Below are 72,089 nucleotides of genomic sequence, written 5' to 3' on the forward strand. Positions count from 1 at the left end.
TTTGGTTTTGTTTTGTCATAATATAGAAGAGAGACCGCTTCAATATTAATGATAGTTTCTCCTCAGAACTATTTTGATATGATCTTGAGAGACCATAGTACTTTAACATTCATTTAGATAGTAGATAATATTTCAATTATTCATATACCTATTATATCCAGATGAATGTAAAGGGCACACTAACACTTTTAATAATGTCAACTAGAAGTATGTTTCTTGTAATTGAAGATTTATATAAAAATATTTGACAGGTAGCTGATACTTTTATGATATTTAAGTACACAATTTCTGTTTAAAGTTCTGCGTTCTAGTCTATATTTGAATGTCAGTTTAATTATGAATTTAAAGTAGATTGTTGAAATTTCTTAGAAGTCCAACGAACACCTGTGTCTTAGTCAACATATAAAGTAAAACTTCAATATGAAATAGTTTTATTTCAATTGAATATTTATTATTAAGATGTTATTTGAAAATCTCAAAGGCCATAGGATATTTCAATGCTGTATTAGATAACGCAATAGATAATTATCTCAATCAAGAGTCCTGGTTCTCAATATTGCTAAGACTTTCAACACATTTCAGCCATTAAGATGTGGATTGTTGGATCATATAAGAAATTTAAGGAGGGCAGTTATGTCTTCCCTGATTTAAAGAGAACCTTCTAATTTGAAAGATTAAGTAAACTATGCATGTTTTCATTTAACAAGTTACAGTTTATCATTACATAAGGGCATTGATGACGGTTCTTTCTTTGGGGACAGCTTGGTGCCTACTGGTGACTATATCCAGATTGCTTTATTATTGCTGCTGCTCTTCTCTCTGATTTCAATTCCTGGCTCTGTCACTGAGCTACCAGGACATATGTAAGTTACTTCAACCATTTTCCCTTCTCTGAATGGTGACCAGTATCTATTACAGTATTATATATTAATATATGAGCTAATATGTATTGGTAACAGTAATATTTTCATTGCGTAAAATGTATAATGTGATGTCTCCTCTATTTTCATAGTCAGAGATGTGTATTTTCTCTGTCAATTTGATTTTATTGATATTATTTCTTCTCTATTTAGCTTACTCTTGATTCATCTGACATTTTGTCGAAGATAGCAACTCCTGCCTTTGAATTTCTCTTGTTATTTTAAAGTACAGCGTGTGTGAGTAGATCAGGACATACAAAGGACACCATAAATTTTTCAATTTTACTCTTATTAAGAAATTGCCACATATGCCATGCCTGATTGTCCAGTAACTTAAACTACACTTATATAAAAGATAATTACTTCATATCCTCAAGTTCTGAAATCCATACCTTTATGAATCTGTTAACTCAGATGTGACGGTGATGATGATTATTGGGGGTGGAGTTTGCATGCAAGAGAAAACCATTCTTTCTTATTATTTGAAATTATAAATATAAGTTAATCCACTTCATTTTTATTTTATTTAATAGTGAAGTTATTATTGCTTACATATTTATACTTCAATCCAGTCTATTAAATTCAAACAAGTATTCCTTACAGACCAGGGTTTAATAATTATCTGTAGAATATTAAAATTTCCTAATGCTGCTTTTGAAGCTAGAATCATAAATATAAATTTCCTACTTAAATTACTACAAATCAACATTCATGAGTCATATAAACTTACTTTTAACAAGGAGTAATATTGAGTTGATAAAGTCCAACCATCAGAAAGGATCTCTCAAACAATTCTATGGCTAGCCCTGTAATTATTAGTTCTTAAAGAAATCCCACACCACCAGCAACAAATCTCTATACACTTACAGTGTTCTAATCTTATAAGAATATTGTGTGTGTGTGTGCTTGTGACAATTAGGAATTATCTAAAAAATTCAATGTCTTTTGGTTTCCAAATATTGGATACTTTGATGAAAAACATTATAATAATTTTTAGTGGTCTCAAATGTTGCATATTAAGTTAAAACGTCTAAATTATAGAGATGTTTCTCCTGCTTGACTGTAAGTTACCCAAACGTTGTTATTGTGTTCTACTATTACTTTGCATAGCAGAAATAGTTCTTGCTAATACTCTTCTGAGAAGAAGATAGGGGACTGAATGATATTGGGCAAAGTAAATGGAAAGTTAAATGCTACTTCATATGGACATTAGATAATTAATTTTTTGAATTCATAGTTTTTAAAAAATTTACCATCCAAGGGCCTAGATTAATCGCATTTATTGGTACACTCGGAGACTTGGGCAAAACTGGTGTGTGCATGTGGATTTGTGTTTACAAACCACAGGACTTCACATGTCCTCATTATTGTAGCTGGTCTAATGAAAATTTTTATTCTGGCAAACTTCAGTCCTTGATCTGTCACAAATTCTTATCATGGGGACCCAAAATGCAGCTGGATTTTCTCATCAGAGTTTTCATGAGACCACATATTGAAGTCACATTCAATATGTGGAATTTTGTTATTTTGACCCTCTGCTCATGAACATTTTTTCCATTTTACCTTAGCCACTTCCTCCAAGTCAGATTCAAAATGTTTTCTTTTCTTTTCTTTTCTTTTTTTCACTGCAAAGTATTACAGAGCCTTACTTGCTACACCCACCACTAGAAGTCTAAGATGTTGGAGGCTTCTCTCACTCTTGTTAGACCCTGGGTGCTTCACCAGCCTTTGCCTTTGTCTTTACTGGGATTACTCCTCTTCAAATAGGTTGCTGTATTAAGCACTCTTGAATTATCTTGTTTGAGGACATTATTGTTTTATGCCATGACCTATTCTTGTGATTCTTCTTTTTATTTTGGTTCTTGGAGCAAGAATGAAGAAATGGCATATTATATTTAAAGCTGTGGGTTTCCTTTTGAAAGATATCAAAAAATACTGGTGGCTTTTGCAAATAATGTTTAGAGGAATATGTATACTTGCAGGGCTTTAAAAATAGATGTTGTTTTTCTTCTATTAACAGTAATGGAGGGTAAAATTGTATGTTCCCGGTAGTGGGGTATTTTTTAATTGGAATTCGGCTCAATAATGTATCTCACTGAATCATGGAGCTATTAAATATGATGCTTTAAACTTACATACAGTCACATCTTGATAATGACCACTTTTTAAAAAATAACAGCTTTATTGAGATATTGCTCACATACCATACAATTCACCCGTTTGAAGTGTATAATTCAATGTTTTTTAGTATATTCACAAGTATGTCCAACCATCACTGCAGTAGATATTAGAACATTTTTATCATCTCATGAAGAAACTCTAAACCCTTTAGCTATCACCTTCTGAGATCCCTATGCCCTCAGCCCTATGAAACCATGAATTTACATTCTATTGCCATGGATTTTCCTATTCTGGACTTTTCATAAAAAATGGAACATGTACTATGTGGTCTTTTGTGACTAGCTACTTTCATGCACCATAAGGTTTTCAAAGTTCATCTATGCTGTAGCATACATCAGTAACCCATTCCTTTTTATGGCCAAATGATAGTGTTATATGTGTATGTCACATTTTGTTTATCCATTCATCAAATGACAGACATTGGGTTGTTTTCACATTTTGACTATTGAGAATAATTCTGGCATGTAAATGCCAGAAAAACATGTAAATACTCTACAAGGTTTTGCAAGGATTTAGTTTTCATTTTCCTTAAAAATATATCTAGGAGTGAAATTACTATATCATATAGTAAATCTATGTTTAACCACCTTAAGAACTGCCAGACTGCTTTCTAAAGTGGCTGTACTATATTACGTTCCCACCAGCAGTGTATGAGAGTTCCAAACTTTCCATATCCTAGGCAACCAATATTTATCTCATTTTTTATAATTACAATGATATAATTTTATAATTATAGCTACCGTAGAAAAACCATCCTATACACACACACAAAGTGGGTGCAAAGTGGTATTTTATTGTACCTTTGATTTGTATTACTCTGATAAGTAATGAATGATGTGGAACATTTTGCCATTGCACAATATATCTAATCACATCCTTTGCTCATTTTAAAAATTGATTTATTTACATTTTTTATTACTGAGTTATAAGGATTCTTTATATATTCTAGGTACAAATACTTATTGTGATTTGCAAATATTTTCTTCCATTCTGTGGGTTGTCTTCTCATTTTCTTGATAGTGTCCTATATAGTTCCATGTAAACTTTAGGACTGGCTGCGTTTCTACAGGAAACTAGTTGAGACTCTGTTAGGGATTGTGTTGAATCTGTAGATTAATTTGGGAGGTATTGTACCATTTTAACAATATATAGTCTTCTGATTCATGAGTGTGAGATTTTTTTCTGTTTCTTTAGATTTTCTTTCAACAATGTTTTATAGTTTTCAGACTGTAAGTTTCACACTTCTTTTGTTAATTATTTCATAAACGTTTTATTCTCTTAACATTTTACATGAAATTGTAATTTCATTTTTATATTGATCATTGCAAGTGATAATCATATAATGGATTATTTTATAATCATACTTTATCTTGCAATCTTGCTGAAATTGTTTATCAGTGCTAATAGTTTTTTAGTGAGTTCTTACAGGCGTTTTTAATGTTCAAGATCATGTCACCTGTGAATAGATATAGTTTTACTACTTCCTTTCCCATATGCATGTCTTTTATTTGTTTTCTTGCCTAATTACTCTAGATTGAACTTCTAATACAGTGTTGAGTAGAAGTGGCAAGAATGAATATCCTTGTTTTCTTGCAGATCTTAGAGGGAAAGCATCTAGTCTTTCACCACTAAGTATGGTGTGGGTTTTTCAAAGATGCCTTTTATGATGATGACTTCTTTAGCAAAGCGTTCTTCTATAATACTATATGATAACATTAGGGGCATGAAATTGCCCAGTTTCAAAGGTCAGTATTTTTGGTTTGTGTTTTTTTTTTTTTGGTTCAGTCTTCTCTGAGCCTGCTATTGGGTAAATAAGTCAGATCAAGATTTGCATAGCAGACTTTCCTGGTGGCGCAGTGGTTAAGAATCCACCTACCAATGCAGAGAACATGATCCCTGGTCCGGGAAGATCCCACATGCCATGGAGCAACTAAGCCTATACACCACAGCTGAAACCATACACCTCAGATTGGGACTTGAACCCATGTGCCAGGACTTGAACCCAGCCAAAACACAGATTGGCACTTGAACCCCCATGGCTGGGACTCGAACCCAGCCACTACTCACAGTCTTTCAACTGAGATCACATACCTGGTTTCAGGACTTAATGAATCTCAGGGTCTTGATGTCCCATCGCAGAAAGAATTCAGTGAGACAAAGTGATAGGTAAGAAGTTGATTTATTTAGAGAGAAACACTCCACAGAGTGTGGACCATCTCTGAAGGTGAGAAAGGTACCAGGGTATGGGGTTGTCAGTTTTTATAGGAGTGGTTAATTTCATAGGCTGAGAGGGAGGAGTATTTCAACTATTTTAGAAAGAGGCGGGGATTTCCAGGAATTGGGCCACCGCCCATTTTTTGATCCTTATGGTCGGTCTTGGAACTGTCATGGCGGCTGTGGGTTTGTCATTTAGCTTGCTGATGTGAGTGTATACTGAGGCTCAAGGTCTAGTGGAAGTCAACTTGCCTGCCATCTTGGACCCATTTGGATCTAATCAGTTGATATTATGTCCTCAGGCTATGTCATTCTTTCAAAGGTTATGTCCTGACTCCTTCCCTCCTGTTTCACTACTACTGAGCCTTCACTCTAGAGCCCTCGAGCCACAATTACTGAGCTCACGTGCCACAACTACTGAAGCCCACGGACACTAGGACCCGTGTATTGCAACTACTGAAGCTCACGCACCTAGGCCCCATGCGCCACAACAAGAGAAGCCAGCCCAATGAAAAGCCTGTGCACTGCAACAAAGAGTAGCCTCCACTTGCCACAACTAGGGAAAGCCCATGCGCAGCAATGAAGACCCAATGCAGCCAAAAAAAAAAAAAAAAAAAAAGATTTGCAGACCAAAAGTGGTCATTTTGTCTGGAGGGAGAGAAAGGTCAAAAAGTATACCAAATGCACTCAGATCTACGTGGCTTTTTCCACTACAGCACTTATCAGAACTGTGCGTGGGAAGGGAAGAGAGGGGTTCATGTATTTTCCAGCCATGAAGTCAGTATTTCCATTTGAATACTGTTTCTTTCTTTTCTTTTTTTAACATCTTTATTGGAGTATAATTCCTTTACAATGTTGTGTTAGTTTGTGCTGTATAACAAAGTGGATCAGCTTTATGTGTAATATATCCCCATATCCCCTTCCTCTTGTGCCTCCCTCCCACCATCCCTATCCCACACCTCTAGGTGGTCACGAAGTACCAAACTGATCTCCCAGTGCAGTGCAGCTGCTTCCCACTAGCTATCTATTTTACATTTGTAGTGTATATATGTCAATACTACTCTCTCCTTCATCCCAGTTTACCCTTCCCCCTCCCCATGTCCTCAAGTCCATTCTCTACATCTGCATCTTTATTCCTGTCCTGCACCTAGGTCCATCAAAACAATTTTTTTTACATTCCATATATATGTGTTAGCATATGGTATTTGTTTTTCTCTGACTTACTTCACTCTGTATGACAGACTCTAGGCCCATCCATCTCACGACAAATAACTCACTTTTGTTTCTTTTTATGGCTTAGTAATATTCCATTGTATATATGTGCTACATCTTCTTTACCCACTCATCTGTCGATGGACACTTAGGTTGCTTCTATGTCCTGGCTACTGTAAATAGTGCTGCAATGAACATTGTGGTACATGACTCTTTTCGAATTATGGTTTTCTCAGGGTATATGCCCAGAAGTGGGATTGCTGGGTCATATGGTAGTTCTAGTTTTAGTTTCTTGAGGAACCTCCATACTGTTCTCCATAGTGGCTGTATTAATTTACATTCCCACCAACAGTGCAAGAAGGTTCCCTTTTCTCCACACCCTCTCCAGTATTTATTGTTTGTAGATCTTTTGAAGATGGCCATTCTGACTGGTGTGAGGTGATACCTCATTGTAGTTTTCATTTGCATTTCTCTAGTGGTTAGTGATATTGAGCATCCTTTCATGTGTTTGTTGGCAATCTGTATATCTTCTTTGGAGAAATGTCTATTTAGGTCTTCTGCCCATTTTTGGATTGGGTTGTTTGTTTTTTTGATATTGAGCTGCATGAGCTGCTTGTAAAATTTGGAGATTAATCCTTTGTTATTTCATTAGCAAATATTTTCTCCCATCCTGAGGGTTGTCTTTTTGTCTTGTTTATGGTTTCCTTTGCTGTGCAAAAGCTTTTAAGTTTCATTAGGTCCCATTTGTATATTTTTGTTTTTATTTCCATTTCTCTAGGAGGTGGGTCAAAAAAGGATCTTGCTGTCATTTATGTCATAGAGTGTTCTACCTATATTTTCCTATAAGAGTTTTATAATGTCTGGCCTTACATTTAGGTCTTTAATCCATTTTGAGTTTATTTTTGTGTATGGTGTTGGGAAGTGTTCTAATTTCATTCTTTTACATGTAGCTGTCCAGTTTTAAACCCAGCACCACTTATTGAAGAGGCTGTCTTTTCTCCACTGTATATTCTTTCCTCCTTGATCAAAGATAAGGTGACCATATGTGCGTGGGTTTATCTCTGGGCTTTCTATCCTGTTCCATTGAGCTATATTTCTGTTTTTGTGCCAACACCATACTGTCTTGATTACTGTAGCTTTGTAGTATAGTCTGAAGTCAGGGAACCTGATTCCTCCAGCTCCGTTTTTCCTTCTCAAGATTGCTTTGGCTATTCAGGGTCTATTGTGTTTCCATACAAATTGTGAAATTTTTTGTTCTAGTGCTGTGAAAAATGCCTTTAGTAGTTTGATAGGGATTGCACTGAATGTGTAGATTTCTTTGGGTAGTATAGTCATTTTCACAATGTTGTTTTTTTTTTTTTAAACTTAGGCATTGACACTTTTTTTTTAATAAGCTTTTTTTTGTGTGTGTACATGACACTACAGTTACTCTTTTATTTATTTATTTATTTATGGCTGTGTTGGGTCTTCATTTCTGTGCGAGGGCTTTCTCTAGTTGTGGCAAGTGGGGGCCACTCTTCATCGCGGTGCATGGGCCTCTCACCATCGCGGCCTCTCTTGTCGCAGAGCACAGGCTCCCGACACGCAGGTTCAGCAATTGTGGCTCACGGACCCAGTCGCTCTGCGGTACGTGGGATCCTCCCAGACAAGGGCTCGAACCCGTGACCCTTGCATTGGCAGGCAGATTCTCAACCACTGTGCCACCAAGGAAGCCCCCACAATGTTGATTTTTCCAATCCAAGAACATGGTATGTCTCTCCATCTGTTTGTATCGTCTTTGATTTCTTTCATCAGTATCTTATAGTTTTCTACATACAGGTCTTTTGTCCCTTTAGGTAGGTTTATTCCTAGGTATTTTTCTCTTTCTGTTGTAGTGGGAAATGGGAGTGTTTCCTTAATTTTTCTTTCAGATTTTTCATCATTAGTGTATAGAAATGCAAGTGATTTCTGTGCATTAATTTTGTAGCCTGCTACTTTACCAAATTCATTGATTAGCTCTAGGAGTTTTCTGGTAGCATGTTTAGGATTCTCTATGTATAGTATCATGCCATCTGCAAACAGTGACAGTTTTACTTCTACTTTTCCAATTTGGATTCCTTTTATTTCTTTTTCTTCTCTGATTACTGTGGTTAAAACTTCCATAACTATGTTGAATGATAGTGGTGAGAGTGGGCAATCTTGTCTTGTTCCTGATCTTAGAGGAAATGGTTTCAGTTTTTCACCATTGAGAACGATGTTGACTGTGGGTTTGTCACATATGGCCTTTATTTTGTTGAGGTTGGTTCCCTCTATGCCCACTTTCTGGAGAGTTTTTAACCATAAATTGGTGTTGATTTTTGTCAAAACTTTTTCTTCATCTACTGAGATTATCATATGGTTTTTATCCTTCAGTTTGGTAATATGGTGTATCACATTGATTGCTTTGCATATATTGATGAATCCTTTCATTACTGGAATAAACCCCACTTGATCATGGTGTATGATCCTATTAATGTGTTGTTGGATTCTGTTTGCTAGTATTTTGTTGAGGCTTTTTGCATCTATGTTCATCAGTGATATTGGCCTGTAGTTTTCTTTTTTTGTGACATCTTTGTCTGATTTTGGTGTCGGGGTGATGATGGCCTAGTAGAATGAGTTTGGGAGTGTTCCTCCCTCTGCTATATTTTGGAAGAGTTTGAAAATGATAGGTGATAGAATTCGCCTGTGAAGCCATCTGGTCCTGGGCTTTTGTTGGTTGGAAGATTTTTGTTTGTTTGTTTGTTTTATGTTGAAAGATGATATTTTATTTATTTATTTATTTATTTTTCCACTTGTGGCAGGATTCATAGTTTGTTTTTTTTTTTAACATCTTTATTGGAGTATAATTGCTTTACAATGGTGTGTTAGTTTCTGCTTTATAACAAAGTGAATCAGTTATACATATATTCCCATATCTCTTCCCTCTTGCATCTCCCTCCCTCCCTGTTGGAAGATTTTAAATCACAGTTTCAATTTCAGTGCTCGTGATTGGTCTGTGCATATTTTCTTTTCTTCCTCATTCAGTCTTGGAAGGTTGTACTTTCCTAAGAATTTTTCCATTTCTTCCAGGTTGTCCTTTTTTTTTTTGGCTTATAGTTGCTTGTAGTAGTCTCTCATGATCTTTTTTATTTCTGTACTGTCAGTTGTTACTTCTCCTTTTCCCTTTCTAATTCTGTTGTTTAAGTCTTCTTATTTTTTCTTTTTTTTTAATGAGTCTGGATAATGGTTTATCAATTTTGTTTATCTTCTCAAGGAACCAGCTTTTAGTTTTATTGATCTTTGCTATCTTTTCCTTCATTTCTTTTTCATTTATTTCTGACCTGATCTTTATGATTTCTTTCCTTTTGCTAACTTTGGGTTTTTATTTTTTAATTCTTCTTTCTCTAATTGCTTTAGATTTAAGGTTAGGTTGTTTATTTGAGATTTTTCTTGTTTCTTGAAGTGGGATTGTATTGCTATAAACTTCCCTCTTAAAACTGCTTTGGCTGCATCCCATAGGTTTTGGGTCATCATGTTTTCATTGTCATTTGTTTCTAGGTAATTTTTGATTTCTTCAGTGATCTCTTGGTTATTTCCTACCATCCATGTGTTGTATTTTTTACAGTTTTTTTTTTCTGTGATTGATATCTAATCTCATAGCGTTGTGGTCAGAAAAGATAGTTGATATGATTTCCATTTTCTTAAATTTACCGAGGCTTGATTTGTGACCCGAGATATGATCTATCCTGGGGAATGTTCCATGAGTGCTGAGAAGAATGTGTATTCTGTTGTTTTGTATGGAATGTTCTATAAATATCAATTAAGTCCATCCGGTCTAATGTGTCATTTAAAGCTTGTGTTTCCTTGTTTATTTTCACTTTGGATGATCTGTCCATTGGTGAAAGTGGGGTGTTAAAGCCCCCGACTATTACTGTGTTACTGTCGCCCTCCCCTTTCATGGCTGTTAGCATTTGACTTATGTATTGAGGTGCTCCTATGTTGGGTGCATAACTATTTACAATTGTTATATCTTTTTCTTGGATTGATCCCTTCATTATGTAGTGTCCTTCTTTGTCTCTTGTAATAGTCTTTATTTTAAAGTCTATTTGGTCTGATATGAGTGTTGCTACTCCAACTTTCTTTTGATTTGCACTTGCATGGATAGGTTTTTTCCATCCCCTCACTTTCAGTCTGTATGTGTCCCTAGGTCTGATGTGGGTCTCCTGTAGACAGCATATATATGGGTCTTGTTTTTGTATCCATTCAGCCAGTCTGTGTCTTTTGGTTGGGACATTTAATCCATTTACATTCAGGGTTATTATCAATATGTATATTTCCATTACCATTTTCTTAATTGTTTTGAATTTGTTATTGTAGGTTTTTTCCTGCTTTTGTGTTTCCTACCTAGAGAAGTTCCTTCAGCAATTGTTGTAGAGCTGGTTTGGTGATGTTGAATTCTGTTAGTTTTTGCTTGACTGTTAAGGTTTTAATTTCTCCATCAAATCTGAATGAGATCCTTGCTGGGTAGAGTAACCTTGGTTGTAGGTTTTTCCTTTTCATCACTTTAAATATGTCCTGCCACTCCCTTCTGGCTTGCAGAGTTTCTGCTGAAAGATCAGCTCTTAACCTTATGGGGATTCCCTTGTATGTTATTTGTTGCTTTTCCCTTGCTGCTTGTAACATGTTTTCTTTGTATTTAATTTTTGATAGTTTGATTATTAAGTGTCTTGGCATGTTTCTCCTTGGATTTATCCTAAATGGGACTCTCTGTGCTTCCTGGACTTGATTGACTCTTTCTTTTCCCATATTAAGGAAGTTTTCAACTATAATCTCTTCAAAGATTTTCTCAGACCCTTTCTTTTTCTCTTGTTCTGTGACCCCTATAATTCAAATGTTGGTGCATTTAATGTTGTCCCAGAAGTCTCTGAGATTGTCCTCAATTCTTATCATTCTTTTTTCTTTATTCTGCTCTATGGCAGTTATTTCCACTATTTTATCTTCCAGGTCATTTATCCATTCTTCTGCCTCAGTTACTCTGCTATTGATTCCATCTAGAGTATTTTTAATTTCATTTATTGTGTTTTTCATCATTGTTTGCTCGTTATTTCTTCTAGGTCCTTGTTAAACGTTTCTTGTATTTTCTCCATTCTATTTCCGTGATTTTGGATCATCTTTACTATCATTACTCTGAATTCTTTTTCAGGTAGACTGCCCAGTTCCTCTTCATTTGTTTGGTCTGGTGGGTTTTTACCTTGCTCCTTCATCTGCTGCATATTTCTCTGTCTTCTCATTTGTTTAATTTACTGTGTTTGGGGTCTCCTTTTTTGCAGACTGCACGGTCATAATTCCCATTATTTTTGGTGTCTGCCCCCATGAGTGAGGTTGGTTCAGTGACTTGTGTAGGCTTCCTGATGGAGAGGACTTGTGCCTGTTTTCTGGTGGGTGTGGTTGTATCTTGTCCTTCTGGTGGGCAGGGCCTTGTCTGTTGGTGTGTTTTGGGGTGTCTGTGAAATTATTATTATTTTAGGCAGCCTCTCTGCTAATGGGTGAGGTTGTGTTCCTGTCTTGCTAGTTGTTTGACATGGGGCATCCAGCACTAGAGCTTGCTGGTCGCTGGGTGGACCTGGGTGTTAGCTTTGAGACAGAGATCTCTGGGAGACCTCTCACCAATTTATATTACGTGGGGCTGGGAGGCCTCTGGTGGTCCAACGTCCTGGATTTGGATCTCCCATCTTGGAGGCTCAGGCCTGACACGCGGCCAGAGCACCAAGACCCTGCCAGCCACATGGCTCAGACTTAAAAGAAGAAGAAGAAAAAAAAAGGACAGATAGAACCCCAAACCAAATGGTAAAAGCAAAACTAAACACACAAAATAACAAAAAGAAACTTTCACACACTCACTCATAAAAAGAAAACAAACAAACAACAACAACCAAATGAACAGACAGAACCCTAGGACAAATGGTATAAGTAAACCTAAACAGATAAAATCATACAAAGAAACATACACATACACACTCACAAAAAGAGAAAAAAGGAAAAAGAAATGTAGAAAATTTAAAAAATAAAAAATATTGAAAATATTTAAAAATTTAGAAAAAAATTAAATAATTAAAAACAAATAAAAAGGAAGAAAGCAACCAAGCCCATAAACAAATCCACCAATGACAACAAGCACTAAAAACTAAACTAAGATAAACATGAAACCAAAAAATCAGATGCATAAAGCAAACCCCATGTCTACAGTTGCTCCCAAAATCCACCGCCTCCCTTTTGGGATGATTTGTTGTCTATTCAGGTATTCCACAGATGCAGGGTACATCAAGTTGATTGTGGAGATTTAATCCACTGCTCCTGAGGCTGCTGGGAGAAATTTCCCTTTCTCTTCTTTGTTTGCACAACTCCAGGGGTTCAGCTTTGGTTTTGGCCCTGCCTCTGTGTGTAGGTTGCCTTCAGGTGTCTGTTCTCACCCAGACAGGAGGGGGTTAAAGCAGCTGCTGATTATGGCTCTCTTGCTCACTCAGGCCAGGGAGAGGGAATTGTATGGTAGTCATAATTGGAATGCGGCATGAACCTGTGGTGGCAGTGGCCAGTGTGACATTGCAACAGCCTGAGGCACATCATGTGCTCTCCCAGGGAAGTTGTCCCTGGATCATAGGACCCTGGCAGTGGCGGGCTGCACAGGCTCCTGGAAGGGGATATGTGGATAGTGACCTGCGCTTGCACACAGGATTCTTGGTGGCAACAGTGGCAGCATTAACAGTTCATGCCCGTCTCTGTGGTCTGAGCTGATAGCCACAGCTCACACATGTCTCTGGAACTCACTTAGGCAGTGCTCTGCCTTCTGTGGGCACATGGAGGAAGAATTCCCCTCTCCTTGTGCACCCCATAACAATGGTGTCTTGGCTCTCTGGCAGGTCCTGACTTTTTCCTGGACTCCCTCTCGGTTAGCTGTGGTGCACTAGCCCCCTTCAGGCTGTGTTTACTCAGCCAACCCCAGTCTTCTCCTGGGATCTGACCTCCGAAGCCCAAGCCTCAGCTCCCAGGCCCCACCCATCCTGATGGGTGAGCAGACAATCCTCTTGGGCTGGTGAGTGCTGGTCGGTACCAATCCTCTGTGCAGGAATGTCTCCGCTTTGCACCCTGCACCCCTCTTGCTGCACTCTCCTCCATGGCTCTGAAGCTTCCCCCCTGCCCAACCCCTGTCCCCAGCAGTGAAGGGGCTTTCTAGTGTGTGGAAACTTTTCCTCCTTCACAGCTCCCTCCCAGAGGTGCTGGTCCCATCCCTATTCTTTTGTCTCTGTTTTTTTGTTTTTCTTTTGCCTTACCCAGGTGCATGGAGATTTTCTTGCCTTTTGGGAAGTCTGAGGTCTTCTGCCAGTGTTCAGTAGGAGTTGTTCCACATGTAGATGTATTTTTGATGTATTTATGGGGAGGAAGGTGATCTCCACGTCTTACTCCTTCGCCATCTTGAAGGTCTCTCTGAATACTGTTTCTTTTGGGCATTGTTTCTTTTAGTCAAGAGCCTCAGGTGGAGAAAGAGGAATAGTAAAATTTATAATAATAACAACAAAAAATGAAAAAACAAATAAGAACAACAAATTTAAAAAGTTATTAACAACAACCAAACAGTAAATATTTAAAATTCTTTTTGTGTTTAGGAAGCTATAGGATTTGATTGAATGTGCTTCAGATTTCATCTGCATTCATCAAAAAAGCCAGATCATCTCAAACTCTGCATTTTTACATTATGTTAGCATAATTTGATTTGCACATATTTTGTTCCACAATAAAATGAATTATGTACCAAGCAGAGCAATGATTTCCATTTTATTTATGACCAATATTTCATTCTTTCAAAATTTTATGAGTGTTTTATCACTTACAAAACTTTACATATGAGTAGTTTCATCAAAATGAATTTGGGGATCAGTTTTAAAAAAAGTATGGCACACTTGTGAAAAAAATCAAACACATAAGACATTCAGTTTTGCTGTTTGAGAATTTTTTTACACTGTCACTTTCTACAGAGTCAAAGAGAATCATAAGGGGAGGTGAAAGTCTTAGAAATTTTATCTGAAATATTTGAAGGAGGACATGAAGTCTGAATAAATATTGTATTTCTCATTAAAGCACAGTCTATGCATTGGCTTATTCTAATTAGATTTTTGTTTCCGTTTGAGTATATACAATGCTAGTCTCAATAATGTGCATAATCTCTGGAGATAGAGGAAAAATAAAAGATAATGATTCACTATTGTCAGGTGAATCATTGCAGTGTGGCAACTAGATTACTTGTGTGAAAGGCACATTTCCTCATGAGAAATGATGTATTCCTCATAGCAATAATCTTTTTTCTTTCCCTTTCTTCTGTACCCATTTTATTCTCACCTTCCCAAATGCAATTTTAATTTTAATGTTGAATGCTCAACCTGGTAGAAAAAGTACTTTAAATGGCATTCTTATTCCTAAACTTTCATGTTAATTAAATAACTCAATTTCTGTCATGTATACCTCCCACAATAATGTAGAATGATTTTGAGCATTAAAATCTATTTTTTAAAATTTGTCTTCCCATTTAAGCTCAATTGTCACAGTTTAGGTGTCACTGATGAACTGTCATGTCACCAGGCTTAACTAATTTGTCTTTAATATGCTAATCGAAGACCATGTACATTCTACCATACTAAGATTTATTAAATTGACTTGAAATTCTCTGTATCATCCATTAGAATGAAAATTGTTTGGGAGGTAAAAATCATGTGTGATTAATTATCAACCTCATTAAATGGCACTGTTTTGACATTGGATAGGTATTCAACAACAGTTCATTAAATGTCACTGAATAGGACTACACCAAAAGGTTATTTCCTGTTTCTTCATGAATCTTAATTTTTATGATATCCCCTAAAGGAAATTTGGTGTAGTAAAAAACTTAATAAAAGCAAGAGTTAACTATAAAATAATCGTTAACATTTTTCTAATTTATCTACCTTTCTCAGTTTCTCCAAAACCAAACTGGTGATATAAATTGAGCACTGGTATAAGTAAGTAATCAAGGAGATAAATTGAGCACTGGGCACTGGTTATAATTAAGTACAGTCTGGATGAAGGAGAAGTGATTGTAGGCCTGTCTGACCTATTTTTTAAAGGGAGAAGTGCTTACACAATATCCCACTATTCTTACTGTGGCATCATAGGTGTGTTTTGCTTGGTTTTGAATTTTATATTAATGGAATCATAGACATTCTTTTGTCTCTTTTTTTCTAATTAATATGTTTGTAAAATGTACCTATGTTCTTGCATAAATACATTTGTTCTTGCATAAATGTTATATAATGTTGCATCATATGGATATGCTGCATTATATTTATTCATTCCAATAATGATCAGAATTTACATGTTCCCAGGTTTAGGGTATTATGAGTACAGCTTTATCTTCCTTTGGTGTAGTAGACAGGAAGTCACCCCATGTAGTTCTCTCTTCAAGGAAGGGCTTTATGTCATCCTTCAGGGAGTGCAGTCAATGGACTTCTTCCTGCTGTCAGTTCCTTCAGGGCCAGCCTCAGAGGTAAAGCCACATTTCCCGAGGTTATAAAAAGCTTGGCCAATTTGGTCTGATGTGAAACAAAGATGAAGGGCAATTTTAATCCAGAGTATCCTTCGTGGTTGGCAGAGGCTTTCCTGGTCCTGCATTGTAATGTGTCATTGCTTCGTTCTATTTCCCTTTATTCATGTTGATTAAAAACAAACAAACATTGTATATATGTACCACAACTTCTTCATCCATTCATCTGTCAATGGACATTAGGTTGTTCCCATGTTTTGGCTATTGTAAATAGAGCTACTATGAGCATAAGGGTGCATGTATCTTTTTGAATTATAGTTTTGTCCAGGTATATGACCAGGAGTGGGATTGCTGGATCATATGGTAATACTACTCAGTCATAGAAAAGAACAAAATAAGGCCATTTGAAGCAACATGGATGCAACTAGAGATTATCATACTAAGTGAAGTAAGTCAGACAGAGAAAGACAAATACCTTATGATATCACTTATATGTGGAATCTAAAATATGGCACAAATGAACCTATCTACAAAACAGAAACAGACTCACAGACATAGAGAACAGACTTGTGGTTGCCACGGGGGAGGGGAGGAGGGATGGACTGGGAGTTTGAGGTTGGTAGATGCAAACTATTACATATAGAATGGATAAACAACAAGGTCCTAATGTATAGCACAGGGAACTATATCCAATCTCTTGAGATAAACCATAATGGAAAAGAATAAGAAAAAAAATGTATATATGTTAAAAAAAAAAAAAAAACTAAAAAACAAACAAACTCACACTCCAAGCTCTAACACACTGACTTCCACAGACAAATCATTTGTTTAAGAGGAGGGTTTTGTTTCTCAAAAGGGAAACTAATCTATTGAATAAATAAAGCTCTGGCATTTATTTTATCCATAAGAGAATTAGAAGATGATTGATGGTTTCCTCATGGCTAACACCCTGTGGGTGAAAGGAAGAAACACTTCTTAAATTCTTATATTTTACCTTCAAACAATTGAAGTGCTGTTGGCAACTGACTGATACACAACTTCCCTTTCCCATTCTTGATTCTGTTGATTGGTATATGAAACTAGAGCCAAACTCTCTGCCTTTGTCTTGCTTAGAAACCCTCAGTATAATCCTTGACAATTCAGAAAATAATGCTGAGGCTTGGAAGAATTCATCAGTGATTCATGTCTTTTAATTTCCACTTCATAGTATAGTCCAGGCTCCAAGTACTTTGATAACTTGGATGACCATTTAAGTTACATACTGGTAATAATTTTATTTTAAATGAAACTGGTAAATTCTGTTTGATTTTCTATTTAGAAAATGGCCTGTGGTTAAGTCTTCTCTAATTCAGAAGACTTCCTATTTATTGCCCCAAATAGATAGGATTAGAACTATGGTAATCTGCCTGTCTGTAATTAATAAATGGACATTGCAGTGATAATTTTTCCTCTTTTATTAATTGAGAATACATGAAACCAATAGAGAACTCCATACTTGACCTTAATGAAGTCTTGTGATGCTTTGAATATATACACAATGCGTGTGTATATGTACGATTTGCTGGTCCAAAGCGTTTCTGAACCTCAAAATGCAAAGAATCTTATTAATACTGGATGCAATTTGAAAACACAAAAGCAAAACTTTGTTACCAAAATTTCAGGTTAAGCATCCCAAAATAGTAGGATCAGATGAGATCTCACAAGACAGTCGAGAGCTCATATCCTAGAGGCAGAAAACCATCACCCTCACACACACACACACACACACACACACACACACACACACCATGACAATCATATTCTGGATTCTGGTGTTATGTTGATGGGAGGTATTTGAGTCATACATAACCCTAAGTGCATAAGTTTTGTGCACTTAGGGTTAATATAATCTTTTAATCTTCTCTTTTTCAAATGTCTGTAGTTCTGAAATGAAAGTCCTGTTACCAATTAGGTAAACGTGGTGATTACTGTTTTGCACAATTGGTATGTGTGGAAAATGTGGATATCCAAATAAAAGTGACAGCACAAAGTCTGCAATGCCAAAAACAATCAGAGAAAAAATAGGACATGACTATTTCCCATGTCTTTAAGAGAAAAATGTTTTCATTTGCCAGTAAAATTTGATGTACAATTGTGAGGTGAAATTTATGATTCGAGAACAAGCAAACATTAAAAATGACAAAACAACCTTTTGATATATATTCATGCCTTTACAAATAATAAATATATTTATTTCCATGTAGTAGCAGTTAGTGTTTATAATGCCCTCAATCTGTATTCTATGACTGACTTTTCTATACCTTGCAAGGTAGCAGTGGGGAGGGAATCACGTGTTGTCTATGAAGCTTGAAAAGTTTAGAATATTCATCAAGTAATGAAAGAATACAGTGACATCCAAAGTAACAGTTCAAATCAAAAGACCACGTCATAACAACCACCACCACCAACATGTAGTAGATATTGGTTGTGCCACTTCATGAAATTGCCAACTGGAAACAGGGACAATTCCTGCAGTGATTAATGTGTTCAAACAGAACATGAGAGGAAAACCACAATGTTCTCAACTGTTGATGTTATCCATACTTAACAAATCCAATGTTGATATGACTTTGGAAAAGTACCCAAGGCTCCGAGTAATATGCATGGCACAGAACAGGTGATTTATTCATGAGTCTGGCACAGCTCCTGTAAATTGACTTTCTTCCCTGCAAAAGAAGTTAACCACTCTGGGTGAAAATTATATGATCGCTGAGATTTCCTTTAATCAAGATAGACTTGATAATGAGTAAGATGACATACAGTACTTGCAGAATTAGTAATTCATTGGATATTGCTGGAGCAAAAGCTCTAGGACGTCTTTTCATAACAAGGAGATCCACATGGACAGACCATGTGTTCTCGCAGGACACTCTTTTACTCCTAAATGCAAATGAAATATTTTAAGAGTCTGGTATTTTGCTTCTTTCTCCTGTCACCATGTCCAATGACATGAGCCACTGATCATATTTCTGTTGTTTACCATCTTCCTCTGAATTCCTTTGTCTAAAACCAAATGTGATTTATTTGTCTAGTTTGAAATTTTCAATGTGAATCTATTTGTTTTTATATCCCACTCATTCTAATTCAGTTAGTGGTGAAGCAGGAGCATTTTGAATTTAGAACGTATTTGTAACATTATTCTTTGGAAAATAAATCATCCTGACACAGAGGGTATGTAAATCCCATGAATGAATACCAGTTCATTTTGAATTGCTACTTTGTAACATATATAGTGACTATATATACTATGTGTATATAGTCAGTCATCATTTGCTGTGATTATAAATTTCAGATTGGTTTATGCTAATGTTTATTATTTGCAAATATTCATGAAAAAAGCTCTTAAAATTCTACCCAGTAACTTCTGCAGTTAACTGTTCTCATTAGCAATTCCCAATCCGTAAGAACGAAAAAAGTTATCTGTGATCTATTATGTAATTGGTAAGTTTCTTCTCATTGATAATGATGTACCTTAGAGGAAAATAGAGTGATGCATTTTGTTTTATTTCTTGTCAGAATTAATTAATATCAACAACTGTCCCAAAATAATCATGGGAGGAGTAAGTTGTTACCGCCAATTCCAGTTTATTTGTAATATTTATTTATGAATTTTAACTGATGACTCAAGGATTAACTCAAATCTTACGTTATTCACAATAGATCTTTAATGTGAGGAACACCGACTATATTTGTCTTGCATCCTTCTAAGACCTAATAGGGTGCTGAGTTCCATATACAAAAACCGATGAACACATTAATTGATACAGATGTAATTACAGAATTTTCCATCTGTAACCATAGTCATGAATGATAGGCACTCATTTTATTATAATGCTTTATGATTTTAATGTTAAAAACAACTGAAAGATATGTTGTTCTTATCAGGATCTACTGCACAAAGACAAAAGAAGATATTTTTTAAAAGAATTACATTCTACATGTTTACCTACAGTAATCATGGGGATATTTTTGCATTGAAAAATGTTTTTGTCTTTATATTTGGAAAATCAAACCAATCTAATATCATTAAGCATTTAAAATGAGAATAAATGTATTAGAATTGCATGCAAATTTACATAGCAAAACCATTTATTGTTGGCATAATGTAACTATGTGAATGGAACAATGAGTTTCTACACTTAAACATAGAAGTAAGTTTTCTATACCTCTAAATCAATTTCACTTCAGATATATACTCACCCTTAACCTCTGTGGGACTTGGGAAAGGAGAACAAATGGAAGTGTTTGTACCGCATGTCACAATTTAAAAGTTGTAAATCAAGCTAAGAAACTATTAAATAAGATATGTTTTCTCTTCCTATCTTGACAGATTAATCTTTATAACATTAAAGTTGAAAAATGTATGTCAAGTGATCTGTGCATCTGACTGCTAGTTATCCACTATCAAAGACGTTTGAATTTAAATATTGTTGCCCCTGTCAGGCCTTCTGCTGATTGGCCAATATCATGGTGGAGGACATAATTAATAAATCACTTTGTATTTATTATAAGAATCATTTTTCTTGCATTTCTTTTAGCATAAATGCTAATTAGGTGGTTAAATCAAATTTATTTTCATATAAGTTTTATTCTATTTATAGTATTAATATGTTATTAAAATATAACTGTGTTAAAAGTGTTCACAATTTATCTTCCTCAAAAATATCAGAACTAGATTTTATAGAATAAGGAATCATTCTAGAGAAAGTAACAATTTCAGGTCAAATTTTATGTATGTACGTACAATTTAATAGCTATCATCTCAATAGGTAGTAGTCTTGATTTAATATTTATCCTGATTTTTTCTAATTCTTTATTTTTCTTCACAAGAAATTGAAATTGCAATTGAAATTGGCTTTCTCTTTGCTTCTATTACCTCAAGACTTCTGCTTTGTACTCTCTATTCCTTGTCTTCACTTCAATCTTCTTGTTTGACTCCTGGTGTGTTTCATGTTGGATTGATGGAGGTATTGTTCAACACATTGGGGAGAGTGGTCATCATAAGTTATGTTTAGAAGTAGGCTTGACTTGGAGATTTGCCTATGGCTCATTACTGTTCCATAGTCTATCAGCTCTTCCCAGAAAAAAAAAAAAAGTCACCATAGATAAAGGATGGGAACAAATGTGCAAAGAAACATTTCAACCTAGTTGGAGCAGTGACAAGACAAGCTCTAAAAGCATCAGAGTCATCTCCACTCTGGGTACAAAATATACTAAAACATCCCAAGACTGAAATTTTCTGTTCTTAGAAATGTTTCCACTGACCTGTTTGCAAACATCTTTACAGCTATTGAAGTATCATTTCTCAAAACATGCTTTTCTGTCTTTGGGGGAAATTGATAACTTTGCACACTTTGCAACATATTTTGTATTGTATATGACTTTGTTTACAAGACTCAGTTACATATATTGCATGTATGATATTTACTGTGTATTTTTGGCTAGTTAGCTTTTCTCAAACTTTAACTTGGAATTGAATTATGCAAGTTGTCACTTCTTGAGCTTTTTTCCTAATGAGCTTATTTCTAGTGGTCAACTTGTAGTTTACAAAAAGTTTAGGTTGTGATATCTTCTGAAATGCTGGGAGCTTGTTCTTTAGTGACATTTTTCTTTATGCTGCTCTTTTGAATTAATGAGTAGAATAGTCATGACTCTGATTTTAGATCTTAGATGCAAAGTCTACAGGTCCCCTCAAGTAGTAACAATTAAAAATACATGTGTTCTTTTACATGTGGCTGAACACATGTATTTTTAGTTGTTACTGCTTGAGTGGACCTGTAGATTTCACATTTAAGATCTAAAATCAGAGTCAGAAATTAGAACACTCCCTAACACCATACACAAAAATAAACTCAAAATGTATTGAAGATCTAAATATAAGAGCAGACATTATAAAACTCTTTGAAGAAAACATAAGCAGAACACTCTTTGACATATATCACAGCAAGATCCTTTTTGACCCACCTCCTAGAGAAGTGGAAATAAAAACAAAAATAAACAAATGGGACCTAATGAAACTTAAAAGCTTTTGCACAGCAAAGGAAACCATAACAAGAAGAAAAGACAACCCTCAGAATGGGAGAAAATATTTGCAAACAAAGCAACTAACAAATGATTAATCTCCAAAATATACAAGCTGCTCATGCAGTTCAATATCAAAAAAACAAAAAATCCAATCCAAAAATGGGCAGAAGATCTAAATAGACATTTCTCCAAAGAAGATATACAGATTGCCAACAAACACATGAAAGGATGCTCAACATCACTAATCATTAGAGAAATGCAAATCAAAACTATGATGAGGTATCACCTCACACCAGTCAGAATGGCCATCATCAAAAAATCTACAAACAATAAATGCTGGAGAGGGTGTGGAGAAAAGGGAACCCTCTTGCACTGTAGGTGGGAATGTAAATTGATACAGCTACTATGGAGAACAGTATGGACGTTCCTTAGAAAACTAAAAATAGAACTACCATATGACCCAGCAATCCCACTACTGGATACAAACCCTGAGAAAACCATAATTCAAAAAGAATCATGTACCACAATGTTCATTGCAGCACTATTTACAATAGCCAGGACATGGAAGCAACCTAAGTGTCCATTGACAGATGAATGGATAAAGAAGATGTAGCACATATATACAATGGAATATTACTCAGCCATAAAAAGAAATGAAATTGAGTTATTTGTAGTGAGGTGGATGGACCTAGAGTCTGTCATACAGAGTAAAGTAAGTCAGAAAGAGAAAAACAAATACTGTATGCTAACATATATATATGGACTCTAAAAAAAGAGAAAAAGTGGTTCTGAAGAACGTAGGGGCAGGACAGGAATAAAGACACAGATGTAGAGAATGCACTTGAGGACACAGGGAGGGGGAAGAGTAAGCTGGAATGAAGTGAGAGAGTGGCATTTACATATATGCACTACTAAATGTAAAATAGATAGTTATTGGGAAGCAGCCGCATAGCACAGGGAGATCAGCTTGGTGCTTTGTGACCACCTAGAGGGGTGGGATAGGGAGGGTGGGAGAGAGATGCAAGAGCGAGGGGATATGGGGATATATGTATATGTATAGCTGATTCACTTTGCTCTACAGCAGCAACTAACACAACAATGTAAAGCAATTATACTCTAATCAAGATGTTAAAAAAAAAAATGCATGTGTTCTGTTGACCAAGATGTCATTTGTTGTAAGCTCCTCTATGCCTGTTTAAACTTAGAATTAATAAGACTTGGAAGAAGATTCTCTTTTCTTCTCATTGATGATTCTCCATTGTCTCTTCTCTGGAAACATGTCTTTTCACACGGGTGGATCATTACTGAATGTGTAAGTCACATATGCATGTTTTAATATCCAATTTTCTCATGAAATCATGACAGGAACGTTTGGGGCAGAGGTAAGCAAGTATATACAAAGGTTTAAGAAGTAAAGAGTTTTAGGAGTGTGTTGTGAAATCTATACAAGAAGACAAGTGATGAAAAGTGGTAACAACCCAGTGGGTAAAATGCATCAGGTGGAGCTAGCTATCAGCATAGCTGAAAGAATTCTGCTGTTATCTTCTACATGATTAAATTTATGAGAATATTTTGAACATGTTGTTCTAAGATTGTTGTCAGTTACTGCACTCTTTTTTTCCTGAAAGTAACTCCTTTGTTACTTTCTCATGTAATTCATGGGAATTCAAATGAAGAAATAATATATTTAAAATCCATCATATTTAAAAAAATTTTAAATCAAATATAGTTTTATATTCCACTCCTCTCTGAAATAGAGCTAGATAATTTTGGTATTGGTTGCTTGTTATGCTTTTATTTTTCTGATATATTGGAGGCAATGACCTTAATACTAGAAATCTAAATTGTTTTATAATTAATGATTCCTGTCTTGCCATAATTTGGAAATATCAAAAGACAGATCAGATGTTGAATACTACAATTATGAACAATATAATAATTTAATATAATATAATGATTTCAGCTAACTGAGGGCATAAGTCACGCCTTATCTGTTTTTGCAGCTTAAAAATATAATATGATGCCTGCCAACCCTTAAGAGACCTGTAAATAGAGAATAAGTTAAAAAACAAACCAATAACAAAAAAGAATTAATGCATTATCTTAGCTTTGTGATCATTTTTTTTACATTTTAAAATTTCATAGAACATCTCAAACACCAATTTACTAAGATATTGAAATATAGGATTTCTTAAGAGAAAATTAAAAATGATCCTGCACCTATTTTATTTCAGCATCTAAGACCTACTGTAAAGAAATTAGTTCTTCTAGCAAATTCTCTTTTACAGGGAATATTAATATTGGGGGGTTATAAAGTGTTTTCTCTTATAGAAGCACCAAATATAGCTAAGCTTTCAAAGTTTATTTTATTTTATTTAGTATTTAATTAAAATCCAAATTAAAGGCTATATTAAAATTAAAAGCTATACTAAATACACTGTGTTAAATATGAAGAGCAATAGTAACACAATACACTATGAAACATTTGCTCTTAATATTCAATAGGCATATAAATTATTTTTCTTGTTTTAAATAAATATGTAGACAGTTTTAGTCATTAGGGAAAATTTTCCTATGAGACAATATAGATGAGATATAAATGACATTACATTTAAAATAATAATTGATCATGGATACCTTTTAGGCCCATAGTTATCAGAAAAAGGTATGAATGAATACAAAGAGACAAGTTGGAAAGCCACCGTAGGAATCCAAAGCATACATGTTTTTCACTTGGTACTTACAGTGCAGATGAAAAATAAATGAGATGATATGAAGGTTATTCCAGAGAAAGATATAGCGAGATCTACTGATTGGCTATGAGAAGAATAAATAAGTGAGTAAATCAAAGTGACTTCCAAGTTTTTGGCTTAAACAATTAGATCATATACTGGAAAATATGGTGTGCAGGTTAAAACCTGAATGCTTACAGCATGGGGTAGCACAATTTTAGTTTTTAAAAAACTTGCTCTCTCGCCTTCTCGCTTCCAAGATGACCAAGAAAAGAAGGAATAATGGTCATGCCAAAAAGGGCTGTGGCCACATGCAGCCTGTTCACTGCACCAACTGTGCCCGATGTGTGCCCAAGGATAAGACCATTAAGAAGTTCGTTGTTCGGCACATTGCAGAGGCTGCAGCTGTCAGGACATTTTGGAAGCGAGTGTTTTCAGTGCCTATGTGCTTCCCAAGCTGTATGTGAATCTGCATTACTGTGTGAGTTGTACCATTCACAGCAAAGTAGTCATGAATCGTTCTCGGGAAGCCCAGAAGGACTGAAAACTTTCACCCCAATTTAGCCCTGCTGGTGCTGCCCCACGACCTCCACCAAAGCCCATGCAAGGAGCTAAGTCCTTAAAGACTAAAGAAATACAGTCCCCTGGGAAGACAGTAAAAAAGAAATTATACTTAAAAAAAAAAAAACTTTAAAAATGATTTAACATTGTAACAGATCATGATGAATGAGTAGAATAGTTTTTACTAAAATAAATTTTCAATGGATGTAGAATTCTGGATTGACATTTTCTTTCAACACTTAATGTTGTTATTTATTTATTTTGTTGCATAGATTCTGAAGGAAAAAAGCAGGATATAATTCTTACCTTTGTTCATTTTTATATAATGTATTTTTTTCCTCTAGATGCCTCTGAGATTGCCTCTTTGTGTTTTGTTTACAGGAGTTTGAATATGATATGCTTGAGTGTTTTGTTTTTATTTTGTTTTGGAATTTATCCTGCTTTGTGTTGTCAGAGTTTAGAATCATTGTTTTGCTCCCTGGTGTCTCTGGTATTAATTATGGAAACTTCTCATTTCATATTTACTAAAATATTTTTGATGCCCTGTACTCTTTCTCTCTTCTTTTGAATTCAAGTTATTTATGTTAGAGTGCTTAATATTGTCACACAACTCGTGGATAGTCTGTTGCACTTTTTTTTTCAATAGTAAATCTCTCTTTGCTTTATGTTACATTTGGATAATTTTTAGACTTATCTCCGAGTTCATATATTCACGTCAGTTGTGCCATGTTTGCTAAGCAGTGAAAGGTATTATTCATTTCTCTTACTTTGTTTTATGTTTCTAGCAGTACCATTGGCTTTTACAATTTTTATCTCTCTGTACTTTATTATTTCTCTGATCTTAATTGTTGTCCACTTTTTATGATAGATTCTTTAACATATTAATCAGTTATTTTAAATTCTCTCTCAGATTGTTTCAAAATCTGTGTCCTGTTTCAGTCTAGTTCTTGTGATTGTTTTGCCCTTTGTGAGTGTGTTGTCTTTTTTGCTTTGCTTTTTCTTGTGTGCTTTGAGTTTTTTGTTGAGCATAAGACATCTTGTCTAGGACTGTAGAAACTGAGGTAAATAAACATTATTCCAGGAACCTATACTTTGTTCTCTAATTTATTTTTATTCCTTGTGAGGTGTTATATTCACGTGTTGGATCTTTTTGCCTATAGTTGATATTTGTTACTTTCTCTTAAATAATTTTATCTCATTCATTTTTTAAAATTTTATTTTTTACTTAACATTTCTCTTAAAGCATTACATTATCTTTTTTTCTAGTAACTCATTTGTTTTGCTTTATTACTTTATTACTCATTTCTAAAGTAATTTTTAATTTTATACTTCTAAATCTAATCCTTGATATCTGTCACCTTATTTATGTTTTTCTAAAATTTGATTTCTTTTTTTCTTTCATTTTGTAGGGATGGGGGCTATTTGTTTGCTATCTAGTTAATCAAATTTTTTTGTTTGCTCAACTTCATTTTTCTCCCTCATCTTCTGGATGATTAAAAACTATGCCATCAACATCTTTCCAGATTTAATTCATGTACTGATATTTTGTGCTCATAGATCAGAAGAATTAATATTGTTAAAATGTCCATAATTCCTAAACTGATCTGTAGATTCAATGGGATCCATATAAATTTCTGGAATTTTTCACAGAAATAGGAAAAACAATTTTAAAATTTGTATGGAACCACAAATGAATCTCAATGTAGCCAGAGCAATCCTGAGAAAGAACAAAGCTGGAGCTAACACATGTCCTGATCTCAAACTATATTACAAAGCTATAATAATCATACTAGTATCGTACTGACACAACAATAGACACATAAACGAATGCAACAGAATTGAGAGCCTAGAAATAAACCCTCACTTACGTGGTCAACTAATATTTGACAAAGGAGTCAAGAATACTCAATGGGGAAAGTATGGTTTCTTCAATAAATGGCATTGTGAATAACTACAGGTAGCAAAATGAAATAGGACCCCATCTTACACTGCACATGAAAATTAACTCTAAATAGATTAAATACGTAATGTAAAATCTGAAACTGTAAAACTCCTAGAATAAAACACAGAGAAACAGCTTTTTGGCATTGGCCTTGGCAACAAGTTTATGACTATGACCCCAAAAGCATAAGCAACAAAAGTAAAAATCAGCAAGTGGGTCTATATCAAACTAAAAACTTCTGCACTGCAAAAGAAACAATCAACAAAATTCCTACCTATGGAATGGGGAAAATTATTTGAGAAAACATCTATCTAATGAGGTGTTAATAACCAAAATATAGAAGAAACCCATACAACTCAGTTACAAAGAACAAACAAAAAAACACTCTGATTTAAAAATGGACAAAGGAGCTAACTAGACATTTTTCCAAGGAAAACATACAATGACCAAGAGATACATGAAAATAACACTAATCATCAGGGAAACGCAGACCAAAACTACAATGAAATATCACCTCACACTTATTAGAATGTCTATTATAAAAGAGAGAAGAGACAACAAGTGTTAGTGAGACTATGGAGAAAAGGAAACCCCTGTACACTGTTGGGGAAATGTAAGTAGGTACAGCCACTATGGAAAACAGTATGGAGGGTCCTCAAAAAAATTAAAAATAGAACTAACATATGATCTAGAAATCCCATTGCTGGGCATATATAGAAAGGAAATAAAATCATTATCTCAATGAGATACTTGCACTCCCACATTCATGGCAGCATTGTTTATCAGAGCCAAGATATGAAAACAACTGTGTCCATTGGCAGGTGAATGAATAAAGGAAATGTGGGATATATTTATCTATATTCATATCTATATCTATATTTACCACATTGTGTATACATACACATTTATACAATGAAATTTAGAGTGGAATATTATTCAGTCATGAGAAAGCAGGAAATACTGCCATTTGTGACATTTGCAACAACATGAATGGACCTTGAGGGCATTATGCAAAGTGAAATAAGTCAGCCAGAGAAAGAGAAATACTGCATGATCTCAATTACATGTAGACTCTAAAAAACAAACAAACAAAAAACAACCAAAACTGAACTCAGAGAAACAGAGGATAGAATGGCAATTGCCAGGGGCTAAGGGCGAGGGAGAGATGAGAAGATGTTGGTCAAAGGTTGCAAACTTCCAGTTATAAGATCCATAAGTTCTAGGAGTTTAATGTATAGTATAGTGACAATAGTTAATGACACTCTATTATATACTTGAAAGTTATTAAGAGTAGATCTTAAATGTTTTCACCACACACAAAATTTAGGAAATTATACATGGTAATGAAAGTGTTAACTAACTCTATTGTAATCGTTTCACAGCATATGAATGTATCAAGGCATCACATTGTACACTTTAAAGGTACACAATGTTATATGTCAATTATATCACAATAAAGCTGGGGGAAGGGTAAAGTGTACATTTCTCTTCCACATTTTCTTCATGGAATATATCCATTTTTCTTAAATAAACCACATTCTATGCATAATTATAACTCTTTTTTACTTGTGCTCCATTTTTCATTTATCAAGACTAAAGGAAATCAGACTTTAATTTTCAAGGAAACATTGTATTTAAAGAAAAATAAGCCTTTATTCATCGCGTGTTGTAATTTATCTCTGTCATTGCAAAAAATTATACCTTTCGATACCTTACAAAAAAGTTATGGAGAAATTAGAAATTGCAAAAGGAAGTTAACAAATTGCAGAAGAAATTAAAAATTGCAATATTTTCATGTGACTAAAAAAAAAATCTCATTTTGTTGCATTTTCTTCTATTTTTCTAAGAAATTAAGTTAATTTAATTAGGAAAAATGTGTAAATACTCATATTGCCTCATAAACAGCACTTGATAGGATTATTTCCCCAGCAGCAAGAATGTGATAACATTAACACAATTCAATAGTTGATTATTGCTATCTCCACTGTAATTTTAATTTTAATGGTACAGGTCTTTGCTTTAAATTTAATTTGTATTGATTTTTCCATGTTTTACTCATTAGGAGTGTGTTTCTGCTCTTGGGTTCTGTTTTTCTAAGTTTACTTTCTTAAAAATAGTCCATTTAACAAACACAGTAAGTTTATGAAATCTTTGAACATAAACAATAATGAAAATATTAAAATTGCTGAAAAGACTGTGTTCAGTTTAGAATCAAGTAAGACTTCCACACTTTGAACAAAATACCTCTTTGGAATAACTACACTATTATTATAAATGTCTTCACCTTGTAATATTTTGTTTTTATATCTAGGTATTAAATAGCCCACTAGTGTCTCTGTTGCATGAATATGTAAGAACAGCATAAACACTCCCATAAAACAACAACAACAACTGGGTTTCCAGTTTGTTTCAAATAAACTTTGAAAACAGATAATCAGATATCTATGCTTAGCGACTTTTATTTTGAAACCATTCTATTGATCGGTTTTTCGTACATTTTAACTTGGAAAAGACTCTTTTCGGTAGTGTGGAGTCACTCAGTAAAAATTAATCAACCTTGATTAACTGAATGATAATGGCAGTCTTGGAGACATCCTGCTTTGTGACTGCAAGGTGAATATGTAATTAATGAGGACAAACTTTTAATAGTCATCGCCAAGATAAGCAGTACATACTGAAGTGCAGAGGTCCAGACACCAATTTTAGATTTCCCTAAGCTTCTCTACCCTGATCTCACTACTTCTCTCCTTTGAGGTTCTCTATCAACCTCTTGTCAGTCTCCCATTCTGTTCATCACTCTTTCTAAGTTTTCTAAAAGTTTATTTAAGTTCTCTATTGTTGGTACCAACTTGAGATGTCTTCAAGACTGGATTTGGGTCCCTATTAATCTCTATTTATCTTCATTTGCATTAGGCAAAGAAATTTACCTTCAAAATATTGGCTGAAAAAAATAATTTAAATAATTGAGAGATGTTTGGTTGGATATATGATATTTGCAATACATTTGCTTCTGAAATTTAATAGATTTAAAAACAAGGGTAAGAATACGGTATTCAACTGAAAGATAATACTGATAAATCAACATTTACTTACCATCTGTTACTATGCTTGTCACTATAAGTGATTCAAAATATAACATTTAATCCTTCCTCAAAATACTAATTTTCTAGGCAGGAAGATAATATATACCCATACAAGGTCAGCTGATATAATAATGTTACTAGTTTATACATAATAAATATCTAACTGACATGTGACTTTAAGTGTTACAGAGTTTTGGGTAAAGAGGAGTCTACTATACTTTTAAAAATTTTAAGTCATTGTTATTAAGACATATTTTTCGATTGTCACATGACCATTTACAGAGGAATAGAAAGAACTTCTAAATTCTCAGCTTTCAAAGTTGGTTTTGTATTTTATTTTGTACAAAATTCCTAAGAAAGTCTGTCTTTCAATAGTATTGAAAACTTCTAGAAATGTAAGTGATGAATAATCAAAACAGAGCTTTTAAAACAAGAATAAAGATAGACAACATAGAAGTTACCATTTCTAATTGTTCTTCCACTCCAAGTTTGGTGCTAGAAAAAAATATGCTTACAAGGACTATTCTTATTAGTGTCAATGTTCTTATTTAAATAAGATGTTAGGGAATAATAAGTCAATCTGTTACGTTTTCTTATTTTCGTATATCAGAAATAACTTCATAATGGTATAGTGATTTAGAGCACTAATTATGCAGCTAGACTGCTGAGTTCAAAATTGAGCTTTATTATGTACTACCTGTGTTACTTTGGGTGAATCACTTAACCTCTGTGTGTCATGGTTTCCTCATCTTTAATAATAGTGCCTATCTCTAGGGTTGTTGAGAAAGTTAATGAGTTAATATATGAAAGTGCTTGGAAGATTGTGTGACTGACAATAAATGTTTTTTAGTTTGGGTTCAAAAGTTAAACTGATTACTGATTTTTCCTACTAACATAGCTGAAACATTTTTAGTGCTAAATATATAGGAATTATATGGAAAAATATTTATTTAGCAAAATGCCATATTAATTCACACTTATTTGGCATTTACTAGTCTTACTAGGAATTATATAATGAAGTTATTTTAATTTCACTGAAGTATGTAGTAAACATACTATATCTAGTATTTATTCCCGATTGTTGGTCATTTAAGTTATTTCAAATTTTACAATATTATAAGTAATGTTTCAATAAAGAAGCATTTATATTTAAACATTTGTAAGTAGTCCCTAGTATTTCCTTTTCAAAAATTCATAGACGGAGAATTGCTGAGAGAGGACCATTTTATAATTCATATAGGTTTTCAAATCATCTTCTACAGACCATGTATCATATCTTTTCTTTCTTCCTTCCTTTCCTTCTCCTTCTTCTCCACACCCTCCTCCTCCTTCTCCTCCTCCCCCTTCTTTTCCTCCTTCCTCTCTCTCTCTCTCTCCCACACACACATACCCTTTATGTTTTCCTCTCTCTTTCAAGAGGATGAATTACTTGTATAAAAATTGAATGCAGGCCAGATTCTTACTAACTGGAGTATATTTATTCTAAATAGAATTCTGTTTTGTTCTTATGGTCAGCTTTTCTAGAGAGCAACTTTTATATGAAACTAAAATTGTCATTAGATTAGACAGCTATTATATGACTAATGGTCTGAAAAGTGAAACAACTAGAATAGAAAAGTCTTTATTATTTAGAGAGGAGAATTAAGAGGAGAAACTATTTCTCACAATAATATTTCAGAGGCAATGAAAAGTAAACCAAGAACTCTTGAACGTTAAAGAGATGCCACAAATCAAAAGTGATTCCTCTGGGCAATATATCACACATAGTAGATTGTCTCACAAAAGTCACAAAAGAGAAAAATGAATGTAAATTCCATATGGGATTCAGAAAATTATGTCAAGATTTGTATATAGATTATCATACACCAATTAAAGAATCACCAGAACCCGATATGTTTTTCAAAATATCATAATAAAATTATGATTTAACATGCTGTTCAGATGCTTAAAATATTTTTAAAGGACAGAGTTTACCTTTAATACATATAACAAAGGTAGTATGTATAACAAAGGTAGTGTAACAAAGCAGACAATGATAAGGTCATGTATCAAATTAAAAATAATGGGTAGACTATTTTACCCAGAGTGAAATACTCAAATGCATGGAAAATGATTCTCCGTTTGACAATTTCAGTGACAAATTGACACTAGAATATAATTTTCCAGGAATTAAGTAGAAAGTGAAGTGAAGTCTCATTATCTATAAAACCATACAGGTTATGACAGGCAGTGTAACAATTCAATAGTTGAGACTGTCTGTTAAAAAACATTAGAGAACCTGCAAGGGGAAAAATTCAAGAGATAATATCTGAACCCTAATGTGTCCATTTTCTTCACTTGGAAATTGAACACAATGCCCAGAATGACATATGCTCACAATTTGAATTATATTTATCTTGAGGAATTGTAGGTACCATATAATGTATGTTAAGTAGACCATGATTTTAAAAATATAGCAAAATGAATAAAAGTCTGAGTTAAGAAAATGAGCTATAAGAAGTGATGATTAAATAGGAGAATTTACCAGAATCATAAATATGAGTGAAAAAATAGACAAAAATAAGATGCATCAATAAATTTCTCCCCCAAGGAAAACTAACTTTTAATTACTGAACAGGACAGTGTATCTTTGTTTAAATCATTTTCAATCTCACAACCTCTGGGTTATGCTGGGAGGATGTTTCTATATAGATTTGGGAGAATGCTTTTGCATGGAATTTTGCAGCTTCTTTACCCTATTTCTGAACTAGAGAGTAATAGTGGGTGTATATATACGTGTATATGTGTATTTTAATCTAGATTCCTCTAGGAAAAGAATGGTAGTAAGTCTGAAATGAAAGTTCTGTCAAGCAGAGCAAAATTATTAACAAAAAATAATACACAAAGAAAAACAAATAGGAAAATCATTTGTAAAAATTTCAAAACAGCTTTATTTGGAAATATAACCAGACTCAGAGTTGCAAGAATTATAGAATATTTTCAGAGCCCTATTAAAGGCATAAGACCATGTACTTACTACAACAAACGTCAGCTTACTTTTTAAATTAAACTGATATGTAAGACTGGTAGCTGAAAGCAGGCCTTGGAGACTTAAATTATATGGCCTTATGGTAAATAATAAATTCAATACATTTGATTATTTTTAAAGCTTTCTGAGATTTATAGGTTTTATGAAACAGCTAGTTACATCAAATTGACAGAAGAATCTGTTCATGTAAAAATACTTAAATACATTTAGCTTTCAATGTTATATAATTTTTTACTTGGAAAAAGACATCTCTACATTAGAATTTTAAGTATTTGAATTAAATCACCATTAACAATTGAGTTTTTTTCCCTAAGTTGTTCAAAAATGCACTGGGGGAAAAATATCATAAAATGTACGTGGGTGAGAGATAAAAGATTTTGTATTAGTTACCAACTTAAGAAACATTGCCTCATTAGCAAACTTTGGCAGCATAGAAATTCACAAATATAAAGCTGAATAATCAGCCTGAATGTCTGGTGGTTGCATTCAGGACTCTCCTTTATTATCCAAATAAAGGAAGATGAAAACACTATTGGGTGAAGATGAAATGATTTCACTTCCGTAAAGTTGAAGTATTCCAAACATGTAGTAAACACCAATAAGTGTTTGCTTTTATAATTAATGTTTTATGTATTATAATACGGAGATTTCAGAAAAAATGTTTAGAACATGGTTCCCTAGAGTTAACAATAGTGTTCTCTAATAAGTCTAGTAATTGGTAAGTTAATCAAATTAAACTGATCTCTTTACTCCAAACTTCCATAGAATATATGGGACAAATTTTAATTCAGGTACACATTTATTATTATTATTATTATTTTACATCTGAAAATCTGTTGACATATAGCACAGCCTACATTCCATGTTGCACAGAGTAAATCCTTGATTATCCAAGTGTTGGTTATTAATCTCTGCAATATTAATCAAAAGCTTTGAAACACATGTTTACCTAGGGACTCTATGTTCGTTAGCATTGCAAAGGAAAGAATGTAAGTTATAACCCTGATATAAACACTTTTATTCTCAAACATGTAAACTAGCGGCTATACATAATTTATTTTTAATTTAAAAGGAAATGAATGGTAAAAGCTCCTTTTTTTCAGTTTGTGGAGCCTCAATTTACTTAAAGTCTAAACCAAACTTGAACCAACATAGCAACTCTTTTTCATGAATAATGGGAGATTTCAAAGGAATGACTCAGTTATGGATAAGGACAGTCTTTAAGTAAACTAGAGAATGAGCCAGACCTCGTTCTTGTCCTCAGGCAGGTGCATGGTAAATGATTCTGGTCAGATAGTATCTCACTACAGCTTTCAGCTTTACAGTAAGTCACTCAAAGGGTACACTCAGACCATCAAAATGATGTAATCAATTCAAAAATCCACTTTAATTTTCTAACTTGATTTCTTTGTCTATAGTCACTTTAATCAGAACAGGATTTTAAATCAATTTCAGAAAAATAGTAAGGAGGCCACTATCTCATTCTAAAATGTAAATCACTTCTATATAAAATCTACTGTATCCTATAATGTGAATATTAAATCGGGCTGTGTACAACAGGGGTGTACACAGTTCATTTGTTGCATCTTTACTTTTTTAACAGTCTCATCTTTATAATGCAGTATAATGTTAAATACAATTGGATCTTTTTCTAAGCAAGGAATAAGACAATAAACTGCAATATTTTGAAAAAAAATTTAATTCAAATTCTGGCTTACCCTCATCAATACCTGTCTGCAATTCAAAATTGTTTTAAAAGCAACATATGTTTTTGTTGTCTGTATCAATAACTGAGCATTCATTTGGGATGCTGATAATCTCTTGTTTTTAAATTGCCAATATCTAATTAGGAAGATGCAAACGATTTTTGCTTTGTGTTGTGTTTGTTAATGTTTGTGGTATTACAAATACTAAATAGAATGTGGGAAACTCTTACAATATTTGCTCTCTTTTTATTTCCTATTCATTCCTTGTGATTCTATTTTCAGTAGCAGTCTTGCAAATATTTCTAAGTCTATAATCTCAAGTTTTAGAGGGAGAAATGCAGTGACTATACCAAATTATATGAGGGAAATTTGTATTAGTTTCATTCTTCATTTAAATATATTTAGTAATTAATTACCCAGAACATGGTAGGTATTAAACTCTGAGTCAATACATGAAAGAATGATCAATGAAACATGGAATTTTTTAATGTATTTGAACTACCTAGTGCTGTATTCTTTATTCACTTACATTTCCCATTATTCTCAGTTATGTGTAAATTTAAGTATATATTAAATATCATCGATCTTCTTTTTTGACATTAAATAGTCAGCATATGGGTTGTGCTGAGCCTAAAAGGTAAGTGTTCAACAGACTAAAAATAAAATTGTGTTGCATCATGATTTTCCTCATGGGCGTGTGGGCACATCAACAACTATACATCCAGATGCATCATTGTGTCAGCCAAATCACTTACTTTAAAAAAAAAATTCTTTGTCCTCACAAAAAATTAAAGGCTTTTTAAAGGCAATGGAAAGATGTAGGTTTTTAACATTATTTGTATTTGAACAGATGTTTTGGATTAGCAGATAAAGTAATTAAATTTGTGGGGCACCTCTGTGCATTTCTCTTTTACAACTACCCTCTGAGGTAAATCAAAGCAACTTCAGTGCATGTTTCATGGCTCTGAGAAGGAGTATCCTATGTTCTTTAACTAAACAACTTAGGTTCCATGATTACCATTACAAGTAAGAGCTTGACAAGGTGTTAAAGACTCTCTCCTTAATGTCCTTATACATGATCTGAGAAAATATCAGCTCTGGTTTAATACACTCCTGTAGGCCTTTTCCATGTTTGAGAATTGCTGTCACCCTATAGACTCATGGTGAGGACCAGAGTTGGAACGTGCACACTGCTGAATGGTCTGGTTATGTCTCCTTTGCCAGAGTTCTAGCCACCCAACATTTTCACTTTAAAAATTCCACTGAGTTTTCTGCAACCTCTAAATAACACAATCTCTTTCCACTCAGACCACATAGAAAGAAACAACACATACAAATGCGCTGTGCTATTTCCTAGTCTCGGTTGTGACATCAGATGGGTTGTCATGGTGGCCACAAAACTCTGTGTAGCCAGGAGAATTCTAAGGTTGAGTCTGGAAGTGAGGGCAGAGGGAAGTGCTGTCCTCTGAACCCATGATTTTGGCCTCCAGCCCATCTGTGGTCTCCAGGCCACCTTGACCACTGAGATCTGTACGTTATGAGGCATGAGGCCTCTCTTAATATTGGGTTGGCTAAAAAGTTCATTCGGGTTTTTCCGTACGATGTAATCCGAGATTCCCATTACATCTGCTCCTTCTTTCATCTATGCTGGGAATTGCAGGAGAGGACAGATGGTTGTTACCAACATAGTTACCAAATCATTAAAAAATCCCTTTAAAAAATTCTCTAAAAGCCAAAAGTTAAGAGCTTCTGGTTACATAAACATGAGCATTTCAAAAAGGAAAATCTTGATTTGCCTTTATTACCTTCAAATACCTACATCTATTCTTGATTACATGCAATGGAATGAAATCGACCCTAGAAGTTCATCACTGTTTAGAGCTTCTTCCTTTTGGTTTTTGTTTATTTTTACTTTTTCTATATTGCTTTCTTGCTCATAGTTGGATGTGGAAAACATTTTACATGTGAGACTACTTGTAAGTAGCTTGACGTGCTACTACTGATAAAATGTTATGCAGTCATTGTGTGACCAAGTCTTAGAAAGTCCTCTTGTGAGTAAATGTGTATGATAATGGGACCAAGAAATCCTAGAGATTCCATGTTGACAAAAATATAAATGATATGAGTTTCTTAAATAATAGACCTGATAAATGTGGATCTCTTTACCACTTTCGCATGAATCTCAGAAAACAGATAACTCATCTGGAACTGTTTATTTCTAATTTAAAGAAGAAAACAAAAGCAAAGCCATTTTATTTCCCATTTTTAATGGCTCATTAGTGTCTAATTTGGAAGTCCCATTCTACACCATATCAAAGAGAATGTACACTTGTTGCTCACTAAATTTTAGAGCCAGTATAATTTTCTTTCAAACAATTGCATAGGATTTTGAAAAGTTCTTTCTTTGTCCCTAAAGTATCATGGCTAAGGTGCTTAAAGTATAAAACATACTGGGGTCAAAACCATGGAGTCCCCAGGAAAGTGGGGACAATGTGAGGAGCTGCACTTTCACCTTCTTGGGGATTCCATTTGAGGTCCAAAATGGCACTTGAATGCCTCAATAAGGCAAATGATTGTGAGGTTCTGCATATAAGAAAAGCTCTTTCATGACAACTACTGTTTCCACATCAAATACATCACTGCTCTGTAAGAAGGACCCTGTCTCAAATGCAGCACACAACGTAGATCTCTGCTGTCAGTGTCAGGAAATTAGAAGCCTATCTGAGCACTGGTAGTTGTACATTTTAATCTTGGATCTGTCCACAATACACCTGAAACAAATTCGTCTAGGATATTTATTCTACTTCCATTACGTATATTAGTGATTTGGGGTGTATTTCTTACTCACTTTGGAATACACTCTTTTGAAATACCATTTGATTATAAGTCCTAGAGCATATGTGAATTTATCTATGTCAACTCTAAAATTAGAGTATTTACATATCATTTATATTTTATGATTTATTTCTAAATTATTATGAATTGTGTTTTAAATTCATATATGTACACATATATGAATTTAAAATACAATTATATAAAATGTATTATAGACAATATAATATATACTATATAATATTATATTATAATATAATATATAATATATATAATATATACATATATATATCGGTAAACTGCTAGGGATATTTTGCCTCTGTGCACCTATTTTACTACTTACACTTTCCCTAAAGAGTTTATTAGATGATAACAGCATAACACAAAATTTAAAATATACATTTAAAAATATACGCAAGATAAAACATGATAGAACTAATTCTTATTTAGTCAAAACTTTCAATGATCCCTTTTTAAACTACTAGTATTTCTTGCTCTTCATTTTACTCTCTTTGTTCTCTTCTTCTTATTATTTTTTTAACCATTTCTTCCTGCTTCAATTTTCTCTTTCTAACATAAAATATATTACAGAAAAAGTTTACTCTTGAACCCAGGTCTACTCTTTGTACCCTTTTATTCAAAAAATTTCATTCATTTTGACGGCTCTTGGTTTATTGCTTCAAATTTCTGTATCTACATCTGGCCTCTCTCCTGATTTCCATTAGTTCAGACTACTTGTAAGATATCTTCATTTGGATGTCCTTCTATCAACTTGAATCCATCTTTCCTCCAAAACATGCTATTTCTCTGGACTTTTAAATTTTCATTTTTGAAGTGATTATTGTCCCATCTTTCAAGGTTAAGTTTTTGTGACCATCCTGGACTCCTTGCTAGTTCTCATTTTTACTCTCATATTTCTACTTGCTAAGTTCTTTTCAATTCCCTGTGAAACTAGTCCAATGTAGGATCTTCATACCCTTGCACCTGGAGATCTTCAATATTCTTCTAAATGCTTCCCTGCCCCTTTATTCAACCCTGCAAAGAAATTTCAGGAACATATTATTGGAAGATGGCTCTGCACACTTAGTTTCCTCAGCCCCCATACCAAAGCCTTCAAGAACAATTCAGCTAGTGCCTGGTACTTACTGTGCTTTGTGCTGGTTGGTTCAGTACTTGTATTCTCAGACCTCTGCAAATTTTCCAAGTTCCTCAGGAATCCCTGTGACTTTTCAGTTCATCTGAAACTTGATAATAGTCTTCTATAAGAGGTTAATTAAATGTCTGTTTTTACATTTTTTTCTTCCTGTGTGCTCATGTTAACTTTCAAAATTTGCCAGTCTTTAAATAAATATACATTTTATATTTTATTATGTTTTAGCATGCCATTAAATACTGTCAACATTTTATTAAGACTTCCCTGACATTTAATACATGTTCCCATAAGCTGTTTTCCTAATATTTTCTCCTTTTCTTTAACTAGCAATTTAATCCTGATCTGTACACCCTGACGGTGTCAGTGGGATCCGTATAATTTTTGCAATCCATATGCTTAGCTACAGGCATACCCCATTTTACTGTACTTCACTTCATTGCACTTTGCAGATATTATATTTTCTGCAGAATTGAAGGTTTGTGGCAACTTTGTCTCCAACAAGTCTGCTGGCCCTATCTTTTCAAGTGAGCATTTGCTCACTTCATGTCTCTGTGTCACATTTTGGTAATTCCTAAAATACTTCAAAATTTTTCATTATTATTGTATTTGTTATGGTGATCTGTGATCCGTGATCCTTGATGTTACTATATTGTAAACATTGTAATTGTTTTGGGGCACCACAAACTGTACCCTTACAAGACAGAAAACTTACTCCTTAAATGTCGTGTGTGTTCTGACTGCTACCCCCCATCCCATCTCTCTCCCTCTCCTCAGGCCTCCCTATCCTCTGAGACACAATAATATTGAAATTAGGACAATGAATAACCCCACAGTGGCCTCTTAAGTGTTCAAGTGGAAGGAAGAGCCTCATATCTCTCTTTTTAAATCAAAAGCTAGAAATGATTAAGCTTAGTGAGGAAAGCATGCTGAAATCCAGGACAGGCTAAAAGCTGGGCCCCTTGTACCAAAGTTAGCCAAGTTGTAAATGCAAAGAAAAAGTTCTTGATGAAAATTAAAAGTGCTGCTCCAGTGAATACATGAATGACAAGAAAATGAAACAGCTTTACTGCTGATATGTAGAAAGTTTTAGTGGTTTGGATAGAAGATCAAACCAGCAGAGCAAGGCTCTAACTCTCTTCAATTCTAAGGCTGAGAAAGGTGAGGAAACTGCAGAAGAAGAATTTGAAGCTATCAGGTGTTTGTTCATGAAATTTAAGCAAAGAAGCCATGTCTGTAGCATAAAAGTGCGAGGTGAAGCAGCAAATGCTGGCGTAGAAGCTGTATCAAGTTATCCAGAAGATCTAGCTGAGATAATTCATGAAGATGGCTACACTAAACCAACAGATATTCAATGTAGAAGAAACAACCTTATATTGGAAGAAGATGCCATCTAAAACTTTCATAGCTAGAGAGGGGAAGTCAATGCCTGGCATCAAGTCTTCAAAGAACAAGCTGAAAATAGGTAAATATGTGAATACTTCAATTTAGAAATTACTGAAAGTGTGTGAATGTTGTTGGCATTGTAGAATTTTAATAAAGAACTGTGGAACGTCTTCTTCTTTCTCCCAAAACACAATTTAAAAGCTTGATAAAATTGAAGAAAAAATATATTGTTTGGAGGCATTGGCAAGCAAAGATCAATAAAAGATCAACATTTCAAAGCGAAGCAAACAGCGGTTGTACCCACTTTAGCCTTCTTTATCTCCCCCTTGAGGCATTTGTCTATTCAATGCAGGGATAATTTAGGATGAGCAGGAAGTGGGTACTTTGAGTTGCTAAAAATTGTATGGGTCTGAGGAGACAAATGTTGGAGTTTGAAGCTGCCAAGTTGCTGGGAAGGGCTGAAGTATCTAGGGAAAGACAAGGCAACAGGGAAGTGAGCCTCAAATTCCATGTAATCTACTCTTGATTCACTCGGTGGATGTAAAATATGAGATGCCTAGAAAGCATACAAAAACAATGGAAAGGAGTCTAAAGAGTCGAGAGGAGATTTGAGCAGTTACATAGCGCTAGGCAGGCAAAGATTTGAGTTCATGATAAATGCCAATGAAGTGACACTCTATTAAACACCCTAAGGCTTCAGCTGAGAACACAGGAATTCCAAACTCTTCGAGTAACAGCACAGATAAACTAGACCAGCCTTAACGATGTGCGTATAATTTTTTTAATGCACAGTGTCTGGTATTCAACTGAACTTTTGTTTGTAAAAAAAAGGAAATAAACACAGTATTAGAGGAAAATTGGATCACTAAGAGACATATGGAACACAGTTAAGAGTTCTAACATATATGTCCTTTAGGTCGAAAAAAGGATAAGAAAGAAGGTAATAGGAAGCAATATTTTTAAAAGTATTGGCTGATCACTTTCTAAAACTAATAGTAAGTTCAAGCAGAAAGCAAGATTAAAAACAGCCCATCACCACCACCAGAACAACAATAACAACAGCAAAAACAGTGTCCACTAAAGAAAAAATGCACAACCTAAAAGTTGTGAGTTATATTTTATTTGGGGGACTTACCGAGGACCCCAGGAGACAGCCTCTCAGAGAGCTTCCAGGAACTGCTCTGAAGAAGCAAGGGAGGAGCAAGGATATACAGGAGTTTTTGTTGGAAAAAAGAACATGTAGTGGAACATCAAAAGATTACCGCTAATCACACAAAACAGACATTTAAGTTAAAGATTTTAGCGCTTTTCTATGCATAGGAAGATGCAAGAATCTGGGCTCATTAAAATCATTCCTTAGACATGCATCTTAACTATCTAGGGCTAGTATCCTGTTTTTCTTCGTCTTGAATTCCCCTCAGGGTGCTCCCCCAGGGGCTGCTGCAGTGGCTGATGGCTTGACTTGGGCAACATACATTCATCATTTACTGGAATGGCAGGCAACATTCTTTGTTTACTGAAAAGGCAAATGACATTTTTTTGTCTGCAACATAAGCCTTAGAAAATGAGTTGAGTTTTGAAAAAAAATGAGATATGAAAATATTTCGAAAAAGAGAAAAATTCAGATTACTCATAGAGGATCATTGATAAGACAGAGTTTAGTTCTCAATAGGGATGATGGAATCTTTTTGATGACAGACAGTGGAATAACATTTTTCAAGCACTGAATGATAATAACTGCTAGCCTATAATTTTATATCCAGTGAATATATTTTTTCAAAAAATTAATTCAAAATTAACATGTATTCATAGATTTAAATATGAGATTCAGTGGTCTACAGCGCCATAATAAGGAAATATTACAGATAGTTCTTTAAGTTGAAAATACATGATCATGGATGGAATCATAAAAACAAGAAAATATAAAATATTACAATGGTAAATATGTGGATAAATGTAAATTAATATTAACTAGTAATGTAGTTGGAGACCAAATATATGTAGAATTATAATATGTTAAAATAATAGCATAAATGCAAATCAAACCACAATGAGATGCCCCTTCACTGTCATTAGGATGTCTATTATCAAAAAAAAAAAAAAAGAAAGAAAGAAAAACGAAAATAACAAGTATTGGTGAGGATATGGAGAAATTGGAACACTTGTGCATCACTGGTGATAATGCAAAATGGTTCAACTGCTATGAAAAACAGTACTTCAATTAAAAAAATTAAACATAGACGTACCATGGGATCCAGCAATTCCACTTGTGGGTATATACCCAAAAGAATCAAAAGCAGGGACTTGAATAGACATTTGCTCATCAACATTCATGGCAGCATTATTCACAATAGCCAAAAGATGGAAACAACCAAAGTGTCCATTGACAGGTGAATGGATAAACAAAATGTGGTCTATACATACAATGGAATATTATTCAGCCTTAAAAAGTGAAATTCTGATACATGCTACAACATGGATGAACCTTGAAGACATTATGCTAAGTGAAATAAGCCAGTCAAAAGAGGAAAATATTGTATGGTTCCACATATATGAAGTACCTAGAGTAGTCAAATTCATAGAGATAGAAAGTAGGTTACAGGTTACCAGGGACTGTGGGATTCAGAGAATGGGGAGTTATTGTTTAATGGATACAGAGTTTCTGTTTGGGATGGTTAACAAGTTCTGGATATAGATGGTGGTGATGGTTGCACATTAATGTGACTTAATACTAATGAACTGTACACTTAAAATGGTTAAAATGGTAAATTTTATGTTATGTATAGTTTACCAGAATTAAAAAAATAAAACACAGCACAAAAGAAAGGACCTGTGCAATTGGGGTTAAACTGCTCTAAGTTCCCCTCTTCAACTAATAAGCGGTAAAATGTTGCTCTGAGAAAGGTACTAAAAAGTCAAAGATGTGTTTAAGTTCACCATAAACACAAAAATAATAATAAAAATATTTACCCATCAAGGTAGTAGAAGATGAATTTGACTATTAAAAAGGAAATAAGTGTGTGAACCAAATAAGCCATTAATGAAAAAAAGAATAAGAAAGGAAAATCAAACAAATGAAACAACTAGAAAGTAGAATAATGGTTTATTAAACTCAGATATAATATTTAGATTATACATAAATGGAATAATATAATATTCTGAGTAAAAGACAAAATTGTCAGACTGAATATATGAATAAAAGAAAACCAGATCATATACACATACTGATATCAAAGAGATATAAAAGATATAGTTTTGCAAACCCTAACAAAAGGATAAAGGTGTAATTTTCTAACATCAGAAAACATAGAGGCTAAGATAATATATATTAAGAGATCTAGACCGGGATATTTTACAGTAATAACAAATCTAAGTGTAGGGATATAGGAGGGCCCTGTCCATGCTGCCCTTTCTGTGGAAACCAGGAGGCCTAATGATAAAACCTCAGGGCTCAAACCATGGAAGCGATCATATCTGGACCGTGCTGAACGCTGTTGCCCAACAGGACCAGACATCACACGGTGCCCGACAGCAATGAACCAAGGCCTCCATGGGAAGCAGGTGTGTGGACCACTGCAGGGTAGCCTGGCAGTCTGGTGCACCAGACCTTAATATTTTAGGAGAGAAACGATGGAACAACTTACCACATCTAGCCCACGACCTTATGGGACAACTTATTGGACAGTTACGGAAGGCATGTTCACATAATATAGAAAAAGTCCTGTCAAATTCCCTCCACTCTCCAACCTTTTAAAAGGAAACTTGCTACAGCTACACCTTCTGACATATGATAAGGTAGAGTTACAAATCACAGGTACAGCCTGGCACAGAAATGTCTTTTTTTTTTTTTGCCACACCGCGCAGCTTGCGGGATCTTCGTTCCCCGACCTGGGATTGAACCCTGGGCCCCATGCAGTGGAAGCGCAGATTCCTAACCACTGGACCACCAGAGAATTCCCAAGAAACATCTTCTTTTGGAAATGGAGTTGTTGGGCCATCTCTAGAACTGAATCTGGAACTACACATCCACAGAGGTTCATAGATTATAAGAGATGGGGCAGAAGGTACTAGGAGGGAAAGAGCTCTATGCCAGATGGTAATATTTAGAAGACATTTCATGGTTAACCCTTGTTTGTGTGTGCATTTTATTCCTTGTTTCTGTGTATATTGATAATGCAATGTCCTAATGTCCAAAACATTTTAGAAGGACAGATAATAAAACAACCTCTTTATAAATGTTCTTTTGTTAGTTTGTTAGGAAGGATTGCCTTCAGAGAGCGACCTTTGTTAATTCTCCTCTTGGAGCTGGACTCATTTGTGTACTAGTCATTGGGCTGGTAAAGGAAGAAGAGGAGAAAGGGTGGAGGGCAGGATGTCCCAGGTGCAGTTTTTGGTAAAGTGCATGTATTTATTGTGGACAGAGTTCATCCTTCGTTTTGTAACATCTAAGCTTTTAAAATATCTTGAGTTTACAATGTATGATAAAATGTAGAGCTAGTAAATAAACAAACCTGAAATATCCCTTTTGTTACAGTTCATAGAAAAGAAACATCTTGGATAAGGCATTTTTGGACCACCTTTGAGCAGTATACATTAGGAATTGTTCACTGGGTTGGCAGAAGTGGGACAGAAGGAAGCACAAGGGAAGTGAGACAGTCAGATGTATTCATACTTACTTTCTGATTTTAATCGTTGTACTTGTGTATTTCTTGGCTGCATTATATAAATATATTACTAAATAATTCAATTGAAACCTACTTTTGCTACTATTTTAATAATATATTTGATAATTCTCTTGTAGGCATTATACTTACTATATTCTAGTTCTTTATGTGTCATTTGAAATTGAGCACTGAAGGAATGCAGTAATTTGTTGTAACTCAACCAATATCTTTGTCCAGATGTCTAATACCATACTATGAATTTTTTTGCCCCAATGAGAGGCAGGATTATATTTTTGCCCTGAGTAAATTGGTATAGCATATTTTTAGTTATCAAAATACTCATTGCTTTCAGAGCTTTAAGTATTTTTGATGTGTGGTAAAGCATGATATACTGTACCGTCTCAACCACATAAAAATGTATGCTCAATTGTGTGTTTATACACACAAGGGCTAAGCCAGATGCTTCAGTACTTAAACTACAAATAGCTTATGATTACAAATTATTTTTCTTATTTTTTTTAAAGCGCACATATTGACTTTTTAAAGCTTGGGGTAATGTTATAAAAAACAAAAAGTTCATCAAGATTCTATAACATTTCTGAATTTATATATACCCAGTAATATAACGTCAACATGCATAGAGTGGAAATGTGAAAAATAAAAGGATAAATAGACAAATCCCTAAAAATATTGGAAGGTTGAGGATACCTTTCTGAGTAAATGAGAGATAGTAGACAAAAACAGCCAATAGCAAATGGATGGATAGACTGAGTAAAGATCACTTTTATCAGTGTGTGAGAGCGTCCTCCAACCTGCTGAGGTGCTGAACAGAACAAAATGGCAGAGGAAGGGCAAATTTTCTCTCTCTACGTGAGCTGGGACATCCATCTACTACCCTCAGACATTGGCATTCCTGGGTCCTGGGTCTTTTGTCTTTTCTGTGTAGTCCCGTGTTTAGACCTTTGTGGTTTGTAAAGGATTCTGCTAAGTCAGGTAGGCTCTGACCTATAAAGTCACCTGTTACTATTCAAACCTTATGTAAAGGGTCTTCAGCCTTAGGTTATACCACATTTAGACATTGGCCAGAGGACAGCTGCTTGTGGCAGTTTGATCATAGCAAGAGGCTTTCGGTAAATGCAGTGCTACAGGCATTAGTTATTAGGAGTAGAATACATCAATTTCGAAGCTACCTGCCATCTCCAACCTCTTCTTTTATATTTAGAACACTTCCCCCCTCCACTGGCAGACAATGTAGGAATGTAATGAGGGCAGTAGATGCTTTGATATCTGGGAAGGAAAGGTAACACGGAAGTAACCGGTTTGAGGTTGGACGTCAAGAAGAAGAGAATGATGAAATAGAGAGATGAGTGGAAAAGTAAAGGATGAAAAAATAAGATACCTAATATTAAAAATCTTATGAGTATCAGCTAATATCCTTTCTTTAAGGCAGCCATGCTAACCTCCAAATGACTTCAGAGGAAAATGTGAGTCAAATAATTTATTGACAAACATAGTTTGAAATAGGGTCACGAGCAGAACAATACCACGTCTATGCATTCAGTAAACATGGGCTTTATATTTTTCAAATGTACTTTTCTTGGAAACAAACTGCATCAAGGTCTTCATGTTGCTTTTAATGCCGACTTTTCATTTCCCATAGACCTGTCTGGATCACTCTATAGTGTAATATTTTGTGCCATTCTTAACATGTCACTGGTGATGATTACCTTTTTAACCTTCATTTCTCCTTTCAAAACTAATTAGACTTACAGTTAGAAGTAGTGAGAGAGCAGTAACTTTTATAAAATATCTGGTATTATTTTTGTAGTAATGAGTGTTAGTTTGACCCAGTGGGGAAACTTTGAGGCAGGTGTACGTTGCAGCCAATGTTTCAAATTCTGAACGTTTATTTTACTCCTTGGGTGCTTATTGAAATAAAAAAAACTATATATTTGGTTGGTACCTTTGAATCCTTAAATTATGCTATTTTAAAACATATGATTTGATCATAATGTTGAGAATCATCTTTCTGTCCTTTATAAGAATTACCATTTGATTGGAATTGCACTCAGTATTGAAATGTACATTGTGACAAAATTTAAACCAATAGACAAAAAAATGTGCAAGATGGAGGTTTTTCAATTTTACTTTGATTTCATGATTATCTTTTTGTATCTTATGACAATGCACTGTAGGTTGTACGGTGGAGAAATGATGTGAAAAGTCAAACTGATAGCATTGCTTCTGTGAGAATGAAACTCATATAGATGTATTGCAGTCCTTGCAGTTACAACCAATTTAAGAAAGGTGTTTGAGAAGAGTCTTTTAGGGGAAAAAAAAGCATCAGTACCATCTTTATTGGGAGCCTGAGCACCACTAGTAAGTGATTAAGTCAGAGCATTGAGAAGTCTTAAAGCAATTAACCTTACCAAATATTATGTATGTGACCACTATTTGTCGTTGCTAATGTCTCAGTAAGAGCACATCTTAAATCTCTGGGGTAATTATGGTAATAATAATAATAATAACTTTTAAATAACATTTAATATCTTCCAGTCACTACTATAAGTGGTTAACATTCTTTAACTGATTTAAACTTTAAAAATTCCCATCCTGTAAACAAAACAGTTGAGACGTAAAGAAGTTCAGAAGTTTATCCAAAGTCACGTTGCCTATGACATTTTGTATCCTGGTTTTTTTTTTGTTTTTTTTTTAAGATTTATTTATTTTTATTGATTGATTGATTGATTGCTATGTTGGGTCTTCATTTCTGTGCTAGGGGTCTCTCTAGTTGCAGCAAGCGGGGGCCACTCTTCATGGCGGTGCACGGGCCTCTCACTATCGTGGCCTCTCCTGTTGCGGAGCACAGGCTCCAGACACGCAGGCTCAGCAGCTGTGGCTCACGGGCCTAATTGCTCTGCAGCATGTGGGATCTCCCCAGACCAGGGCTCGAACCCGTGTCCCCTGCATTGGCAGGCAGATTCTCAACCACTGCGCCACCAGGGAAGCCCTGTATCCTGGTTTTGAGGTCAGGTAGTGTTGGTCCAATTTCTCATTTACCTCCAAATGTGGGTCCACAGTCAGAATGGATTGTCACTTTTTTTCTACATAAAACATTTTTAACATTTGTTGTCGTTTACTGGGTTTCTCATATTTTTGTCATAGTTTTAACTTTATCTGGTCCACATATTTCAAGCCATCAGCTGAAAAATTATGAGCCAATATTTTAAATTTGTGAATATATGATTGTTTCAGCATGAAGATACAGGAGAAAAATCTTAATGGTGTCCAGCAGATATCATCATACCCAAGTTTAGCAGACTCAGAAAAAGTGCAGAAGAAATTCTAGATATGTGGTGACTGTTTACAGTGAATCCCACATATTATACTCTTGGTGTTGGCAAAGAATTTGTAAAAGCCTTGATTTTGCACCACACGGAAGGTACACAGGGGTATTAGATGCCACCATTTGGGTGGAGTTGAAGCATAAATAAAAATTAATATTAGAGAGCAGCCTTGGATGGACCTAGAGATTAACATACAAAGTGAAGTAAGCCAAAGACAAATATTATGTGATATCACTTACATATGGAATCTAAAAAAATGATACAAATGAAATTATTTACAAAACCAATATAGACTCACAGACATAGAGAACAAACTTACGGTTTCCAAAGGGGAAAGTGGGGGAAGGGATAAGGTAGGAGTTTAGGATTAACAGATACACACTACTATATATAAAAGAGATAACCAACAAGGATCTACTGTATAGCACAGGGAACTCTACTCAATATTCTTGTAATAACTTATAAATTAGAGAATGTAAAAAAAAGAATATATATATTAATGTATAGATGTATAGTGAATCATTTTGCTGTATCTTTTTTTTAATTTTTAATTTAATTTTCAAAAATTTATTTATATATATATATATTTATTTATTTTTGGCTGCATTGGGTCTTTGTTGCTGTGTGCAGCCTTTCTCTAGTTGCTTCAAGCAGTGGCTACTCTTCATTGTGGTGCGTGGGCTTCTCATTGCGGTGGCTTCTCTTGTTGCTGGGCAAGGGCTCTAGGTGCACCGGCTTCAGTACTTGTGACTCGCAGGCTCTAGAGTACAGGCTCAGTAGTTGTGGCGCACGGGCTTAATTGCTCCTTGGAGTGTGGGATCTTCCCAGACCAGGGCTCGAACCCGTGTCTCCTGCATTGGCAGGCGGATTCTTAACCACTGCGCCACCAGAGAAGTCCCCACTTTGCTGTATCTTGAAACTAACACAACTTTGCTGTATCTGACACTAATACAACATTGTAAATCAACTATATTCAATAAAAATTTAAAACAAAACAAAATAAACAGAAAATCCTTCATATGCGTTATAAATTCAGCAGGTGTATGAAAACCTGATCTTTACAAATGAAGGAAAAACTGTTTCAGTAAGCAGATACCAAATGTGTTATTTCAAAAAGCATAATTTGGACTTTGTATCCTGTTCTGCCCAGTAAGGAACAATGAGAGATACATTATCCTGAACCACATAGAGCTGTTAGGCTCTCAGCTACTTGCCTCAGTCACCGATGGGTTTGGAATGAATTAAATACATTCTAGAATGTGGATCTCTCCCACCTGGGCTTTTTCCAACTTTTTATTATTAATAAGGCTCAGGAACCAATGATCATGGAATGGACAGGACAGTTAATGTTACATCAACAAGCCTAGATAGGAGGCTAGGACCCAGATAACACCACCATGCTGACACTGCATGTTAATTTATTGCTAAAAATATCTTCTTTTTTTGACACATCCAGGATATTATGAGATATCATCTGTCCTATACAGATGGCCTCTAGGCATACTGAGAAGAAAAATGTGTACATATGTATATACGAGAGATCTTTTTACCTAGGAATTTGGCAAAAGTTTTCAAGAACGACAGTATAGTAAAGAACTGATTTAATTTTTGTTCAAATAATAATGATAACATATGTTAAACAGCAGAAAAGTACAGAGAATAATATTTTAAAAAATATCTCTATGATCACACACTAAATATTACAGATTTTAACATGTTTCATGTTTGAATTAATGTTTTTAATGAAAAGTTTAGGTTCAATGGACCATTTTTATCTTCCATTCTCTTTCCCTCCCAAGACGTAATCACAACCTTTAAGTATATACTTATACTCTCAATCTGTCTTCTTATAATGCAATATATTTATTGGTATCAATAAATAATTTTTTTCATTTAGTGGTAATTATTAAAAATATGAAAAGTATAGTACATCTACAATGACACATCTAAATATAGTTTATTTATTGATTTACAAATGTTCTCTGTATTCCTATCTACTTTATTTGTTGTTGTATTTCTTTTCCTATTGTCATATATGTTTTAATATTCCCCCCTTTGAAGATTATGTATGTGGGTTCTTTATTTTTCTCTATTAAAACAGATCTGCAGAAAACATTCAACAGTTATTTTTTCTAGTGATATGGCTCTGGAACTGAAATTGTTGGTCTTGGAAGACACACATCTTCTATTGTACTGGATGGTATGATAGCAATATTCAAAGTGGTTGTAACTGATGACATGTTTATCAGTGAGTCAATATCATTTCCTTTTTCATAGTCAGACAAAGCAAATGAAAATAAAAACAAACGACTAATTTAAATTTTAAAACTTGAGTCAACGGAAGTTGTGAAAATATGTTCTTTATTTTCTTTTGTTCTCTTACAAGTGAGAGTGAACATTTTTTCCTATGTTTATTGTAGTATTAAGGTTCCCTTTCCTTTGAATTAACTGTCCATTTCTCTTTTCTTTTATTGAGTTGCCTAAATTTACTTATGGGTTTAAAGTGTTGTTTATATATCCTGGATACCAATCCTTGTTCCTTACAAGCTTTCAAATATATTTTTACACACAATCACTTACCTTTTAACCCTGCATAGTGTTGTTTTGTAATACACAATTTTGTTTGTTTGTTTTTCTAATTTTCATTGGAGTATAGTAGCTTTACAATGTTGTGTTAGTTTCTACTGTATAGCAAAGTGGATCAGCTATATGTATACATATATCCCCTATTTTTTGGATTTCCTTCCCATTTAGGTCACCACAGAGAATTGAGTAGAGTTCCTTGTGCTATACAGTAGGTTGTCGTTAGTTATCTATTTTATACATAGTATCAATAGTGTATATATGTCGATCTCAGTCTCCCTATTCATCCCACCCCCCCTTTTCCCCTTGGTATCCATACATTTTTTCTCTACGTCTGTGCCTTTATTTCTGCTTTGTAAGTAAGATCTGAAAAAATTGATATAGATGATTTTATTTAGATGATCTTAAATACACAATTTTAAAAAGCATTTGTTTGATACAAATCTATTATAATTTTTAATTTTAGTGATTTTGGTTGTTTGTGTTATTATTCTACTGCAATACAATAACTAGATTATCCTTTATTCATTCTAAAAAATTGTTCTTTATATTTAAGTCTTTTTATCCATCTGGAATACATTTTTTTTGTACATGTTGTGTAATATAACTATAACTATAACTATTATATGTGACTATATAACTACACACACATTTCCAATATGTAGAGACTTTCTCTAGAACCATATATTGACTAGCACATTATTTTCTCCACTGATTTTCGATACTTCTTCTGTCACATAGCAATGTTCATATAATCACATGCCTATAGCTTGGATCACCAGTTTATTCCAAGTTTCCCATGTCATCCTTGGGCTCAAGAAAAATTAATGGGAAACAACAACAAACTTTAGTATATTAAATTATCCTTATAACAAAGTACAGTTCCATAAGTGAATCTTAAGGAATAGATTTTTCAAATAGATATAATAGACTAGGTTCTGTTGCCGAAACAGTTGAAGAAACCCTTCTAATTGATTAAATCAAGTCAAAAAAGCCAATGTAAATTATTGAAAAAGTATTAACATGAAACTGAAAATGAATCACTGTTTAGAAAAATGCTCTAACCCACTAATCAGCAAATTGTAGATTTATCTAGACAATATAATCTCTGCAGACGAATTATGAAAATTCACACATTTTGACTGGAGTACAATTTCTATAGCCATGTTGAAGAGAAACTGGGTACTTGTAGTAAAATGGAAATCGGCATGGTTTACAGTCTAGCACGTCCTCTTCTTGATAAATACCAAAGTGAAGGAGGTGCACGCAAATCCAAGTGGCGTGTGCAAACATGCATATCCAACATTGTTTTCCTAGTGGAAAATTCAAAACATCTTAATTGCTTATCTATATCATATAATATTTTGTAACAATGTTATATAAAATGGCTTCCTCTCTGTTTTTTCCTCAAAAAGTTTTGCACAAAACTCCCAAACTCATCCCCGCCCCCCACCTGCTTCTTTCCCTGGGAAAAAGACCTCAGAGACCATGACTCCACGTTAATCAGAGATGACTTTCCTTCAATTCCTTTGTGCTTCCGCTTCAACTAGGTCAGTGAATTTGCCTGCATTCTTACATACAGTATATAGAAAACATTTCTGAGTTTGTTTCAAAGATATGAATCACTACAAGAGACAGCCAACGTGTATATTTATCAGAGATCCAATCCATGTTCTCTGATTTTGCCAGATAATTGTTTACTGTGGTCTTTATTTTTCAAGCTTGTTAGTCTTAAAATACACTAATGCTTTATTTGCCCTTTACCAGTTTCTTGTCTTTATACACAATTAATATCATGGGGATATATTCCAAATGTACATCTCTAAATTCAGTTGGATTTATCTATCCATTTTCAAGGACACTATTGAAGGTGGTTGTCATTATATCACCTAGGTGTCAACTGCAAATAGCAATCCTCCATGGCTTTTCCCAGCCAAAGGCAGTCACTCTCCTCAATATGCCTTTATTTATTCTGTTTAGCAATATTCTTGTGTTCCTGCTTTTCTAGCATCATTATCATTCCATGAGATCTTTCTTCCTCTTTACTGTCAGGATTGGGAGTGTAGCACAGAAGGCAAAATACAGTGAGAGATTTTGCCAGTATTCTGGTACCCCCATCCCTTTCCAGTTAAATGGCATGAGTATACTTTCTGGCTCTCTTAGTGGTTGGGTTTGTCTGTGTATCTTGTTGTGTCTGATGAGCTGGGAGTGAAAACAAAATGTGTCACTTCTGGGCTGGTGTGTTTCATGCTGATTTAAGACGTCTAGGGGGCTCTTTACCTCTGTCTCTGCTTTATAAGGATGTTTCATTTTATTGGCTGATCCATCAGCATGCGTCTTGGAGGGAGATCAAGAACAAGATGGGAGGTGAGCCAGCCCCCAAATGATCTTTGAAGGTTATGGTGTGAACAAGAAATAAACTTCTCTTGTTTTAAGCTACTTTATTTTTGATGTAGTTTGTTACTGCAGCATAATTTAGCTTATCTATACTGACTGATACACAATGACTGTGCTTTTAGTTCACTATCTCTTGCTTTCACGTTAGAATATACCTTATCAAAATCAACCAATGCCCTTGGATGTCTACGAAAATCAAATTCCAAAATTTTTATATCTTGAGGCAATTTTTGGTCAGGTTTTCTCTGATATTCTTTCAAGCCTTGGACTTTAGTTTCATAACACTTTGGGACTTTGAGACAGATTGGAGTCTGTATGACCTATATGACCTAAATTCCCTTTCTGCAAGAGGAACATGTAAAAAGTTATAATTATTAATACATTACCACAAACACCAGGTTGGGCATGAAAATAAATTCGGGAAATGAAATAAGAAGGAACATCCTGATATGGCTTTCGACGCCAAGTTTCCATCTTTAAGTGATGCATATGTTTCTTTCTTCTTTTTTTTTGGTTTTTCAATCTTCAAACCTATCTGGGTGAAATATTTTTATCAAACTATATCAAATTATAATTAGCTATTTATCCATAACTTCTCTGAATGATAGCTAAACCAGGAGTGCATTAATTCTTCAAAGGACTGAGTGTGGAGAACTGAGGAGCTCTGATAAAAGATAGGCAGGAAATGCCCATAAAACAAAAACTTGAGAAAAACTCCCATCAGTACAGTATATTTAGAAGAGCAGGGTGCTATGTTTCAAAATTAAAGAAACAACGTTATAGATTCATTAAATCTCTCTCTCTCTCTCTTTCTCTGGTCAGTGCACTCATTGCCTTAGACCCTCAGATTCAATCCGTTGATCCATTGCTAACTAAGCAGACCCCAAGACAATAGGACCAAATAGTTTCACCTCTTTATTATCAGAACCAATGTAGTCAATATACTTCTAGGGTCTTGATCACCACGTTAATTGAAATAATGATCTTAATCTTGGTACAGATCTATGACAGCAGTGTGAGAATATGGAGAGAAAGGTTAGAAAATTATCTTTATAGAGATACCTGGAAATTCCATGTTTTATGGTTTATTTTTCATCAACCACAAGTATATTTTCACTGAAATAATTAGTTTTGGTCATATTTTAGTAGCTACTAGAAGCACTGATTTATAGAAGAAAATAAAGAAAATCAAGTTATTGAGTTTAAAAAAAAAGAAGTAGAGATTTTTCATAATCCATCTCATAGGTTTGACACCAACCTAAATTCTATATTCTTCAAATATTGGTAAAACATAACCAAATGGAGTCACTGAATATGTCCTACAGATTTAATACAGCTTTCTAGTCCTACTTTAAGATAAGGAATCAGCTTATATAATATTGTACAGTTACTACACTTCAATTTAAAAATAACTTTATTTGCACACAAAAAAGTTGTGGAGTTGGTTTTATTTTTTTTTTATTTTTTTATTTTCTTGGTTTTATTTTTAAGGTTGATTTCAATAAGTTTGCAGTATATATTAAAATAATACAAGTGATTTTACACATTCATATTAAATTGCTTAAGGCCAAGTAACCCAATTCATTTATTATCTCTTCTTAGTGGTAATTATTATATTTGGGGGCAAACATTACATTTTGGGAGCAAACTTTTTGTAAGAGAGTTTCTAAAATTATATTTTTCTATAATGAATACAAGAAAACATTTAATAGATTATGTAATATAAGGAATTCTATCCACACAGAAAATGTTTAGGTTTTAAAATTTTCTTTAAATAATTAGATGTAGATGCATATTGGTTCTGTATGAAAAGAACTACTACACTTGCATCAGTTGGGATTTTAAATACTGAGTTTTTTAACCACATGAAATGATATGATTAATTTATTTAAACTCAAAGGTAGAGTCATTTCTTTGGAAATAAAATAAAATACTTTAATGATAACCTGGAGTGAATCCTTTCTGGAGCGAATAACCTGAAATGTAGTAATCACAGTTTGATATTTCTGTTAACCTTCTCAAAAGGATGTGACAGGAGTTCAATAGAAAGAAAATATCTGTTCTTGGGCAGTTCTCTGTGAGTTAGGTGATGTAATGATCCCCAAAATTCTTGAAGAAAAGCAAATATACATGTCTGAGCAAAACCTATTTTTAAAGCCTTCCAGACAAAACCAATACACGTTCACAATTATACCACAGAGACCTGTCAGAGGCTGTTTAATGAACAGCTAAAGAGGCTTCGTGTTTTGGTCAAAGGGCAAGCATTCTTTTCTTTTAAGATTATGATATCATGTGCTGTGGATTTATTTTGTTTGGGGAGATTCTTATCATAAAAATAGTGTCACTGGTTTCTTTCTGGAGTCAATGTATTACAAGTCATAGGGACTCCAACAGGGAGAACTGAGGATACAAAAAGCCTGAAAAAATTACAATAAGTCTAAAAACACATTCTAGAAATTAGGGTATCGGGTATTGTCTAGAAAAGGATGAATGTTTATGGATAAAAGGGTCAGGCTTTCAAGTATTAAAACACCTTCTAGACATAATAGTCACAACTTTGATTCCTCAAAATTTTTTTTTTCTTTTTCTTGTTTTACTTGATGTTTTCCTCTTTTGAACACCCTGGGTGACACCAGAGGCCTGGATGGGTGGGTGGAGAGTGGTGTTTCTCAGGAAGGCAGACAAAGGGCAGTGGGAGCCCACAGGATGCGCTAAGAAGTTTCAGGTGTGTGGGCGGGGTCAGTGCTGGTCCAGAGGGTGGGGCAGGGGCAGGATGGGCTGGGATGCCCTGAGCTTCAGGGGCTGCTCAGAGAAGGGCAGAATCAGACCCTAGGCTGGGCCTTGTGAAACGCAGCAAAAGGGTAAAATTTGACTGTGACTTTTTTTCCAGAAGTGGTCATCATAGTAGCAATATCTAATTGCCTTTGCTGTTGTGTGGTAACAAGACTAGAAGAAGGGAAGGAAATTAAGGCTAAGAAATTATTGCTAAGGTACAATGGGCAAGGAAGTATGATGGTATGGATTAGAGTCGTGGCAGTGGGAATGGAATGAAGTGAATAGATAGATTCAGAATATATTCTTGAGTTAAAAATGGCATGATTTGCTCCTTACTTGGATGTGAAGGATTGAAGAATACAGAGTAATCAAATCCTATAGTTCAGGCTGGAAAACAGTTTAACTGCAACCACTAACTTTGAACCTATACATATGACCCAACAACTTTAAGTGTATACTCAAAAACTATGCATGTATAATATTCACCAAAACACTCATACTGGAAGTTTTATAACAATACTATACAAATGAGACCTAGATTGACTGAAAACCACCGTAAATTGTGGAATACTCACACTTCGGAACCCTATTCTGCAAAGAGAAAGAACACTGCAAAACATCATAAATAATTTTCACAACCAAAACATTAAGCAAAAAGGAGCTTTATGCCAAAAATATGTATGTGCTGTATGACCTCATTTTTATAAATAATACATACATAGTCACAATATTGGTGATCCTTGGAGAGGTAGTGACTTAGTGATGGAAAGAGGGACAAAGCTGGGAAGTTTAGGGGTGCTAGTAACATTTTCCTTGGTTTCAGTGATATTACATGAGTCTGTTCATTTTGTGAACACACAAAATGTGTGTTCATTATGTGTGTTTCATATTGTTTAAGAAAAAAAAAAAAAAAAAAAAAAAAAAGAAAAATTAAAAGATAACAAAAATAAGGTGGCCACTAAAGATGCACCATATCTTTATTGGCCTTTCCCTGGTCCCTTGAATGTTCACTGGAGAATGCAGGTTCTCAGCTGTAAATGACCTGGAAGAATTGAGAAATAGTAGAGTTACTGTGACATCATTGCTCTTTTATTCTCCTGGAAGAATTAAAAGTATTATTTCATGAAAGTCTGTGCTTCCATGTTAGGTACGGTTTATATAGGTCAGACTCTCTTGATTCTAGAGTGGACCACAAAATCAGTAAGGCTGTATAGTTGCCTTATGCGAGAAAAACAAAGCACCAAGGTGTTCAAAAAATATACAACTCTTCTGAGATTTCCATAAAACACATTTTCCACAAAGAATGAGAGAGAGAGGGAGAGGGAAAGGGAGAGAGAGAGAGGGGAAGAGGGGGCGAGAAAGAGAGAGAGAGAGAGGATAAATATATTAAAAGTGAGAAATGGAGTATAAGGGATAGTAACAAAAATAAAGTTCATTTTTAATGAGAATAGGTGCAGTATTAATATAAATTTACTTTTTGAATTTCCTTACTATTTTATTTTACACTATTTTTTAAAATTTTTATTGGAGTATATTTGATTTACAATGTTGTGTTATTTTCTGCTGTACAGCAAAGTGAACCAGTTATATATATATATATAATCTCCACTCTTTTTAAAATTCTTTTCCCATATAGGTCGTTACAGAGTATTGAGAAGAGTTCCCTGTGCTATACAGTAGGTCCTTATTAGTTATCTATTTTATATATAGTAGTGTGTATATGTCAATTCCAATCTCCCAATTTATCCTTCCCCCCATCTTCCCCTCTGGTAACCATAAATTCCTTTTCTACATCTGTGACTCTATTTCTGTCAACCATAAAAAAGACCGAAATAATACCATTTGCAGTGACATGGAGGGACCTAGAGATTATCATACTGAGTGAAGTAAGTCAGATAGAGAAAAACAAATGTCATATGATATATCACTTATATGGGGAATCCAAAAAAGTGGTACAAATGAACTTATTTACCATTTTATTTCATTTTGTTATTTATATTGTGGTAAGAACACTTAACATGGGAACTAAACTCTTAACAAGCTTTTTAGTGTACAATATCATACCATTAACTATAGGCAGTATGTTGTACAGCAGATGAATAGAACTTATTCATCTTGCATTGCTGAAACTTTATACCTGTTGAACAAATCCTTATTTCCCCCTCTCCCCAGTAGCTAGCAAACACAATTCTACTCTCTGTCTGCTTCTATGGATTGGAGTATTTTGGATAACTAAGTGGTATTATCAGTTTTTCTCCTTCTCTGACTGGATTATTTCATTTAGCACAATGTTCTCAAGGTTCATCCATGTTGTAGAATATAGTCTTGTTAAACTGAGCTATTTCCATACTGACTTTCTTTCTGGATGATCTATCCATTGTTGAAAGTAGGGTATTGAAATGTCCTACTACGTTTGTATTGCTATATATTTCTCCCTTCACTTCTGTCTATGTTTGCTTTATATATTTAGGTTTTCTGATGTTGGGTACATGTCTATTTATAATTGTATCTTCCTGATGAATCAATCCTTTTACCTTTATACAATGTACTTTTTGTCTCTTGTGTCAGTGTTTGATTTAAAGTATATTTTGTCTGATATAAGTATAGCTACCCCTACTATCTTTTGGCTATCATTTGTATGGAATATTTTTTTACCATCCCTTCACTTAGAGCTCACAGGCATACCTCATTTCATTACCCTTTGCTTTATCGTGCTTCACAGATATGGTTGTTTTTACAAATTGAAGGTTTGTCACAATCCTGAGTCAAACAAGTCTACTGGTGCCATTCTTCCAATAGCATTTGCTCACTACATGTCTCTGTGTCACATTTTGATAATTCTCACAATTCCAAACTTTTCCATTATATTTCTTATGGTGTCTGTGATCTTTGATGTTACTATTGCAAAAAAACTTGCTGAAGGCTCATATGGTAGTGTTTTTTAGCATAAAATATTTTAAAATTAAGGTATAAACATTGTTTTTTAAAGACAGAATGCTATTGCACACTTAATAGAATATGGTATAGGGTAAACATAAATTCCATACACACTGGGAAATCAAAAAACTCGTGTGATTCACTTTATTGTGATACTAGCTTTGTTGTGGTGGTCTGGAAATGAACCCAAGATATTTCCAAACTATACCTGTATATATGTACTTAAAGCTACAGTGATTCACTTTTAGAAACCATAGAGTTCGATCTTGTTTTATTCAGCTACTCTATGTCTTTTGATTGGGAAGTTTAATTCATTTATATTTAAAGTAATTATCAATTGAGAAGGAAATACTGTTGTTTTCTGCCTATCTCATAGTTCATTCGACATTTTTTTCCCTCTGTTGCTGTCTTCCTTTGTGTTTTGTTGATTTTTTGTAGGGTTATGTTTTGTATTGGTGTCTGCAAATTTGCAAAAGATCACCTCTTCCCATCTTTATAGACAGGCTTCGACAGGGAAAGACCTTCACCAATCAGCCCAGCTAGAGATTCCTGGGATCCTTTCCATGTATGCACACCTTCCATTCCTCTCCTTCCCTTCTGGGGGAATGTTTCAGGGGTGTGTGCCTTATCCCGATCTCTCAGAGCTGATTTGGCAGCAATAAGCCACCACTTGTTTTCCCTAGGGCAGTGCAGTGAAAGGTTAGGGTAGCTGGATAAACATTCAACCAACATTGTCTCTTTTTCTCCCATTTCAATGCGACTGTTTTCTGTGCTTGTCTGGGGTATTGCAACTTCTTAACTAGAAACTAAATCTCTCATAAAGATATTTTAGTCCACATATCATTATTAAATTAGTATTTCTGTGGGGTATGAGTGCTGGGACCTCCTATTCCACCATCTTACTGACGTGGAGAAAAATTTATCTATTTTCCCAGTGTTATACCAAATAATTTTTTGAAAAAGATCTTTCATACTTCACAAATACATAATTATCATTCTCAAGAGATGTGTTTTTAACGTGTGTTTTAACATGATTGACATAATCATGATTTATGTTATGAATAGGATTATAAATTTTGAATATAGTTTCAAAATTCCTTAACATTGTATACAGCTGAGTATTAATATATCATGGCCAATGACAAATTGAATGTTTTTTTAGTATGTTTTTTCATAAATTCTTCAGTAACAATGAATTAATTCAGGGATGAATGTTTTTAGTTTTGGGTCTATTTCCATATATTTAACCCTCGAGTTAAATATCTTTGTGATACAGAAGATTAGAAGTAAAATTAATGAAGATCCCACCTGGATTCATGCATCGCCACATGCAATGAGTTTACAAGTCATGTGGGAATCTTGTCAAAATAAAGATTCCAATTCATTAGATCTGGGAATGGACCCCAAATTTTGCCCTTCTTATAAGCGCCCATGTACCAATGTTGTTGGTTCATGAACTGCACTCTAAGAAGTAAGGTTCTAGGTAAAGATTCTTCTGAGATCCAAGTATATACTTGGAGACTTAATGTATTTAGTTATTTATTTTTCTATTTTTATTTATTTTATTAAAATTTTAAAAAATATTATTTATTTATTTTTATAAAGCAGGTTCTTATTAATCTATTTTATACATATTAATGTATACATGCCAATCTCAATCTCCCAATTCATCCCACCACCACCCTCCCCAACCCCTGCTTTTCCCCCTTGGTGTCCATACGGAGACTTAATAAATATATTTAGTTCTAAGGGAACAACAGTTGAAGGTTGACAAATAAATTTATCAAAATAAATTATATCAAACACTCATCAGGTAAGCTGAAATTAGCCTAAATTTAGCTATAATTTTATGCCCAGGATATAGTGTTATGTACTGGACAGCTCTTCTCCATCACTTCTAAATAATTGACCTCACTTTCTCTCTTAGTCAAGGCATCCCTGCAGTGACTAGTTTTGCACAGCTTCCCTCCATCTTCACACAAGTGGATATTGACCATACTTTGACACAGGATGGCGTTGTACTTTTTCTTTTGCTCCTGTGTTCAGGACTTCTCTGTTATTACTGTAGTATGGGCTTCTGAGAAAACCTATTCAGCACCTATAGGAAATCAGCAGAGTGAATGCCTTATTGGGTAAACTTTTGCACAGTGAGTAGTAGGAGCTAATGGATAAATGCATCCCTAATTCTGTCTCCCAGTGTCGGATCTAACCAGTTGTCACCCTCAGCACCAGTCAACTTGATAATGCTTCCTTTACTGTATCTGCTTCCTTCCTTACATTTCTCTCTCCTTCGTCCCTTAATCCTGCCTTTGGGATCAAATTCCTCAGTAAAAGGACTTATAAACCAGTCTTTGCCTCAGTACTACTTTCTGGTTGATCCTGGGCTGAGAGGTTAAATGATTTACTTTTTTTCCAGGATAAAAAGGTAACTTACCCAGATTACTTCCATATTTGAACAAGGAAAATCAATATTTCTAAGGAAATTGTGTCCAGAAAAAGGGTATTGCAATCTACAGTAAATCCTTTTAAATACAAGCCATCTTTAGCTAATTAGAAAATAAATAATTAGTTAAATTACACTGTATTTTCCTATACTTTTAGTTTTGGCAGTGCTTTCAAATTAATCCTCCTTATTACTTTGTGACTTTACTCTTACAGTGGGATAAAACTGTCCTGCATAATATATTTAAGCATTTTATTTTGCAGAAGTTTGGGAGGTTTTTTTTGTATTTTCTGGCATCAAAGTCTTTCTTTTTCTTATAATACTGAGTCCCATTCAAACTCCACTTTAGTTTATCTTTATTGATAGCACTAATATTGCTATATTCCCTTATCAATTGTATTGATTTATTTTGACTGAAACTTAGTCATAGTGTATGCCAAAAAAAAACAACCCTGCAAAACAAAGAAGATAAAGAACAACTTTACTAAATAGTGTTTATGTCCATTAAAATTCATTGATAGGCATCTTCTATATATTGATACATGTTCAATGAACCCATTTATATTGTCTTTAAATAACCAGAATCTTCTTCTAAAGCTATTTTTGTTTTGCTTTTGTGTTGTTTCTATATTTTTCTATTATCCCTCTATACATATTCCATCCTGGATTGTCAGCTCATTGTTTACAATTTTCTAGATGACTAAGAACTTTAGATAAAGTTAAAGTTGTATCACTCTTTTCGTGCAATTGGCTACCATCCAACAATTTCCATGTCCTTCTGCTGATACAAGATATTTCTTGCTGTTAGTCTGGTTTTTTTCCCCTTAGCTATATACCAGGCTTTGCATAGATCATCTGTTTAAGTCCATCAAATAGAATGTCAAATGTAGCATCTCAATAACTTTTCCAGCTTTCCTAAAGTGGCAGCATCCATTATACATAATAGCATCCTTTCAAGCACTCAAACACAATGTATTTAGACAATAAACACATGACTCAAAACAGGAAATGACTTGAAAATACTCTCTATTAAGTGTACACAGTTAAAATGTTTAGCACTATTGCATAATTATAAAGTTTTACTGAAATAAATAATCAGAAGTACCAAATTAAATTTAGTTTTCACATTTATACTCATTCTTGGCTTTCTAAATATTATACTAGAATTTGGCTATACATTTTGTCTTTAATGTGAAAACGACATTGACTTTTGGCACCAAAAACCGTCTTCTGCTACCCAAAGTCCTTCTAGGTATTTTAAGTACAGGTTTCCCCCACTATCTGAAAGAAGAGCATTCCTGAAATGGCGTAAAGCGAAGAAGTAATAACCTTAGGACACATCTTGCTTGATGCACAAAATAAATCTGGGTAAAGCACAGATGCTCACAGACAGTTCAAAGCTATGGCATCTTGATTCTGAGAGTAGTTCCCAGGGAAGGAGCTTGGAGGTGCCGTTCTTGCTGTTTGGGGTGCACGCTGCCTTTATAATGGTTTGCTGCAAAACAAATGCCTTCTGGCTACTTTTGCTTTTTGACTTGTTTTGGTAAAAGTGAACATTTTCTTTGGATTTCTTTCAGTTAGCGAACACAGGTACTCATGTAGGTCTTTTGTAAAAGTGAAGTCATGTAAAGCAAACTTTCAAAAAGCAGGAGATAGCTGTATACCCATGTTTACTTTCTAACTGATTGCATTCAGGATCAGAGCTTGGCTGTCTGTTGATTTCGAGACTGAATTTCATATGCTTTTAATACAATTATAGAATTAGGGAGCTGAATCACAAGAGCTAGAAAGTCACATAAAAAATTAGTCTTGGGCTTCCCTGGTGGCGCAGTGGTTGAGAATCTGCCTGCCAATGCAGGGGACACGGGTTCGAGCCCTGGTCTGGGAAGATCCCACATGCCACGGAGCAACTGGGCCCGTGAGCCACAATTACTGAGCCTGCACGTCTGGGCCTGTGCTCCGCAACAGGAGAGGCCGCAATAGTGAGAGGCACGGCGCGCGCACCGCGATGAAGAGTGGCCCCCGCTTGCCACAACTGGAGAAAGCCCTCGCACAGAAACGAAGACCCAACACAGCCATAAATAAATAAATAAATAAATTTAAGAAAAATATAAAATAAAATAAACATTTTTAAAAAATGCTATGGAAAATAAAAGAACTAAGCACAAAAATGAGACTTAAAAAAAAAATTAGTCTGTAAGATGAATGGATAAAGAAGATGTGGCACATATATACAATGGAATATTGCTCAGCCATAAAAAGAAACAAAATTGAGTTATTTGTAGTGAGGTGGATGGACCTAGAGTCTGTCATACAGAGTGAAGTAAGCCAGAAAGAGAAAAACAAATACCGTATGCTAACACATATATATGGAGTCAAAAAAAAAAGTGGTCATGAAGAACCTAGGGGCAAGATGGGAATAAAGATGCAGACCTACTAGAGAATGGACTTGAGGATACGGGGAGGGGGAAGGGTAAGATGGGACAAAGTGAGAGAGTGGCATGGACATATATACACTACCAAATGTAAAATAGAGAGCTAGTGGGAAGCAGCCGCATAGCACTGGGAGATCAGCTCGGTGCTTTGTGACCACCTAGAGGGGTCGGATTGGGAGAGTGGGAGGGAGGGAGACGCAAGAGGGGAGAGATATGGGGATATATGTATATGTATAACTGATTCACTTTGTTATAAAGCAGAAACTAACACACCCTTGTAAAGCAGTTATACTCCAATAAAGATGTTAAAAAAAATAATGTCTGTAAACAAAATTCTCAATACATAAAAAGATAGTCAAGACAATCAAACAGAAAATTATGGCATATTTTTCAAATATGTCAGAAAATGAAGAGATAGCATTATATGAAAACATAAGAAAATGTAAAACATATAGGTAGAAATAAAAAAACAGTAGATAGAAAAAGGATAAAACAGATAATATAGTCTAAAACATATTTATTACAGTGAAAATATAAATATATGGAAAGTATTCTAGTTTGGAAAAATATAAGAGAATGTTAAAATTCTTCTGTGAATTCTCTAGGAACAAAGCTCAGATATCAAAAAATTTAAAATATATAAAAATATTAAGTTAAATGAAAGACACATTTAACAACTTGAGAAAACATCTAATAAGATTCCTAGAATGAGACACAAGGGGAAAGAGTGACGCAGTAAAATTTGAAGGGATAATTGCTGAGAATTATTTAGGTGTGAAGAAAAATCATGAATCCTAGGGAAAAAATGAGTTCTGAATACTAACTAAAAATTTAAAAAAATCCATATGTAGACACAAAAGTAAAGCTACAGAAATTAAGTTTAAAGACATTAGTTAAAGATACCAAAGAAAAATACCAGATTATAAAAAAAAATTACAATTAGACTGATAGTTGACTTAGTGTCAGAGACAAAACAACATACAATAAAATTATATGTTCAAAGAGATAAGGGGAAACTCTGCCTTACTACATGTTCTTACTTAGCTAAGCTATCATTTAATTGACAAATACAGATGTATTTCAGTATCAGAAAAACTAAGAGTTAAAAACTCTAGCATCTTCATTAAAATTTTAACCAGCTTTATTTCACCAAGAATTACACACACACACAGACACTTGGAAAGACTGCAAACAAATTGTGATCTAAGGAATGTGTATGTTTCTCTATACACAGGTATATACATATTAATTTAATTAATTAGGTGAATTACACTGACTAATTTAAAATTGATATATGAATTTTGTATTTGGTTTCTGAAGATGAAATTTGCTTTTTGGTGAAAATAAGATGTAATATATACATGGATTATTATAGATTTCTAAATTTGTTTTATTTTAAATGGTTACACATATGTTTTAAAACTTTAAATATAATAAATATATAAAATAAAGTAAAATAATGATCTTATAAACAAATAAAATAATATTCAAGATTATAGGATACTATTTATCAAGAATAAAGTAGCAAATAAAAAATAACTAAATTCAGCTTTCATTCACAAATGACAACAAAAAAATGATTTCATAGAAAGCCAGGAAGAGAGCTGAACTGTTTAAACTATTAAGATATATATATCAGAATCTTAAAACCAGGTTTTTCCCCTAGAGAAATTTCCCAGTAAGGTTAGGAGCAAAACAAGTATGCCCTCTGTAATTGTTTCAGTTCATCACAGTACATTTGGATTAATTCAGTGCTATAACATAGAGAAATAAAATAAAATCATTGGGATTGGAGAAAAGAAATAACATCATTTTTATTCAGAGATAATATGATTGTACACTGAAAAAAATCAGACACTGTATAAATCAACTAACAATTTGTACTGTGTATGATTCTAGATCAACATATAAAAAAATCTATAACTCATATACAGATTTGAATTATAACTGAGTGTACAACCTACTCAGAATACCAAGGAATAGAAACAGTATAGATTAATCCATGTAAATATGTATGTGATGTATTCACTGAGTAATAAGAAAACATTTTAAATTTCACAGAATTCTTGAATAAATATAGATGTATACAATGTTCATGGATAGGGAGATAAAGTATAAAAAGGACATCAACCTTCTCAAATTAATCTATAATGTTTTGCTATGCCAGCAGAATATCACACAAAACATGGCATCCCAAAATTCACATAGAATAGTGAGTGAATAAATATCAATACATTTTAAAGAACACATTTTGTGGGATATTTATTATAAAGAAGTATAAAATGTAATATGTTATACTACATAGAAGGATATATTACAAATTAAAGCATAGAAAAATAGGCCAAAGAATAGAGATCAAACAGACTTGAGACTGTATAGAATCACAAATTATTATTATGATGACATCATAAGAGGATGTTTAGATGGACTTTCAAATAAATGTTACAGAGGAAATTGCTTATCATATAGGGAGAAAAACTAAAAATAATAATAATAATAATAAATAACCCCAAAACCCTACCTCATAGTGTACACTCAAAGAGTAACTGAATATAAAGTTTAAATTTTTTATTTTATTTTAATATTTTTTCAGCTTGTACGAAACAGTGTCCATTCAAGAAAACAAAATCCTGGCCAGATATCTTAATCCATGCAATTTAATGTGGTAACTGGTTAAAAAACTGATAAAAAAGCTAAAAAGGGTATATTAATGACAGAACTGTGACATTAATAACAGCAAAATAGAATTTAATAGGAGAATGGAGTAGTGGATGAAACCAGATATGAGGATTTGGAGTTGCTCAACAGAGGAAAGAGTTACAGTGGGGCTGCCCAATGGGAACGCAGGCCATAAAGGGAAGAGCTACCTGAACAAGTAGCTATTGGAGAGGTCACCACCCATTGTCCAATCTTCTCTCTAGTTATGGAAGAAATCAACCTGGCTCGGCCTGACCTGAAGCTAGAAATTTGGTGGGGAAAGTGTCAACCTTCTGCAAAATGAAACAGCATAGGAAAAAGGTGGTGAGGAGTATAAAAGCAACATGACACAAAAACGAAATGTCAGAGTATAAGAAAAGATTAATAGATACATATAAAAGAAGGGCAAAATAAAATATTTTATAATTGACTACATTTATGTTTTGGCAATTTTATTGAGGTACAATATAATATTCATAAGTAAACAAATTCTTAAATATACAACTCACTTCAAGATACAGAGCATTTCTAGCACAATACAAATTCAATTTAGTATATTTACTAATGCAATAAAATTATACTATGTATTCCTTTTACTTCATTTAACAAATAAAAATAATATGAAATACAACATAGCTCATTTTAAATAAATGTTTTCACTAAGTATGGGGAGATTAATTTGGGAATTACTTTCCCTCTCAAAAAAAAAAAATCTCATTTGCTGAAATGAAACAATAGAACAGTGCAGTTTAAAATTCATAAATATAGGTAACTTTGGCCAAAAGAGAGAAGAGTACACACCTGTGACTACTGAGTTCTGTGAAAGTTTTATTTCCTGATGTAAAATTCTAAAGCACTTGGCTTTTGTTCAGCCACAATCCAAACAGCAACACTAGCCAAGCTTCACATAAATAACATTCAGTTCCCCAGAGCCTCATGTCAGGCAATCCACACAACTTTTTGGATTTTCTTGCTAAGTAAAATTTGTAGTAAAAGCTTTTTATGCTGTTTTTAATATATTTCCCTGCAAAATTTGAATGATAATACATTCGAATCTGAAAATTATTACCATTAATATTACCCCTTGATTTTCAGAAAGATTTATGCTTATAAACATTACAAAGATTCTAGAATCTTTCCCCCCACCCAGTATTGTTTGAAATTCAAATAGTAACTCTTCTATACTTATTTTTGTTGTTTTAAAATAGGCTCATGTAATCAGGAATTCAAAGTGTGACACATTATTCTATATGTATATGGTTACTGAATTTACTTAATATAGTACAGTATAGGGTCTGTGTTACAATTTGTAGCATCAAACCAGCAATTTCCCTAACAGGTGTCACAAAGTTCTATCTGATGATGTCTGATTATCAGACTAGCTCCTTTACAGATATCAATAAATACTTTTATTTTAAGAAAATTTAAGTTCCCTGGAAAGAGCTGAAAGAAGGACAAAAGGAGAAAGGAAGATGTTTTAGTAAATGTAACAGGGAAGTGTGATAATATTATAGTTGCAGCATCCTAGATGTGCAATCTCACTCCATGATGCAAGCCTATTTAAGTTATTCTATTATTAATTGAAGATTCTTGTGCATATTTGACCCTGTTACCAAATAAATAGTAATCTAATATCAAATTGATGGTTGATTCTGTAACGTTATTAATGTTTCTAAGGTCTCAACTTTTTACATTCTATCTTGCTCTAGACTGTTTCTATTCCCAAATCCTCTTAGGAATCAGCAAACTAGTTTCATTTCTAGAATTATGAGAGGAAATATAAATTCTATTATACAGGACTGGTAACAAAGAATTAGAAAGATTCACGTTACTGAAATTCATGTTACTAAAAGATGGCAAATAATGTGTTTTCACAAGACTTTTTTTTCTTTCTCTAAGTATTTGATGGTAAATAATCTCTGAAATAATTATATCAAATTTGTCACTGGTTGGATATAGTTCATATACTGTTTGAATAATAAAAGTTAAGTTTTTCACTTGCATAAATAAAGGCTTATACCATTACACCTTCTAATGAAGTAAGAATATGCTTTAGAATTGAGATTGAATTTAAACAAAATCTTTCCAATAATCTAAAATGATTCCGTTTTTAGAACTTTAAAAATAATGTCAAGAGTTTAGTTTAGCTTTAGTAAAAAAAAAATTTTCCCAGAAAACACTGATACTTTGCAAGAAAATTTGGGCAAGAAAAAACTTTAAAAACTTCCTTTTCCATAAACCCATATAATTTAAATAAAATATTCCAAGAATGAAAATGTCAGGCATTCAAAGGTACTGCTTTGTTGATAGATAGGGACAATGTCTTTTTATTTAAGGAAAAAGAAAAGACTAAGAAAAGAGGTTGCTTTAAACAGCACAAGTTCTACTTAGTAAATATAAATTAAAATAGATCATTTTATTTAATATGTTGTATAAAAATTTATCAAGAATAAAATAGAGGTTTTATAGACAGTGAGATTAGAATCTCTTTTATGAAATTGCTTCTGTTAAAACTACAATGTGCAAAATATGTTAAAATGAAATGTATAATACTAAGAACTTTTTGAATTCACTAAATGTTAAACTTTTATTCAATCTTTTAGCTACTGTCTAATTAAGCTGTTACTTGTTGGTATCAGATTATAGTTTAATGCTGATATTAGACCATGAGAGACTAGAAAAATACCTTAAAGTAGTTTTTTTTTTAGATCACTTTAAGAATAAAATTAAAAAATGGCAAACTTGTATACGGGTTATCTAAACATCAAATATCTAATAATGAGTGACAGAGGTGGGATCCAATCCCAGTAGTCTGTCTCTAAAATCCATATTCTTAACCAATACTGTATCAAAAATATATATGATATGTAATTTAAAGTAAGAATGGTAATTGTAATTATTTGTTCTTCCCATACCAGTGGGTTGTATTGAGGTAATTCATTAATTCATATCAGTGAAGAAGAAACTCCCAGACTGATTCTTTCTAGATCTAAGAAGGGGGAAGCAAAGAAAGCCTTATCCAGTTTTCCTATACTCTTACATACTGAGTTTCCAAGAGATGGGTATTTGTTTAAACCTAGAGCTGATTAAGGAGTCGAGACGTTGACTCTAACTCAATGGCATGATAAAACGGAAGATGTGAATATTAAAGATGTTGCCTAGAAAACAGAAGAGCAAGAAGAGCAAATCAAGTTGTGAGAAGGAGAGAGAGAGAGAGAGAGGGAGAGAGAGAGAGAGGGAGAGAGAGAATGAATATCTTATGATCTAACAATTCTATTCCTGGTATATACTCAACAGAAATGCATGTAAATGTTTGCCAAAATATATATATAAGGAAGACCACAGCGGCAGTGTTCATAATTTTCTAAACTGTTAAACTACTCAGTGTCCCTCAATAGTGGAAGATGTTTAAAAATTATGATACCTAATACACTGGAAAACCATATAGTGATAAAAGACAATGAAAGAACACTGCATTCAACAACATGGATAAACCTTACAAATCTAATATTAAGTAAATAAAGTCAAAGACTTCATTATATAAATTTCAAAGCAAGGCAATGTAGTCTTTATGATTAATAAGCTATGATCATATTTCTACTGGGGTGGAGGAGTGGTAGAACTGGATTTGATCCAATAATGGTCTACTGTTGCCATTGTTGTTCATCTCAGCCATGATTGCACGGTTATAATCATTTTGTAAAAAATTCTAACAGCAGTATACTTATGATTTGAGCTTTGTTTTTCACGATTGTTGTATGTCAATAAAATGTTTATATAAAATTATCATCCAATCAAATAATTCACAAAATTAAAGAACCACAAAAGACCAAGGGACTATGATTCTGGAGTGGTGAGAACCACGGGGAGCCTGAATGATTTGAATTTTCTTTTTCCTTGGGGTTTTGCCAGTTCCGAGACACTGCAAATCGGGGCTGTATCAAGGTAGTCAATACTGGGGTCAATACTAGGGTCAATACTGGGATAGAGAAATGGAGTGTTTGGCTTTAATGGCTTACAAAAATTCATTAATATTTCCTCTCGGAGATGGAATCATTTTATCTTAACATATTTTTGTGAATTTATTACCATGATATATCGTTCTTGATATTTCAATGATATTTTCAGATAATCACTGTTGCTGGATGTCCACTAAGTTTTATTTTCTTTGAGATTCATTTGCATTTTATTCCTGGAAATTTTGTTTTAGGGATTTATATTTTACTCTTTGGAATGTTTTCTTTTATGGAAGGTATTCTTTGTTTTTAGAGCTTTTTGTCTTTCGAAGTATTTTTATTTTATCTACTTGCCAATTCCTGTGCTTATTTTCTTTGCTTGGTATTATAGCATTTTAACAAAATTAAATTTCACATCTTGAACACTAATATTTTATTATTTTTAATAACCTGAATACTTCTCCATCAAAAATTTTACTATGATTCACAGCCTGTCTAGTAAATGACATAATATAAAGACAAATAATTTCCTAAGTCCTTTGTGTATTTCAATTTAAAAAATAATTCTTCTATGTAAATGTCATATCACTCTAGAAAATATGATACCCAATTCCTTCAAAATCCTCAAATATCTTTTTATATTTTAAGAAAAAATCATTTTTGTATTTGATTCTACATGAATTATTTATATTTTCACCAAGAGAAAGGGCATAGAAATTATCAAACATTTTATGTACTAATAATTTCATCATATAAGATTGGAAATAGTTTTTTGGGTTATACACACCAGTTCCAAGGACTCGTGTGTGTGTGTGTGTGTGTGTGTGTGTGTGTGTGTGTGTGAGAATCATTTACTTCTGTGCTTCACTATAGACAGTTTTTGTATTTGTAATCAGGGGTTGAAAGTGGTTTTCTGCATGTAATACAAAAAATTTTTCTTCTTATATGGTAATTTACAGTATTTTGAATATCTCTGTCTAACGGAATAATGGGGAATAAACATAGAATTATGATTGAGTTCTACACTACTATATACTACTAGTATATCTTATAAAAATAATAAGGAGACAAATGTTGCTTCCAGCTCTGAGTGTGCAATAGGGTTCAGAATCACATTTTTAAACACACTCCAAATTGAACAAAATATCAGAAACTTTCTTTCTGAAATTAGAAATTAGGAGGCAGTGTAGAGATATGATTCTTAAGCTATAGGAAGCTAACAAAGTGAGCTCCACATTTCCCCAGAGTTTTGGGCCATGGAAATACCTACATAGTGGTTG

General features: G+C 33.9%; 1 pseudogene; it reads left to right on the plus strand.

The window, feature by feature from the left end:
- Positions 1-25,147: 25,147 nt before the first annotated feature.
- On the plus strand, positions 25,148-39,570 carry LOC118892009 (annotated as a pseudogene).
- Positions 39,571-72,089: the final 32,519 nt, after the last annotated feature.

This window comes from Balaenoptera musculus, chromosome 3 (assembly GCF_009873245.2).
Source record: "Balaenoptera musculus isolate JJ_BM4_2016_0621 chromosome 3, mBalMus1.pri.v3, whole genome shotgun sequence".
NCBI lineage: Eukaryota > Metazoa > Chordata > Mammalia > Artiodactyla > Balaenopteridae > Balaenoptera > Balaenoptera musculus.